The 69,369-nt window shown below is 47.8% G+C and overlaps 7 protein-coding genes across 11 annotated transcripts in view; 5 read left to right on the forward strand and 2 right to left on the reverse strand.

Annotated features, from left to right (window-relative positions):
* Positions 1-6,731, forward strand: part of GRM2 (glutamate metabotropic receptor 2) — an 11,151-nt gene extending 4,420 nt beyond the window's left edge. The window contains exons 2-5 of one of the 4 annotated variants that reach the window (XM_039837900.1): positions 382-1,219; positions 2,756-3,831; positions 5,698-5,884; positions 6,132-6,731. In XM_039837900.1, the coding sequence (XP_039693834.1) occupies positions 382-1,219; positions 2,756-3,831; positions 5,698-5,884; positions 6,132-6,205 (2,175 nt within the window). In that variant the 3' untranslated portion in view covers positions 6,206-6,731. Of the gene's footprint in view, positions 1-381; positions 1,220-1,267; positions 1,887-2,755; positions 3,832-5,013; positions 5,391-5,697; positions 5,885-6,131 lie in introns of those variants that run through there. The other 3 variants (XM_039837901.1, XM_039837903.1, XM_039837902.1) reach the window with 3 other exon arrangements.
* Positions 6,732-11,771: 5,040 nt separating this feature from the next.
* IQCF6 (IQ motif containing F6) lies at positions 11,772-13,554 on the reverse strand. Of its 2 annotated transcripts, none has more exons than XM_039836855.1 (2): positions 13,540-13,554; positions 11,772-12,202 (listed from the first exon to the last, which is right to left on the reverse strand). In XM_039836855.1, exons 1-2 carry the CDS (start codon positions 13,552-13,554, stop codon positions 11,834-11,836), a joined length of 384 nt encoding a protein of 127 aa, XP_039692789.1. In that variant the 3' UTR covers positions 11,772-11,833. The 2 variants fall into 2 exon arrangements, with proteins under 2 accessions (XP_039692789.1, XP_039692788.1); XM_039836854.1 differs by lacking the exon at positions 13,540-13,554 and adding an exon at positions 12,415-12,436.
* Positions 13,555-28,519: 14,965 nt separating this feature from the next.
* On the forward strand, positions 28,520-29,938 carry LOC120581936 (IQ domain-containing protein F2-like). Its single transcript, XM_039836816.1, has 3 exons — positions 28,520-28,543; positions 28,720-28,800; positions 29,555-29,938. The coding sequence occupies exons 1-3, from the start codon at positions 28,520-28,522 to the stop codon at positions 29,936-29,938; spliced, it is 489 nt and encodes a 162-aa protein (XP_039692750.1).
* A 7,967-nt stretch (positions 29,939-37,905) lies between these two features.
* On the forward strand, positions 37,906-39,638 carry LOC120581937 (IQ domain-containing protein F3-like). The gene is made up of 3 exons (XM_039836817.1): positions 37,906-38,001; positions 38,454-38,498; positions 39,231-39,638. Exons 1-3 carry the CDS (start codon positions 37,906-37,908, stop codon positions 39,636-39,638), a joined length of 549 nt encoding a protein of 182 aa, XP_039692751.1.
* A 723-nt stretch (positions 39,639-40,361) lies between these two features.
* Positions 40,362-44,485, forward strand: LOC120581938 (IQ domain-containing protein F5-like). Its single transcript, XM_039836819.1, has 3 exons — positions 40,362-40,442; positions 42,904-42,993; positions 44,051-44,485. The coding sequence occupies exons 1-3, from the start codon at positions 40,362-40,364 to the stop codon at positions 44,483-44,485; spliced, it is 606 nt and encodes a 201-aa protein (XP_039692753.1).
* A 75-nt stretch (positions 44,486-44,560) lies between these two features.
* Positions 44,561-54,155, forward strand: LOC120581939 (IQ domain-containing protein F2-like). Its single transcript, XM_039836820.1, has 4 exons — positions 44,561-44,673; positions 44,828-44,960; positions 52,915-52,980; positions 53,733-54,155. Exons 1-4 carry the CDS (start codon positions 44,561-44,563, stop codon positions 54,153-54,155), a joined length of 735 nt encoding a protein of 244 aa, XP_039692754.1.
* A 10,806-nt stretch (positions 54,156-64,961) lies between these two features.
* On the reverse strand, positions 64,962-65,969 carry LOC120581976 (IQ domain-containing protein F5-like). Its single transcript, XM_039836856.1, has 2 exons — positions 65,638-65,969; positions 64,962-65,407 (listed from the first exon to the last, which is right to left on the reverse strand). Exons 1-2 carry the CDS (start codon positions 65,663-65,665, stop codon positions 64,962-64,964), a joined length of 474 nt encoding a protein of 157 aa, XP_039692790.1. The 5' UTR covers positions 65,666-65,969.
* Positions 65,970-69,369: the final 3,400 nt, after the last annotated feature.

Below are 69,369 nucleotides of genomic sequence, written 5' to 3' on the forward strand. Positions count from 1 at the left end.
ACTCTGGGGAGGGGTTACCTGCCCCGTACAGGTAGAGGGCTTAAGAGCCCTGAGAATCCCGGCTGCCATCTGGTGCCTCCCTCTTCCCTGCACAGCCGAGTGCCAACCTCTCTCCACCCTCTCCACCCTTGGCTCCCCACTTTTGCTGCTGTCATGTGCCCGCAGGGGGACAGCAGAGGGGTTCAGCTGTGACTCAGGCCCCTGGTGCCTTGGCCTCGACTCTCTCCCAGTCCTTGGGAAGGAGTAGAGAGCTTTCTCTCCCCAGCGGGAAGACACATCAAGATAGCATCTAGTCTTTTGGGAGGGCTGACCACATGGACGCTCGATCCCAAGGTCGGGTAGCTGTGTCTCTGACCTTTGCCCCCTGTCCTCCTCCCCCAGGTGGCCAACCTCCTGCGGCTATTTCAGATCCCGCAGATCAGCTATGCCTCCACCAGTGCAAAGCTGAGTGACAAGTCCCGCTACGACTACTTTGCCCGTACGGTGCCCCCCGACTTCTTCCAAGCCAAGGCCATGGCCGAGATTCTCCGCTTCTTCAACTGGACCTACGTGTCCACTGTGGCGTCCGAGGGCGACTACGGCGAGACAGGCATCGAAGCCTTTGAGCTAGAGGCCCGCGCGCGCAACATCTGCGTGGCCACCTCGGAGAAGGTGGGCCGGGCCATGAGCCGGGCCGCTTTCGAGGGCGTGGTCCGCGCCCTGCTGCAGAAGCCCAGTGCCCGTGTGGCCGTCCTGTTCACCAGGTCCGAGGACGCCCGCGAGCTCCTCGCCGCCACCCAGCGCCTCAACGCCAGCTTCACCTGGGTGGCCAGCGATGGCTGGGGGGCGCTGGAGAGCGTGGTGGCCGGCAGCGAGGGGGCCGCCGAGGGCGCCATCACCATCGAGCTGGCCTCCTACCCCATCGGCGACTTCGCCTCCTACTTCCGGAGCCTGGACCCCTGGAACAACAGCCGGAACCCCTGGTTCCGTGAGTTCTGGGAGCAGAGGTTCCGCTGCAGCTTCCGGCAGCGAGACTGTGCCGCCCACTCCCTGCGGGCCGTGCCCTTCGAGCAGGAGTCCAAGATCATGTTCGTGGTCAATGCCGTGTACGCCATGGCCCACGCACTGCACGACATGCACCGCGCCCTCTGCCCCAACACCACCCGCCTCTGCGACGCCATGCGGCCCGTCAACGGGCGTCGCCTCTACAAGGACTTCGTGCTCAACGTCAAGTTCGATGGTAATGAGCTGGCCAGCGTCCGCTAGGCTGCTGGCCGCCGGAGGGTGAGAGGGAGCAGGCTCTCAGGTTCCATAGCTTGGCTAAGAAACCATAGCCTGCAGCCAGTAAGGGACCTGCCCAGGGGGCTGGTGTCAGAGCCAGGACAAGGATGGCTAGGCAGAGGGGACTGACTCCAGCTGGAGCCAGCACTGAGGTTCCACTTTCTGAGACCTTTCCAGAGAGTGGGCTTCTGGCCTGGTCCTGCACTTCGAGGGTCTCTGGGTCCTGCTCAGGCAGGGGCTGGAGCTTGGCTGCTCTTGCACCTGCCGGGCCACCTGCCTCTCTCTCCTGCCTGTTTCACGTGCACGTGCAGGGTGTAGGGACCAGGAGACCTTGAGTCCGTTCTCAGGCAACCAAGCATCAGTGAGAGGGATGGGTGGGTGGAGAGTGAACATCTGGATGACACTCTATTTTCCGGAAAAATTTCTATTTCTAATTTTGATTTTCTACTCAAGGTAGCCACAGCTTCTTCAAACCAAAAGTTATTTTAATAAAAGTTCCAGTTTGAAGAAAAAATGAATGCCTCAGAATTATCACTGTGCTTCAGGGAGAATCACCATGGGAACAGTGGGGAAGGGTGGCAGGGCTGACAAAAGCTTGGAGCTCTGGCCCAGGGTCAAGACCAATAGTCATCCCAACAAGATTGACATTCAGAGTTATGGGAGGATCAGGGTCTGGTCGGGCTGACGTTGGAGCAAGGCTACATTCAACCCGCTGGGCTTCGTGGGATTGATGGCGGGGCTCGAGTTGGATTTTGAGGACTTTGAGTCTGGGAGGCAAGAGTAGCGGCCGCAGGGGACCCGCATGTGACTCTGGGCAGCACCATTCATCACGGGGCCTTAAGCACGTCATCCGCTTTGCTCGATCCCTGATTTCTCACTGGGACCTGGGATGGCAGTGGCCCGGCCTCCTGAGCCTGACCGGGAGACGTGGCATTCACGGGTGCGGGGGAAGGGGCATGGGGCGTAGAAGTGATTTGTGAGCTGCCTGCCGAGCACGTTCTGGGGCCCATCGATGGTTACAGGTGACGCTGAGGTTGGGATTCTGCCTGCACTGGGGTCAGGGTTAGGGCTGGCGGGGGCTGGAGCTGGGGTTGTCATTGATAAGACCAAGTGGAGGCCAAGTGTGGCTTTGGGGGTCTCCCTCTTAAGTTTGGGGAGAGGGATGTGGTGCGTTTTGGCATCTGGCGTCTGGGTTGGAAGGTACTGAAGATTAAGTCTGAGGCTGGGTTTTGAGGAGTCCTGGTTGGGAGTCAGCTTGGGCTTTAGGTTTGTGGGGATGCCTAGGCTCTAAGGTTGGGGTTCTATCTGGGGGGTGGGATTGGGATTTGATGTAGCCTCTCATTCAGCAAAACGGCTGAGGGTAAGGCTGGCCTCAGTGTGCGGGCGCGGGCCAGAGGGACGAGGAGTGGGCTCAGCTCTGGGGTTCAGGCACCCTGTCAGGGTGGGGGTTGGGGACACGTCAGGATGACCCACCAATCCGCCCCTCTCCCCCCAGCCCCCTTCCGCCCAGCTGACACCCACAGCGAGGTCCGCTTCGACCGCTTTGGGGACGGCATCGGTCGCTACAACGTCTTCACCTACCTACGGGCGGGCAGCGGGCACTACCGCTACCAGAAGGTGGGCTACTGGGCAGAAGGCCTGACCCTGGACACCAGCCTCATCCCGTGGGCCTCGGCCTCGGCCGGCCCCCTGCCCGCCTCCCGCTGCAGCGAGCCCTGCCTCCGGAACGAAGTGAAGAGCATGCAGCCGGGGGAGGTCTGCTGCTGGCTCTGCATCCCCTGCCAGCCCTACGAGTACCGGCTGGACGAGTTCACCTGCGCCGACTGCGGCCTGGGCTACTGGCCCAACGCCAGCCTGACTGGCTGCTTCGAGCTGCCGCAGGAGTACATCCGCTGGGGCGATGCCTGGGCCGTGGGGCCCGTCACCATCGCCTGCCTCGGCGCCCTGGCCACCCTCTTTGTGCTGGGCGTCTTCGTGCGGCACAACGCCACGCCCGTGGTCAAGGCCTCGGGCCGGGAGCTCTGCTACATCCTGCTGGGCGGCGTCTTCCTCTGCTACTGCATGACCTTCGTTTTCATCGCCAAGCCGTCCACGGCGGTGTGCACCTTGCGGCGCCTGGGTTTGGGCACCGCCTTCTCCGTCTGCTACTCGGCCCTGCTCACCAAGACCAACCGCATCGCGCGCATCTTCGGCGGCGCCCGTGAGGGAGCCCAGCGGCCGCGCTTCATCAGCCCCGCCTCGCAGGTGGCCATCTGCCTGGCGCTCATCTCGGGCCAGCTGCTCATCGTGGCCGCCTGGCTGGTGGTGGAGGCGCCAGGCACGGGCAAGGAGACAGCCCCCGAGCGGCGGGAGGTGGTGACATTGCGCTGCAACCATGGCGACGCGAGCATGCTGGGCTCGCTGGCCTACAACGTGCTCCTCATCGCGCTCTGCACGCTCTACGCCTTCAAGACCCGCAAGTGCCCCGAGAACTTCAACGAGGCCAAGTTCATCGGCTTCACCATGTACACCACCTGCATCATCTGGCTGGCCTTCCTGCCCATCTTCTATGTCACCTCCAGCGACTACCGGGTGAGCCGCCTGCTGCGGAGCCTGGGGGGCGGGGCACCGGACCTCCTGCCTCCCGGTATCTGGTTTAATCTTCTGACACTCGGAGGCCCCGACGGGTTAAATGCTCACAGGCAGGAGCACAGCTCGTGGCGGCCCAGCTAGGGCCAGACCCCGAAGGAAGGTGGGGAGGCGGAGTAGAGCCTAGTGAAACGGCCCGGGAGGGGAAGGAGTTCGAGGGGGCTGAGAAGAGACTTCTGGGCTCAGATGTCATCCCCCAGTTTGGGAGGGGCCGGGCGGGAGAAATATGTCCAAATGAGCAGCAGTGGCTCTGCCCTGCTTCGCCGAGGGGCTGGCTGGAGGAGGGGAGACCTCGTCTCTGCTCGGGGAGCTCCCGGGCTCGTGGGTGACCTGGGCATGGCCTGAAGCGCCAAGTCAGAAACTGCTGCTGTGGCTCAGGGCGACGAAAGGTCCCAGTGGGAGTGCAGAAGAGGTGTGTTTGTGGCGGTGGGGGTGTCTGTGCAGAGAATCAGAGGGGGGTCTTGGAAGAAGAGTCCTTAGACTGGGCTCTGCCGGACAGGCAGGTTCGAGCAGGTAGGGCGGAGACAGTGGGGGAGGTCAACGGAGCAGCGGGTGTGCACGGTCCCCCGGTCCCCCGCAGTGAGGAGAGGAGGCACGAATGGTGGGAGGGAGGCAGAGGTGGAGGTGGGGAGTTGGAACGGGAGTGGCTCCAGAGGGTGCCATGCCCTGAAGCCCCCTGGAGCCGGGCAGTGTGGAGCGCTGCAAGTCTGGGGTTCAGAGATGAAACCAGGGCAGGCAGAGAAGGTGAAGCCAAGGTGGGGACGAGATCCGGGGCACAGGGCTGAGCAAGGCTGAAGCGTGTAAACAGGGGACCCCAGCTGGTGGCTTCCGAGCCAAGTTCTAACTGACACTGAGTGTCTCAGTATGTCTCCTCAGCTTCAAGGAGCAGTGGCTGCTCCAGATGGCGTTGGTCAGGGAAGGTCTTTCTGAGGTAACAGATGAGCTGGGCTCTGAACGATAAAAGGATAGTCTGGCCGAATCATCGCGACTCTGGAGTAAACTCCGTGGCTCTCCCCATTTTGCAGACGAAGACACGGAGACTCAGGGAGGTTCAATCCCTTGGCTGAGGTCACTCAGCTTGGGAGTGTAGAACAGGGTCTGAACTGACAATCTTAACAATTAAAGGAGCAGGAAAATCAAGGCAAGAGCCCCTGCAAAGGCCCCTTTTCCCCAGGACAGGTATGGCGGGCAGTGCCGGGGCCAGGGAGGCTGGGCTTGGCTGCTCTTGCACCTGCTGGGCCACCTGCCTGGGTGGTGGAGGCCAGGGCTGGGGAGGGAACGGGCTCTGACTCAGCCTGCACTTGCATATGATTTGCATTTGCATGCCAATCACAGGCAGCTAAGGATTCACCTGGGACACATGCGCAGTAACCACACATGCATGTGCAACACACACACACCTGCACAAACATGCACACTTACAGATGTGCGCACACATCTTCCCACCTACACATGCATCCCATACTTGCACACGCATACCTGCACGTGCTCACCACCCCCTGCACATACACACCCACGCAGACATACATGCACTTACACGCATGCACTTCATGCCTGCATCCCCCACACACACACACCCATGTACATGCTCCCCTGCATGTTCACCCCGACAGCTGCAAGACCGTCCACTGGGGCTAATGCTGGGACTGTGCTCAACCTTCCTGGAAATCCCTCGGGGCTTGGCAAAGGGACCAAGGCCCAGCAGATGCTTACCGTCTCCCCTACGGCCTACCCTGCAGCCTGGGCAGGGGCTCCTGGTACCAGGCCCAGGCCTTTGGGACAGACTCACCCTTGACCTCCCCACCGCAGGTGCAGACCACCACCATGTGCGTGTCGGTCAGCCTCAGCGGCTCGGTGGTGCTCGGCTGCCTCTTCGCTCCCAAGCTGCACATCATCCTCTTCCAGCCCCAGAAGAACGTGGTTAGCCACCGAGCGCCCACCAGCCGCTTCGGCAGCGCTGCCACCAGGGCCAGCTCCAGCGTCTGCCAAGGTCAAGGTCTGCCCTAAGCACTCTCCTCCACCTGTGCTCCCTCCCCACCTGCTCCTCAGCTTGGAGGCTGCTCCCTGCGTTGCTGAGAGTCCTTGGGGGTGGGGAGGGGAGCAGAGTGCCCCTCGATGAGGATGAGGCTGGACGGGAGAGGGCGGGATCGGGGAGCTTCCTTCTGCAGCCCCGCCTCCCTCGCCTCTCTCCCTTTATGGAGGACCTTGGCGTTAGGACCCGACTTCCGGCATCCTTTCCCTAGGGTCTGGCTCCCAGTTTGTCCCTACCGTTTGCAACGGCCGTGAGGTGGTAGACTCAACAACGTCATCGCTTTGAGGACACCACACCCCTGCCTTGGCACGGCTGCTCCCCGAAACCCGGGGCCAGAGCGTGTCCAGAGCCAGGAGGAAGTTGGCTGGAGCACTGCAATAACACCGCCCCCACGCCCACCCCCAAAGCCACTTACCCACCCACTCACTCCAACCTTTCAGAGTCAGAAGGCAGGGTCCTTGGCCAGGTGGCCGCCAACTGCACGGGCAGCGTGTGCCCCCGCTGTCAGCCCCAGGACTCAGAAGGGAGCAAGCCAGGGTCCACGTAGCCTTGGAACGGGGTGGCTGAGGACTGCAGGCCCCAAACCCCAATTTGCAAAGGTGCTTCCAGCCCTGTCCCCCCCACTCCTCCTAGGGCCTTTTTAATTTTTTATATAAGTTATTCTGGGATGGGGAGGGGCATTATTATGGGGGCCGTCCCTCCCCCTGCACAGTAGTTTGTCTTGTGCTTTATTTTGTATTATCTGTAAATAAAGTGTCTTTATTTTAAAAAAATCACTATTTGCCCTTGGCGGGCGGAGGCCCCTCACACCAGCCCCCGCTGCCCAATTTTCATTTTGCCAGTTACTTGATGACTCTGCTCTGTGCCGGACGCTAGAGCCTGATGGCCACCAGATCTAGACCCAGCCCTGACTGGCGGGGAGACAGAAAATAAGTAAGCCACCTTCTCTTAAAAGGAGCCACCGCTGCAGGCTATGAGCAGGCAGGCTCATCTGGCAGTTCGGTGGGGGACCTGCATGGCGCGGCCTCCGGGGCAGGAGGGGCAGCTGGCTGCACCTGGGAACTGTGGGCGTCGCCACAGCCAGCTTGCCTGGCACCTGAGGGGAGCCGGACGTCCGCGCAGAGCCAGGCTGAGCATTCAGGTGTGAGGGAACCCGGAGGCGGAGCCGTGGGCCAGAAGGTCGCGTGTTCACGTGGTGCGTACGAAGCCAGAAAGAGCTTGCAAGGAGGGAGGAGATGAGCACGGAGGGCAGGGGCTGGACGGTGGGAGAGGCCACCTGCTGTCAGCCAGTGAGAGCTGGGCGTTGGGGGTCTTCCTCCAGTCCCCGGAGGAGCTCGGACGCGGGGGCGCGGTCCTGGAGCCCCGAGCCCGTGCGCGTCCCGCGCGCGTGTGGCCGAGGCTCACCAGCAGAGGGCGCAGAGGCACAGTCCCGGCCACACGGCTCCGCCAGGCCACCGCCGCCCTCCCGCGGCCTTTGGGGCAGTGGGCAGCGGACCCAAACAGGAGCCGATGAACCGGGAGCTTCGGGAAGCTCCCCGGACCGCGCCATCCTAGAGGCACAAAGTCCTGCGTTGGGAGATGGGCAGGCCAGGGACATTTGTCATTTTTAAGTGAACTAATTTGCATGTACAGGCTGGCATGGCTGTGGAAATTCGGGTTAACGATTTAAAAAATGAAAACAGAAAACTGAAAAAAGATCATTGAAGGGATAGCTCTTCCTCGCCAGCCAATATTTGGGGTGTAAGGGTGCCAAATAAAATACAGAATGCCCAGTTAAATCTGAATGTCAGATAAACAATGAATAAATTTTTACTCTAAGTATGTCCCATGCAATGCCGGGACATACTTAGACTAAACATTTTCATTGTTTACCTGACATCGATTTAACCTGACGTCTTGTGTTTCCATTTGCTAATTTTGGCAATCTTATTGGGGTGTTTCCGTTCCAGATGCGCGGCCCAAATTACCCAGGCCTGGGTGCAGCCCCCAGCAGATGGGCACCAGGGCACTGTGCCCCATGGGACCTGCAGTGCTGTTCGCTGCTCCAGCCCCAGGACAGGCCAAGACGGGGCTCTGATCTCCTTGCACCTGAAAAGCCACCCTCCTTTGCGTGGCTCGGGAATATTTTCCTTAAAATAAATAATTTTTAAAAGGCAGTAATTAACATGGTTCACAGCTAAACAGGTATGAAGGGTATTCAGTGAAGAATCTTCTATCCCTGCCACCTCTGGCGGGGAGGACCCTGGACCCTGGGGGGAACTTTGCCCGCCAGCTACTCTCATGCCAGAGCTCTCCATTCCTCCCACCCCACCCCGGTTGCTCGGGCCTCCTCTCCTGGTATGGGGGAGGGGTCGTGGAAAAGAGGGGTCGCGGAAGGTCTCAAAACTCTCTGAAAGTGTCCCCACCCCAACCTTCTGCAAGAAAAGAAGGGAGCCTACAACTCCACCTGGGCCAGCGAGGCTTTAAGCACTAAAGATGGCTGTCCTCAGTCTGGGGGAGGAGGGCTGGGTCTGGACAGAGCAGGGCAGGAAGGAGGGGGGTTCGAGGGAAGTGAAAGCTGGGAATGGGAAGAGGGGGGGAAGAGGGAAATGAGGTGGAGAGTAAAGTAGGGAACCCTTAAACCCCAAGGGCTCTCACTGAGATGTCAGGGTTGGGTTTTTTTAAGTTTATTGGAGTAACATTGGTAAATACAATTATATAATGTTCCGGTGCACATTATCATTTGACATCTGTATATTCTACTGTGTGTTTACCACCCAAAGTGCAGTTTCCTTCAGCTGCCATATATTTGATCCCCTTTGCTCCCTTCACCCTCCCCCCTACTCTATTTACCCCCTATCCCTGTCTACACTCCCCCTCCTTCCCCTCTGGTAACCACTAGTCTATAGTCCATGTCCATGAGTCTCTGTTTGTCCTGTTCATTTGTTGCTTTTAGGTTTATATCTCACATATAAGTGATATCATGTGATTTCCAACTTTTTCTGTCTGGCTTATTTCACTTAGCATGATTATCTCGAGGTCCATCCATGTTGTCGCAAATGGCAGTATTTCATCTCTTCTTATGGCTGAGTAATATTCCATTGTATATATGTACCACAGCTTCTTTAGCCAATCATCTATCGTAGGACACTTTGGTTGCTCCATGTCCTGGCCACTGTGAATAATGCTGCTATGAACATCGGTGTGCAAATCTCTTTTCGGATATGGGTTTTCAAGTCTTTGGGGTAAATACCCAGTAGAGGGATTGCCGGATCATATGGTAGATCAATTCTTAGTTTTTTAAAATCTATTCTTTCTGTGAAAACAATATATGCTCCCTATAAACAGCTTAAGCATTGCAGAAAAAAATACAAAAAGAAAATAAAAGTATTACCTCCAGTTTCATCATTCAAATATAACTATCGTTAACATTTCTGGTACAGCAGCCTAGATTTCGATGCATTTTTACAGATAGAAGGAGAGATAGAAATACTTCCATAAAAATGGGATCATGCCATATGTCTATTTTTTTTAGTGAAGACTATTTAATTTTACTTTATTCTAATTGAAGAAAATGAATCTGAAATGAAACTGAAAACATTCTTGAACTTCACATACATTTCTTCACCGCAAAAGATATCCCCACCTCCCTCCTCACCCTCCCCGCAACCCCCCCAAAGAGTCCTGTAAATTTAAGGAAAGAGACAGTGACATTTAGAGGTAAACATTCTTTTAGCCTCAGGAAATCTGAGATTCTGACCCACTGTCAATCTTCTGGTGCCATGAACGGGAGGCGGGGGAACCAGGTCCTCCCAGCTGCACCTGGTCTCGGGGATGGCTGACTGCCCAACCTATCATCTGTGCACTGTGCTCGGCAATGTCATTTAGGCACTGCACCCAGCAGCGGGAGCCAGGTGGCGTCTCTGGGCTGGAGTGGACTGCACTCATGTCAGCTCTCCGCCCTCAGGAATGGCAGCGTGAGAAGCGGCTACTGAGTCTCGGGGGGCCTGGAGACCCCGAACTCCCTGTTCTGGATCCTTTCTCCAAGCAAAGTTAACTGGAGTGTGGGACAGCCTCAGGTGTCCTGTGAGTTTGATTCACAAACTCTGACGCCGGCAGCATTGTGGCGCCGTGGTTTTCACTGACCACATTTTTCTTTGTGGGCGCTCTCGATCGATTCCTCGTTGAGAAGTTGAGAAGACCAGCGTTAGTTGGTAGTTTACGCTGCCGAGTTTTATCGCGTTTAAATTGTTTTATAGCAGTATTTAGTTATTTAATGTTCATTCTGTATCTAATGTATTCACAGGTCACCACCAGCCCTTAATTTCAGCTTCTCCGTTCCTAAGTTCTAATCTTCCTGTGCAGCTGGAACTTTCTCTCCCCACCCTGTCCCTGTCCCCACCTCTTGCCATCCTCTGCACACTGAGGCTGACCAGTCAGCTGGGAACACCTCCCGGTTTGCCTGGGAAGGTCCTAGTTTGCATCCCCATCACCAGTGGGGCTGTATAACCTGGGTGGGAGGGGCTTAACTCAACACACTGAGTCCCAATGCCCAGCCTCTCTCAGCCCAGTTAAACCAGGATCTCCAGCTGGGCCCAGGCATCAGCATTTGTTACGTCCCGCGGATTCCAACGTCCTATGTAGGTTGAGAATCAGAGAGTCAAACCCTCGATGGCCCAGGTTTTAAACACCCCTCACAGCAGGTGTGGCGCCTACAGGGCTGGTCTGCTCATTCAGAATTCCCGTCGAGGTCCATGGTCACATGCAGGTCCACGGTCACATGCAGACGTGACTCGTTTCTTACCACTCCCTGCTGCAAGGAGGGGGTGGAGAGAGCTGAGACTGGAGCTCCTGAAGGGGGACCCTGGGAAAAGCGAGGAGCCTGGCTGCAGCCACTGGGGGTGACGAATAGCGGACCGATCCGTGAATTCTCACATCTGCCACAGCTGTTCTGGAGACCCGCCCCTGACCCCTAAACACACACACGTACATGCACACATGCACACACACACACACACACACGGGGACCTGAGGGAGGGAAGCCTGATCCAGCTGTGAGGCCCCATGAAGACCTCTGACTCCTGGGCACCTCCCCACTGGTCCTCCCACCCACCCCCCGTGCAAGGCCGCCCCACCACAAAACCCCAGGGGGGGTGAGCGGCCTCAGACTTCTGGGATGCAGGTTCGGAGACCAACATTTGCTTCTGAGGGTGCGGTGGGATCCGGCGGCTGCATCCCCGGACCGATGACATGCAGTGGAAGAGGGGCAGCCCTTCCCTCTGGCCAGCCCTGGGTCCCCCTGGCTTGTTTCCCCACCATGCCTGGCACCCCCAGCAGAGGAGAAGGAAGCCTTGTCTTTCGGCCCAGGCACAGCCACTGCCCCTCATCTTCAGCCCCGGCCTTGCCCAGGGGCTGGCCCTGCCTGCTGTCCCCCAGTGAGGCACAGCACCTATGCAGCTGTTTGTTACTCAGCTGGGGTGCCCTGTCTTCCTGGCTCCCCGCCAAGCACTGCACGGGTGTGGGGGCCCTACTGAGCACGGGACTGTGGAATCCTGGCCTTCCTAGCTGACTCCGGCTGCAGCCAGACTCTGCTGTCCTATGCTGAGTGGAGATGCCTGGGCAGGGGTTGCCCAGTGCCCACCTCCACTTGTGGAGGGAGCTGGGATCAGGCTAGCTGAGGTGTCAGAGTCTGACCTGGGCCCTGGGGTCTCCTTTGGGTGCAAGATTGGTCAGGTTTGCATTTGGAGCAAGCGCCTAGGGTGCATTGCCCTGGGATGGGCTCGAGACTATGCAAGGGAACCATTTTGGGGGTGGAAGGCGGGAAGGTTAGGGGTCAGTCCCTCTTCTTTGGGTCTGATTTCCGAAGGGCAAGACTCTGGTCGGTGAGCCTCTTTATTGGAAGAGAGATCCAGCCTCCTTGGCCCCGCCAGCGCCCTAGGTCATGAGGATTTCGATGTCCAGCTCCAGCCGGCTGGCTCTGACCTCATAGCGGCCCTGGATCAGGCCTCGGGTCTGGCTGGCATGCCAGCGCCAGTGAGACTGGATGATGCAGGCTGCCTGGCGGGCCTGGAGGAACCGTCGGCGGGCCTGCCACATGCGAACCTGCGCCTGCACCTTCACCACTGCCCACTCCTGACAGGTGTAGAGCCTCAGCGCCAGACGCCGCCTCTGCTCCAGCATCTTGGCCTGCATCGACCTCCACCAGCACTGGATGACCCAGGCCCTGAGCGCCGCGTGGAGCAGCGCCTGGCGCACTATGATGCCACGCCACCATGCCTGGATCCTCACGGCCGCCTTCTCCAGCTGGAGCGGGGAAGGAAGACCTCGCAGATGCTCGGCGGGGTTCCCTCTTATTCCTGTCCCCACCTCCAGGGCTGGGAGGGAGGGGAGCCCGGCCCAGGTGGCCCTGCCCTCTCATTTCCAGGCCCCGCCCATCCAATTTTCAACCTGCCACTCACCTTTCGACACAGCTCATCACCCTCTGCGCAGACCTCTCCCGTGCTGGCCTTCATCGCAGTTTGCGTGTCCATGGCGCTGATCTTTTGAGTCCACTCGTCTATCGGTCGGGCCACCCTAGTCTTCAGCCCCGCCCTCAACTGTTAGTCACCCCATCACCAGACTCCGCCCACCCGCACACAAGGCTCCGCCCACCAGCGCCCTCGTCCACATGTCAGCCACAGCTCTCTCCTCGTCTCTTGCTCTGTCTCCTCAAGCATTGACCGGTCACCTTATTCATCCATCCCCACCATTTCGGGGCCTGCCGTTCGTTCCCTCTTGCCTTCGGTATATTTCTCAGACCCAGCTGGTATCTTAAATCTCGCTCTTCCTACACCTTCCAGTCACTTAGTTCCGTCCCTGCTGGTGACGGCGCAGAGAGGTTCGCACAGTTTTCCTTCAAGGAAGAGGCTTTGCTTCAGGAGTTCTCACCCCCAGGTTGGCCTTCCGGAGGCTTAAGAGTCAGGCTCTGTGGGAGGGGCCCGGACATTCTATGCGTGGGCTCGAATGTTTCTGTGTAAAATCTGTGAAAGCAAGGGATTCGAGGTGTAATTGGAGAGAGCCTCTGTCTCCCCCTCTCTGGCTCCTTCTGTCACCTGTTGGGTGAGGAATGGCCGTGGCCTCTTTGGGGGTGGGACTAAAGGGAAGCTGAACGGGGATATACTCGGTTCAGGTTAAACAGGATAGATTTATGCGGTTCACAGCCATTCTGCTGGAAGTGGCTTCCAGGAGTATCCTAGCAGTGACCACATCCATTCCCCCGTGTCACGGTGTGAAGACACGGGGACGGAAGTGCTGCTTTAGTCATACGGACGTGCCCGGCAGTGCCCGGCACCAGAAGTACATGGGCGGGGGAGGAAAAGCTCGTCTGTAGAAAAATTTTCCTGTTATCAGACCAAAATTCTTCCTGTTGTAAGACTGTAAGTGGAAGATTCTGTTCTCTCCTGATTAAAATTGAAGTTCCGTCTTGTCAGGAATATGCGTGTAATGCAGTGAGACCATTACGAACACGCTATACTCTATTTCTTGTTTTGGTCTGGATTTTGTGAAGTAGGGTTCGTCAGAATCCCAGTGCCGGAAGGGCTCGGACCAGTCGCACCACTATGGACCATGGGTGAGCTGGCTCGGGAAATCACGTGCTGTGCATCTTGAGTGTCCATAAGAAACAAGTTTCTGTAGAAAATATTTTCAAAATCGTCATGGGAAGAAACAATCAGAGGCTATGCAACTAAAAATGTAAGGAAAATATTACAGAGGTAGGACAGACAGTTAACTAACATAAACATTGTGTTTTAGTGTTTGCCAACTTCTAAAAATTTGTAATGTGTTGCCATATCTTTACTCATCCTAAAAAACATGCACTTGCCTAATTTTATGCCTGTAATTTTGCACTTTTGTTCTTGAAGTAGGGCTTCCAAAATACATAAGCTCCGGGTCGCACAAAAACCTGGATCTGCCGGGCCGTGCTGTGAGGACACGACCGTACAGCCAGGTCTCCCGGGAGCCCACAGAGAGCTGCGTCTCTGCATCCTGTTAGGACTGGAAATGCAGGTGCGAGTGATGCCAAGGTGCTGGGAGTCCTTTGGGACTTGAAAGGCCATCTTGACTCTGGCTTCAGCATGCATGTTGTCACTCATTTTTCTGCACGAGGCTTTGCTGGGTGCCCAGGGCCTGTGGGGCCGCATATACTATCCGTGGTTATTGCTGATGTGTGTTTGAGCCCTCACACTATCTGTCGGGGTGCCTTACAGGTTCCGGCCCTATTGTCAACCAGGTAACTTCTTTGCATCATTTTAAAAGTCCTCCAGAGTGGACCCTATTGCATCCTTTAATGACTGTCAATCTGAGCGGAGGGCGGGGATTGGCCTTCTGAAATGCCTCCATCTCTGTGTTAAGCCCTTGGTCCTGGTGTCCAGCCTCCACTCCCAGTCCGATCTGCAGGATTCTGCAGAAGCAACTGCGTAGTAGGGGGATGTGGTTGTGGCCAGTGCTTTGAGGCTCAGTCCGCCCAGGCCAGGTGGCCATGGTCAAGACGCCAGACCCCACTGTTCCCTGTGGATCTCTCACCAACCCCGCTCTGGCCTGGCTTGTTGTTGCCAGAATACCCTGCCTTTGTCTCCGTAGAGCCCCTGGGAACACCTGCCAGCCCCTTTCATGCGCATGCTTTTTTTATTATTCACAGAGTGGCAGCACGGGGTGAAGGGGTAAGTGACTCTGCGGTCCTACTAAGTTGTCACAGGTCATGACCCTTGGTCGCTCTTTCCTCATTGGTCCCCTCCCCAGCTTCCGGGTCTCTTCTTCTTGATCGATGCTTTTTTTTCTGATTATAAATATGGTACATCTGTTGCTAAAATTTTCAACAATGCAGAGACATGTAAGGTGGAAAGGGAATTATTCATGAACTTTGCCCAGAGCTATTCCTCCAGACTTATACCAGGCACGGACCGACTGAAATTTTTGATTAAAAATAATTTCTTTTTAATTTATACATTTCAAACTAAAAATTTCCTTGGTGATTAATGTTTTCTTCCATACCTTTTTACTGCTCCCAGCTTGGAGGGTACCCTGGACAATTGGCTGTACATTTATATTAAAGAGGAATTTTCACTCAAAAGGCTAACCTTATAATCAGCTCTTTGTTCTGCTTCTGTAGATATGCTTGCCACATAGGCTGTAGGGCAGGGTGACCTCGAAATTAACTAAATCCTCCCTTTTGGTTGTTCTGTCTAAATAATAAATGTTGTCTGTAATCCATAGCAACTCCCATGCTTTGTAACTGTAACTGCCTGCTACCCATAGCAACTCCCGAGCTTTGTAACCGTCTGAAGGCAAATTAACCAATCGGCCAATACTAACTAAGCCCTATAAAAGCAAAGTTGCGTCTGAGCTCGGGGCCCAGATATTCAGAGCACTAGCTCTTCTGGGACTGCCGGCGTAATAAACCTGAGTTCTCCAACTCTCCGAGTGGTGCTTGGTTTCTCGCTGGTCTGATTTCTGCAACATTTCTGCAACAATATAACATAGAATTGACCATTTTAACTATTTTAAAGTGTACGGTTCAGTTGCTTTTAGTATAGTCACAATGTTTCATACCCATCACCATTATCTAATTCCAGTTTCTAATTTCATCTAACTTTAATTCTAATTTTATCATCCAAAAAGGAAACCCTGCAGTCACTTCTCATTACCTTCCCCTCACCCCAGGCCCTGGCAGCCACTAACTAGTCTTCTTCTAGTCCCTATGGATTTGCCTATTCTAGACATTTCATATAAAAGGAATCGTATAATATATGGCTTGTGTGTCTGGCTTCTTTCACTTACCATGTTTCCAGGGTTCACCCATGTTGTAGCCTGTGCCCTATTTATGGATAAATGATATTCCATTGCTGGACACACCACATTTTGTTATTATATTCATAAGTCAACAGATACTTGAGTTGTTTCCACTCTTGGGTGATTATAAATAGTGCTGTTGTGAGCTTTGTGTGCAGTATTTGTTTGAACACCTATTTCCAATTCTACTGGGTACATGCCTAGGAGTGGAATTGCTGGGTCATATGATAATTCTGTGTTTAATTTTTTGAGGAGCCACCATGGTGTTTGTACACTCGATGTTGTCTCCTAGGTCCCTTAAACTATCCTAACTTTTGAAATTATTTTTTTCTTTTTTCAGTTCAGCTTGGGCGATTTCCATTGCTCTGTCTTCCAGATCACTGATGCATTATTACGTATCATCTAATCTGCTGTTGATTCCTTGTATTTTTTTTTATTTCAGTCATTGTTTTGCTTAGCTTTGACTGGTGTCCTCTCACATTTTCTGTCTTGTTGAAGTTCTCACTTTGTTGAAGTTCATCCATTTCAGTCCTAAGTTTGTTGAGCACCTTTGTGACCATTACTTTGAACACTTTATTGGGTAGATTGCTTATGCTCATTTTGTTTAGTTCTTTTTCTGAGGTTTCGTGTTGTTCTTTTGTTAGGGACATAGTCCTTTGCCTCTTCATTTCGCCTAATTTTCCATTCGTTTCTATGTGTTAGGTATATCAGCTACGCCTCCTGCTCTTGAAATAGTGGTTTTATATAGGAGATGTCCTGTGGGGCCCAGCAGCACAATCCCCTCTGGCTACTGGAACTGTTTTCCTGGGGTGTTCCCTGTGTGGGCTAAGTCCTTGGTGGGTTGTGTCCACTGGTGCTGGTAGGCTAGGAGGAAGATTTCAAGATGGTGCTCACTAGTGCTGGTGTTAGCTCGACGAAACGAGATCACAAAAATGGCTGCCACTAGCATCTCAGTCCCTGGGGAGAGTCCTACTTGTCTCCTGCCTCTCCAGCAGATGCTTCAGGATTAGTAAGTGGGTCTCCTTCACTTATGGTCTGTGTGCTTTTCTATCTGGTGTTTTCGCACTGAATCCCAAGGCTGTTGTACCATTTTGCATTCCCACCAACAATGAATGAGAGTTTCTTTTGCTCTTCACCTTTGCCAGCATTCAATGTTGTCAATGATCTGGATTTTGGCCTCTCTAATAGGTGGGTAGTGGTATCTCATTGTTGTTTTAATTTGCATTTCCCTGATGACATATGATGTGGAACATTTTTTCATGTGCCTGTTTTTCATCTATATATCTTCTTTGGTGAGATGTTTGTTAAGGTCTTTGGCCCATGTTTTAGTTAGGTTGTTTGCTAATGGTTTTTAAAATGAAGAATTTTATTAAATACTTTAAAAAAAAACAATTGCAGAGAGGATTACGTGGTTTTCTTCTTTGGTCTGTTAATATCATGAATTACATCAATAGATTTTTTTTTTTTTTTTACTATGGAAACATGACAGTGGTGGGCCTTGGCCATATCTTAGACTACCTGGCACCTGAGTCCCTTCTCTATGTTTGGGGACTACCCTTTTTATCTCTCTTTGTAGGAGACAGCTTACCTCTAATTGTAGACTTGAAAAATTCCACTTTCCTATTTTCCCAGTTTTCTTGGCTGCTGGGCAGACATGTGACCAGGTTTAGCCAATCGAATGTACCCACCTGGGATTTTTCATCTGCAGCGTGGGATCCAGAGCACCAGCAGAGCGTTCCTTGTGCCATTGATGGACTCTTCATCAGGCTGGTTCTGTGGTGTGGTGTTTTCTATGGATTTGGATGTATACTTTCTCTTTGCCCTGCCTGTTTCTGAGCCTAATTCTCCAGGCTTCCTGAAAACCTGGTGAGCTACTAAATATTCTTTTGGTACTTTTTTTATTTTCTGATTAAGTAGCTATAAATTAGTTTCTGTTGTTTGCAGTTAATAACAATGACCAATATGCTTGCACTCATGGGATAAATCCTGCTGGTTTAAGTATTATTTGAAATCATCATTGAATTCAGTTTGTTAATATTTACATAAGTCCAACTGGTATATAGTTTTCTCTTCTTGTCCTGACCTGATCTGATTTTGGTGTTAAGTGCATGTTAACTTTTGGGAACATTTGGATAAAAAAAAAAAAAATTTCCCAGAGTAAAATTGCTGTATCAAGCGGTCTGTGAATTTTTAGTTTTGATGGATATTGTCAAATTGCTACTCAAAGAGGTTTTTCCAGTTTACATTCTGACCAGCAATATGTAATACTGCCTATTTCTCTTCACCCTTAACATGAAAGACCTATCAACACCAATTTTTTTATGGATGAGTTGACCATCTTTGCATATGTTCAGAATCTTCTGATCCTGCTGTTTCTTTTTCTACAAACTGTCTATTCATGTCCGTGAGACAGGCAAAGTCCTTATATGTGTGCAGGACATATAAGCGGGGAGAGATAAGTAAGTAATAAGTAGGCGAGGAAATTATATTTCCAACGTTTTAAGTGTTCAGCTACAAGGGTTTTTATGAGTGAACCACATTCCTTTTGGTAACAAAATTACATAAAGAAGGAAATCTTTTTAAACATCTGTTTTTTGAAACCATTTTCCATGCTATCTTATTTTGTCTGATGAGACGCTCCCCCTAGAGGCAAGAAATATATTAGCAACAGGATGTCTTGGTTGCTTCCGCTTGCTTCCAAGTTAGTAACATTTCGGTTTTGTTTTTTTTTTGCAGGAAACTTTTTTTTTCCTTTTATTTTAATTAATTAATTAAATTTATTTTTATGGTAACATTGGTTAACGGAATCCAATAAGTTTCAGCTGTACACTTTAACAGTAAGGCATAAATATACTTACACTGTGTGTTCACCTCCCATAGTTAGATTTCTTTCTGTCACCACATATTTGACCCCTTTCACCCCGTCTACCTCCCCACTCCTCTCCTACTCTCTAACCTCTGGTAATCACTATCTATTGTCTATGTCCATGCGTCTCTGTCCTGTTCATTTATTGCTTTCAGGTTTATATCCCACGTATAAGTGATATCATGCAGGAATCTTTGTAACCCATTCATCCATGTCGATGAGAGTTAGCATTGTTAAAACTAGACAGTGCGATCCATAAACACCTTTGTCAGTGCATAGAAACACAAATGGCCACCTGTCCCGATTCATGGAAAGCACATTTATTTGTTGGTTCATCTCTTTCACTGGAATGTGACCTCCACACATATACGGACTTTGCCTGTCTCACTCTTTGCTTTAACAAATGCCTATAATGGTACCTGACACACAGTAGGGGTTAAATAACTGTTGAATGAATGAATGAATGAATGAATGAATGAACGAACGAAACTCTCAGCTTAGAATCCACAATCAGGCCCTGTGGCCAAGGGAAGATACTAATTTGTGACCTAGGACTAAGCAGCCTGTGCTCAGTGGGATTTATTTAACTGGCTTAGGCCAAATTTATTTGCTTGACACTTATTTACTGAGCACCCGCTCGGTGCCACACACCATTGTGAGGCTGAGGGTCTGCTGATGATAAAAGCAGGCATGATTCTTGCCCTTATAAAACGGTTATTTAGAGAGTGGTTTAGATGGTAATATCTGTTATGGAGGAGAGTCAAATAGGGAAGACAGAGCGTGCCGAGTGGAGAGGAGGCCCCACTTTTATGGAGTGTCAGAGAGTACGTCACTGAAGGGTACAGGAGGGAGGGAGGGAGCTCTACAGCCAAGCGTGTGTCAAGACACGGGAGCAGGAATGTGTTCAGCACGTTTGAGGGACGTCAAGGAGGCTGCTGTGGCGGAAGCAGAATACAGGAGGGGGGAGGGAGGAGAAGGCATCAGAAAGATAAATTTAGGAGATGTGCCCCAGAGATGTGAAATTTCTAGAGAGACTGATAGAGGATTTTCTGGCAATGAAGAAGGACCTTGTGAGTCAAGGGCAAAAGCAGGGCTTGGTTTTTCCCACAGATTTCTCTGCTTCCGAGGTTAGCTTCCAGGTTGCCTTCCCAGAGACCATTTCCTTAGAAAGAATCCGATCATGACTATGAGGTGACAACCCTATAGTGTGGCCCACATGCCAGGAGATGGGAGATGTTCTAGGGTGGCACAAGGTACATAAAGAAGAATCTGTTGAACCAGATTCTTTCTGAACTAAGCCAAATGGAGAGAAGCGACATTCAAAGCATTAATGAGAGAATTTTCAACCGTTAAGGAGAGAGTTTTTAAAGTGATTCATTTGAAAGACTCACAGTTTAAAACGGTTGACCAACCGCACCCAGATGAGTAAAAACAGATGCAACACAAAATATGTTGTGACACAATTTTAACTGATGAAGATAAATATTTAAAGAGGAAATAAAACCCACCGAGAAGTTTACCTACCCAGGAGTGAATCAAATTGACACCAGCTAATTTCGCAACACTGGGCGCAAAGGAGAGAATAGAAACACATCTCCGACTCTCTGAAGAAATAACTTTGTAAGCACAGAATTATAAACTCGCTCAAAATGTTATTAAAGCGTCATGACAAATGAAAGACCGTTTTGTATTTGTAAAGATCCAGGAAGTTTACTATACTGACAAGAAATATTTACTGGGCGACGACGACCCCATCACAGTGAAAACTAGGGGAGGGCCGCAGTGGTAGCAGTGATCAGAGAAGCCAGAAAAAAAGGATTCTTAACTCTAAAGAACTTGACTGTAAAAATGTGCATGTCGGTTTAAAAATAACGTTCAAGATGATAATGACATGCGGGATTGGGGGAGTGAGTGGAGGAGTAGGAATTGGGCTCAAGTTCTTGCCTGATTTAGGAGGCAATAGATAATGATTTTGCTCCAGATGTTAACAGCAAATTAGAAAAGAAAATAAATATGAATATTGGAATGCATTAGAAAAGTAAGAATAAGATATATCACTTTTCTATCCATTAGAAATTGTATTTCGTTGCTATAACAGAAACCCAGACAACAGTGGCTCAAACACATTAGAGGACTATTTTTATCTCTCATAGAAAAAGCCTAGACGTGGGCATTCCCCAGCTGGTATCCAGACTTCTTCTGTCACTATGTTTTCCCATGCTCGTGACTGGATCTTTGTCCTCATACTCACAATATGGCTACCAGAGTGCCCCTCCTCATGTGGAAAGAAGAGGAGTAAATACAAAGGGCAAGAAGACCATTCTAGCCTGAGGCAGCCTCTTTACAACAAGCTTTCCCAGAAGATTTACCCAGGGCCCTCTGCTGACATCTCACTGGCCAGCGAGTGCCACGTGACCCACCCCTAGCTGCAAGGGAGGCGGATGAAGATAATCCTTTTCTCTCCTCTCTTTGAGGTAGATATACTGCCACCTCAAATTATCATGGTTCTATTAGTTAGGAAAATGAGAAAAACGGATACTGGCTAGGCAACTAGCTGTCTTTGTCTCAACTTCGAAAATAATAGAAGGAATAAAATGCCAAAGAAAACTCAATCAATTCAACAAAGATATGGAACATGAAAAAAAAAAAGATGATAGAAGGAAATCATGAAATAATACGGCAATAAGTCCAGGCATATTAGAAATCATAATAAATGTAAATTTGCAGTATTCATCTATTAAAAATACAAAGACTTTCTTGCTGGGTCAAAACAGATGTATCTGTATTTGGTTAACGAAAAGAAATAAGAAGTCGAAAATACATCAGTGAATAAAAATATAGCAGGGAAGAGACACCCACTTCTGATAATGGTGTGCTAAGAAGTATTAACCCTTTTGCTGAGAATAACTGGAGAAGCCGATCGAAATGCTTTATATTTCTGCTTGAAGGAATTGGAAAGCAGTACCGTAGTTAAAAAATGTCTGGGCCGTGATCTAAACTAAGAAAGAAATCCAGAGATGGAAGCCTGGCGTTTGGAAATTGTCCCGCAGCTTGTTTCTCGGGCCTTCCCTGTCCCCTGCAACCACCCGCCACTTCCCCCACAGCCTTCTATGGCCGACTCTTCTCTGCATCCCCTCATAGTCCCACACTGGCCTCCACTATACTCACCCTCCACACTCCAGTGTGACCCCTCAGTGACCCCTGGGGCTGTGACTCTGAGAGGGAACCAGGGCCGCTCAATAACGCCCAGTCCTTAGTCAGGGACTTTCTGCTCAGCATTGACCTTGTGGCTCATGGTACGTCTTCAGAGGCTGGGAGCAGGCAGAGGTAGGGCCTTGCTTATGCAATGGCTGCTCCTTACCCATCTCCTGACTGTGGCCTTGAAGCCCTTGGGAAGAGGAAGACAGGAAAGTATTTGAAGCCGCTTGAGCCTGAGCTGGGGGCCCTGGCTGGTCCTGGGGCCTTCATACTCTTCCAAGAGGCTGATAACTGTGGACCTGGCAAACGAGCCAGACACGGGGCATTCAACTAGGAAATTTACCCCACCCCCCTAACTCCACTGTCTTCATCAAAGTTAATTATGGTTAAATTTTTATAGTATGTATCTCCCAGATCCCCTCTTTAAAAAAAAAATGCCTTTATAACACAAACATATAAACACTTTCTGGGATAGAAACCATATTGTTCTTCCATGTCAGCACATAGAGAACAAACTCATTCTTTGCGGTTTTTTCTTTTCGGTTTGTATTCAGTATTTCTTAATAGATGAGCTTTCAAAATTCTACATTCCCCAGTAACCACCGCCCAGACAAGACATCGTACATGTCTCTTTGTTTCTTTGTGCTGTTTGCAAACAATATCTCTTATACCCCTACCCTAGATGTAAACTCTATTCTGAATTATTTGCCCTATAGTTTAGTTTTGCCTGTTTTAGAATTTTATATGAATGGAATCATTCTTTAAATACTCTTTTTGTTTCTGACGTCTTTCATTTAGCATAAGGTTTCTTAGATGCATCTATGTTGTGTGTATCTGTAGTTTGTTCATTTTTATTACTGCATATTATTTTATGACTATACCACGATTTCTTTGTCTAGTCACCTGTTGGTGAACACTTGAATTGTTTCCAATTTTGATCTATTTGAATAAAATTACTATGAACCATCATACACAAGGCTCTTGTGGATATGTTTTCATTTTTCTTGCACAAATACCTATGAGTGGAACACCTGAGTTATAGGGTGGATACACGCTTAACTTTATTAGAAACTACCAACCCATTTCCACAGTGTTTCTACTGTTTCATATCATCCACCCACCGTGCGTAAGTGACCCGGATGTTATACGTCCTTGCCAAAATTTGGTGTTGTATTTTTTTTATTTTAGCCATTTTCTAGGGTGTTTGGAATTATCTCATTGTAGTTCTAATTTTCATTTTCCTCATGACTAAAGACGTAGGACATCTTTTAATGTGCTTCTTAGCCATTTGTAAATCTCCTTTTGTGAAGGCCTTGCTTATGAATTTTACTCCAAACTCATTCTTTCTAATCATTTGGTTCCATTATTTGATTGAATTGAAATACCTGTCATTGAATTCTCTATTAATACTGTTGAAAATGTCTCAAATTTATGTTTGCATCAACCAGATTGAAATGACTAACTTTATACGCATTTGTGCCAAAGGGCTGGTATTTCAGGAGTCTTGACTCTTTAGCCAGATATTGGGCATTTATGGAGGAAAGAATGGACAAGAGTTCCACATTTACACCAAAAAGCTGCTCGCCGTTGGAAGGTGTCCCGGTGCCTGAGTCACATGTGCCCTTATGACATCATGGTTCTCCCCTCCTCCTCTCTGCCAGACCTGTGGCTGGAGCAGTGCAGACCTGAGAGCGAGGGACCATCAGGCTCCTAATTGTGGACAATTTAGGGGAGCTTAGACCTGGGGGGATTTGAACCATCTATTTCCGAACCATGGGCACTTGATTTTGTGTAAGAGAGAGCCAAGCCACCCAAAGGCGCAGGCAAGGGAAAGTAGATTCCAGAATCTAGGGTCTCTGGGCAAAGCTGAAGGTTGAGTATGTGGTGGATGCTGCACAGAGTTGTAGAGAGAACAATTATGTACCCATAACTGTTATCTCTAAACTCTGGTTACAGAAGGATGGCTAGGTTTATGAAATCATACGACAAGAATTTGAGGAGATTGGAAAGGTAAAGAACACATGGAAAAAGAAAAAGAAAGTCTCCACTCCCAATCCCACATACTCCACGAACGGTAGTTCTGCAGAGGCCCTCAGAGTGGAGGGACCCCACCTGCACTGTCTCTGACCCGAGTCACTCAGGAGCGATGTAAATTTTTATGTCCTTGATGTAGGCAACAGTTTCTTAGCTATGAGACTTAAAACACAACCAACCAAGAGGAGGAAACAGATGAATCAGAATTTATCAACATTGAAAACTTCTATTCTTTAAAGAACACTTCAAGGAAGTAAAAAGACAACCCACAGAATAGGAGAAAATATTTGCAAGTCATATATCTGATAAGGCACTTGCATCTGGAATATAAGAATTATAGACTATCAAAGACCCTTACAACTCAGTAATAAAAAAACCAAATGATTCCATTAAAATGGAAAAAGGATCTGGATAGACTTTTCTCCAAAGATATTCAGATGACCAATAACCACATGAAAATATGCTCTACATCATTAGTCATCAGGGAAATAAAAATAAAAACCACAGTGACATACCTCTCCACACACAGTAGAGTAACTATAATTTTAAAAAGTAAGATAATAACAAGTCTTGGCGAGGATGAGGAGAAACTGGAACTTACATACACAGCTGGTAGAGATGTAAAATGGTACAGTCACTTGGGAAGACAGTGCGTCTGTTCCTCAAATAGTTACACAGAGAGTTACCACGTGACCCAGCAATTCCGCTCCTAGATATGTACTGAGGAGATGTCCACACAGAAATTTGTATACAAATGTTTATGGCAACATTGTTCATAATAGCTAAAAAGTGGAAACAACCTAAACGTCGATCAGTGAATGGATGGATGGATACATAGAAGTGGTATGTCCATTCATAGGAATATTATTTGGCCATAAAAAAGTATGAAGTACTGATCAGTACTATGATGTGGTTGATCCTTGAAAGCATTATGCTGAATGAAAGAAGCCAGTAGTAGAAGACTGCCTAGTATACGATTCTATTTATGCGAGAAGTCCACATAGGCAAATCGTTGGAGACGGAAGTAGTTTAGTGGTTGCTGCGTGGTAGTGTAGTGATAGCTAGAGTGTATAGGATTTCTTTCTGAGGTGATGAAAATGTTTTAAAATTGACTGTGCTGACGGCTGCACAGATCTGTGAATGTGCTAAAATCCATTGAATCGTAGACTTTTAAATAGGCGAATTGTATGCTAGGAAAATATCTCAATAAAGCTCTTATTGTTAAAAAGTGAAAAAACAACCCACAGAATAGAAGAAAATATTTGCAAATCATATACCTGACAATGGGATAGTAGCCAAAATGTATAAAGAACTCTTATACTCACTAGTTTTAAATATCCAATTAATAAATGGGCAAAGCATGGACAATACACTAGTGGTTACCAGAGGATGGGGAGAGGGGAGAGAGGGGAGGTAGACAGGGGAAAAATTTTAAATCATTTCTTCAATTAAAAAGAAAAGAATACTCATAAACCTTATGTGGTATTACAATACAGGTTCGTGGAGGTACACATTGGGTTGTTCCACTATCGGTGATGCTAAATTTGATTACTTTGTTAATGTGACTGCCAGATTGCTCCATTGTAAAGGAATAGTCTTTTTATCATTAATAAGTAATCTGTGGTATACTTTGAGTCCAAGCAAATATCCCTTTCTGCAACAACCATTCCATTGGTATGAGAATCCATTGATAATATTTATTTAAATCTGTTATTATAGTGAGGGCTACAGGATGATTGTTTTCTGATTCTGTCATTTGTACATTTATTAACTGGCATTCATCTGTGAAACTTCCTCTCATACATATTTACACACACATATATACACACACATATATGTGTGTATATTATATCTACATATACGTTTGCGTTTTCACCTTAATTTTTAAGAGTTTGTAGGAGAATGTCTATCTCACATATACATGGAAATGTACCTTTCATGATATGTTTACAAATATTTTCTAGAGTTTATCATTTCTCTTCTGACTTTGTTTATGGTGTTTGTCATATAGTTTTTATTTCTATACAATTGAATTTATCAATCTCTTTCACTGCAACTGAATTTTGAGTAATAATTAAAAAGGATTTTCTCACACCCAGATTATAAAAAAAATCACGTTTTCTTCTTATACTTAAAATTCTAAATCTAAATGTCCACTTTAGATTTGGAGGGCTATATAGTATCAACATAAATTTAACTCAAATTTGTGCCCATTTCTGTAAAGATTCATGTTCAGATTTAGTGAAGTTTAAATCATTTGTTGGAGTGATCTGGTTAATTGAATTTTCTCTTCATTGACTTTTAGTCGGAAAGCCCTTTATTTCAACTCTCACAGAAAATTTTAAAACGTGTTAGCTTCCTGCTTTGAATCCGATAAACAACTTTTAACAATCTTCACACTCCTTAAAATTAAGTCTAATTGCATTTTACTGTGAAAATTGTAGGACTTTTACTAAATCTCTACAGATTGAAGACCATAGAATGAAAATTGTTTCACTAAAGAAAATGTTGGTTAGCACTGTTTTCCCATGACACATTTCTGTCACCTAAAAGTAGAGTAACCCTTAATTTATGAAGGACTTCATTTAGTTAACTTTTACTTAAAATCAAATGGAACGTTCTTTTTCACACCAATTCCATCTGGAAAGTGAATTCACACAATTAACTCACTAATATGATAAGCACTAAAGAAGTACAAAGAACCAGCAATCTTAACTCAGCCATTCATTCCACATCAGCAGTTGCCGATATGAAAAGCTTTCCACTCTTTGTAATCGTTAAAGTAGATTAAAAATGTAAACCCCGACTGTATATATTTACTCAAAAAATGTATCGTATATTTAAAAACAGTGAACTTAATTTTATGTGAACTATACCTCAATAAAGCTGATTTTTAACGGGCTAAAATAAATAAATAAATAGACGAGCAAAGGATTTCGATAAACATTCGGGGTAAGAAGATGCATACCAATGACAAGTTGTTCATCGTGATTAATTTTCATGGTAATGCAAATGAAAACCTCAATGAGATACCACTTCACGCCACTCGAATGGCTATTGTGTTTTCAAAGAAAAGAAAGAAGTGTTGCTGAGTATGTGGGGGAAATGGCGCAACTGCTGGGGAAGTCTGGGGGCTTCTCGAAAAGTTAAAAATAGAGTGATCGTATGACCTAGCAATTCCACTCCTAGGTGTATACCCAGGAGAACTGAAAACGTGTGTCCCGACAGAAACTTAAACGTCAATATACACAGCGGTACTATTCATAATAGTCAAAAAGTAAAAACAACTCCAACGTCTGTTAACCGATGAAGAGATTTTCAAATGTCATGTATCCATGAGACGGAGTCTCATTCGGCCGCAGAAAGCTATGTAGCGCTGTGACATGAATGAGCCTTGAAAACATTCTGCTGAACAAACGAAGCCAGTCACAAAGCCCCTTTCGCGTGGTTCCGATCATATGAAATGTCCATAATAGGCAGATCTATGAAGATGTAGATCAGCGGTTGCCAGAGGCTGGGGGAGGGGAGAATGGAGATTGGCAGCCCCTGGATCTGGGGTGTATTTTGGGGGCGATGAAACTCTTCTGCAATCAGAGAGCGGTGATGGTCGCACAGCTCCGTGAATATTCTACCCACTACTGAGTCGCACAGTCTTCGATGGTAAGTTTCATGGAATGCAAATTGTCGCTCAAGAAAAAACTATTTACAGGTAAAAATATTTAAACTTACAGAAAGACATAAAAGAATTCTTTAGCGAATGGAGGGCTCGTCCCTGTTCTTAGAAGGGACTCAATCTCATGACGATCGCCTTCCTCCACAAGATCAAAGTCCTATCACAGCCAACACCGACCCCGTGAGGTGCTTGACGGGAATGTGTATATTTGATAATAGTTTGTCGCATTAGGAATATCTAAATTTGTCCATTTTAAACAGTTGGATATGAATCTACCTGTTCCTGGTGCCTTATTTATGGTGGAATAGCCTTTTCAACTTAGCGATTTTTACATATTTTCTTCAGTTAATTTTGGTCATTTCCATTTCGTTGGAAAAGTATTTCCTCTGAGTTGTTACATTTGGTCTCCTATATGTATTTATATCTCTCTGTGATTACGTTGCCTTTCTCAACCACCGAAGTTCATGGACTATCTACCTTTAATTTTGGTCTTTTCAAAGCATCACCTTCCAACTTTATTTTCCACCTCTCATTTTTTTTTCTTTAATTAACTGAAGATTTTTATCTTTATTTTACTGCTTTCTAGATTTATCGGATCTCTCTCTTTCTAGCTGCCTGCGGTGTGGTGAGCTGCTGAACCCCGAATCAGGGGAAGACAGGAGGTGCCAAGCCTGAGAAGACACTCGATTGTCATGAGGAGGTACACTAAGGGTCCCTCCTGCTGTCCTGTGTGACTGGGGATGAGGCGCATGGGAATGGGCCTCACTGGAGGGGAGCCCTAGGATGGAATCTCATTGCCCTGTGTTTGCACTGAGCTCTGGTACGTGTCCGACAGGTGGGAAGTAGACAGGTAGCACCAGCTCCCATGGGTCTGGTTTCTGAGGCTGATTCAAGTGTGTGGCGGATATTCCAATCCCTGTGTCATAATGCAATTGTGAACTCATAGCTCTTCCCCTCATATTACTCATGCCAGATCTTGGGAGGTAGAGATCAAGGCTAATGAACCATCTAGAGACAAGCCATGAGCACACGGGTTCGATTCTGTGTAAGAGACATGGCCACATCTAGTAGGCATGCTGGGGGTGGGTGGGAGACACCCTGGGCTTCATAAGACTTGGGAAAAGAGGGGAAGCTGAGGCAGGGGGGTAACTTCGTGTAGAGCCCTAAGAGAAACAGCAATCTTAACTCAGCCATTCATTTCCTGTTTAATTCTGATGACAGAAAGGTGGCAATTTAGTTGTATTTGAATTAGAGGATGTCGATCAGACCACTGTATATCGTGTGAAGAAAAAGAAAAGTAAGGTGAGTCGAACCCCATGAAGTCTGAGAGAGATCCAGAGCGCTCACATCCGTGTCACGAGCATGCGGAACGGCGCCTCTTATGGGTCCAGAGTCTAACACAATCAGGAGTCCGCTCAACGCTGGCTCACGTTCCCTCCACTCCGCCCTCAGCGTGGACTCTCTGGGTCTGGGCCTGACTGTGACATGAAGAGTGGAGAGAGAACTTGAAAGCCATCTAGGAATGCCTGGGGCTGGGAGGCGAGGTGGTGAGGACTCTGACTTAGAGAACAGGCTGTTGGAAGTCGGGCGAGGCTGGCAGTAGATGACGTGACGAGTGAGGGCACTGAAACCCCGTCACGGCATCTAAACGCATCGCTACGGCAGACAAACCAACCAGCGGGGCCTGGACGAGAATGAGCAGAGACCGCAAGGCGATCGCATCGTGAGGCCAAACTTCCCAGACCCCACGAACACAGCAGAGGTGGCGTGTGACTGACGAAGGCCCTCACGTCCCCAACGCGGTGGTTTCCCCGTTGTGTGATCCATTGTGTGAGGTGGTCAAGGGGACAATACGGTGACCAGGGGACAAAGGGGTGTGTCCATGGTGGAGAGGAGGGCTCACCGCCCAGGTCCTCGGCTCTTAGCCAGGGTCCTGCTCACTCCTCTGAAGTCTCTGAAGAGGGGCTGACTGCTAAGAGAATCCAGGATCCCTCCAGGAAGATCCTGGAAGTAGGTGGCAGGATGTTCCCTAAGTGGTTTTTTTTTCTCTGCCTAGAAAATAGAAGTGGATGTAACGAAGGCAGCCACGGAGATCCAGGCCTGGTGGCGGGGCACCCTGGTGCGCCGGGCACTGCTGCACGCGGCCCTCAGGGCCTGGGTCATTCAGAGCTGGTGGAGGCTGATGCTGATGCGGGCGCTGGACAGGAAGCGGAGGGAAGCCCTGGTTAGCTACGTTAACAGAGAGAGGGCCGTGGTCAAGCTCCAGTCGTTGGTCCGTATGTGGCGCATCCACTGGCGGTACTGCCAGGTGCTCAAAGCCATCTACAACATCCGGTGCCACTGGCAGCAGCAGAACTGCCAGACCTGTGCTCTCCTCCAGGGCCACTGCGTCGTCACAGCCACTCACCTGCAGTTCCACATCGAAATCATCAACCCCTGAGGGCTGCGCGCAGGGGCCGTGTTTCCCCATCCCCAGTAAAGGTCTGTCCTGGTCTGGAGTCTCTCGTGGTTTCCTCGGCTAATGGAAATTTCAGGACAAGGGCCCTGATGCCTCCTCTTCTCCCTGGGAAAACCCTCCAGTGAGGTTTCCCTCCTTTCCCCTGGACGCTGTTCTGGATTGACAGTGACCGTATTCTACCTACTCAGTTGTCAAGACAGAAACCCAGGTCCTTGTCTACACTGAGCCAGGAGTCGGTTCTTCCTGACTGCCCAGGCCTCTGAGAGACAGGTGAGCTGCATCTCCCTGGGGACTGGCATCTTCTGTACAGGAGAAGGGATTTGGAGGCTCTTCTCTGTCAGCCCGGGATTGGGGATTGGCTGGGATCGGGGACACCTCAGACAAGGGATCTTTGACAGACAGCCGGAGAAAATGCCAGCACTGGCTGACTCCTCTGGGAGCGGAGCAGCGGAAGTGGAGGGGGGTCTGGGCATGCCGCTGAGCTGGCGATAACCCTGGGGGCGAGCAGAAAACGGGCTTCACGGCACTGTGTCTCTGACGCCACAATTCCCTCAGCTGAGCTCCTCTCCTCGAGGGCTGAGCAGCAAACGGGGAGCCCCCCGACGTTCCCCCACCCCACTCTTGTCTCCATTCTTGGTGATTTCATCGTTGGCCAGGATGACCCCGCCTTCCCGTTGACCTCCCATCCCCTCTAACGAGCCTTGGGGCTCCTCTCCTCTGCCACTCGCTCTCGCGGTCACAGCAAAGCCGCGCTGTTCAATAGAACTTTCTTTGACGTTCTGTGTCTGTATGTCTAATGAAGTAGCAGCTAGCCACATATGGTTATGGAAACACTCGAAATGTGCCTAGTGCAGCTAAAGGATTGAATTTTTAACTTTATTACAATTTAAATTAGTTTACATTCAAATAGCCACACGCGTCTAGTGGCCGTCGCATTGGACGGCGTGGCTCTAGACCCCAGCATTGCCGGCGATTGTGCTCTTGCCCAAATCTCTTTTTCTCGTGTTCCTTTCTCTGTTTCATTCTCTCCCTCCAGTTCCCTTTTTCCCATTGACCCCGCCGATATTTTTACAGCCTTCGCTCCCGACATGCCCTTGCATCTCTCTTTACCCCGGTCAGATTCTATGGTTAACTATTGTCACCTCTCCTCTGCAAACGCGTGTGGGATGCACTCAGCCATCTGCCTGCTCTGCGCCTGCAGGAGAGCGAGCGTGGCTCCAGCAAAGCCGACGGCCGCGAAGCCTGGTCCCCGTTACATTCATGACCGCAGATCTCCCCTGGACAGAGTTCCCAGGAACTTCCTCTGGTCTGCGTGCATTTCTGTTTTCCACATTGAAGAACTCATGCCACCTCCTCTCCCCATGTCCCATTCCACTTCTCCCCTTAAACTCGATGATAATGACGTCACCACGCACTTAACTGGAGAAACGGGAGCAGACTGGACCCCCATCTTCCTACCACCGCATTGTCCATCCCAGCTCCATCTGGACCACACTTACTGCCTTCCCTCCGGTTGAAATAAAGGAAGAGTCTTCAGATCCGTCAAAGGCCAACTCCTCCACTACCCCACTGCCACCTCCAGGTAGTTAATGTCCAAAAGATTAATCTACCTCTTACATCTTCAAAAAATTCGTCCTCGATCAATTTCTGTTCCAGTTCTTTGCTTCTTCTCATAGCAAAACGTGCTGTCGCTGGGTCCAGTTCCGCGCTTACCATTTTCTTTGCAACCCGCTCCAGTCAGGCTTTTATCCCTCTCACTCCACGGACACTGCACCGATCAGCTCCCAATATCCGTCCTGGCCAAATCCGGTGTTTATTTCTCTGTTCTCACCTCATGCATCTTCTCTACGTCCGGCTATAGACCTAACTACTCCTCACTGAAATCCCTAAGTTTTTAAAAAGGCGAACAACAAAGAGCACAGCATGTCATCCATAAATACTTTCATATGTCTTTAATAGATGAGAGCTTTGTAAAATAGAACCTCTATATCTTTCAACAGTCACAATAATTCCTCACCATTACAAAGTGTGTGTATGCGCCTAATAACTGAGCTTCAAAACACACAAAGCAGAAGCTTCCTGTGCCCCTTTGCAGCCAGCTACTGCCCCACCACCAGACCCTAGCAACCACGGATCTGTACTCTGGGCCTATTGTTTTGCCTTTTCCAAAATCATATAAAAGGAATTATAGTCTGTAGCCATTTTGAGTTTGGCTTCTTTCATTTAGCGTAATAAATATGAGATTTCTCTAGGGTGTTGTGGGTATTCATTTGTTTTTTATTGCTGAGTAGTATTCCATTGTGTGATTCTTACCAGAGGTTTTCACCAGTTGTAGGATCTTGGAGTTGTTTCCAGTTTTTGGTGATTACAAATGAATCTGCTATGTATATTTGCATACAGTTTGTTGTGTGGACTTAAGTTTTGCAGTTTTTTTGGTTAAAAAACCAGGAGTGGGAGCTCCAGTTCTGGCACAAATTGTGTTGACTCATTTCTCCCTTCTCCTTTCCTCCAAACACAAACTAAATACTCTGAAAATAATTCCACAGACAATCATTAAAGGAATCTGAGATGCAGATAAAAGGTGGATAGCTAGGAACTTCAAGACTTTCAAAGGTACCTCATGAATTCCCTGGATTTTTCTCTTTATCATGTATCACAGACTTGATACCAAAGATGCTCCAGCCCAGAACCACCAACAGGCATAGGGGTAAATAAAACAATACAAGCCTGCTCTCTCTCGCCAAAGGAAGGGGATGCCTAGCAGAGACTGAGCGGGGAGACCCATAGCCGTGGCAATGGCGGAGTGGACTGCCTGCAGCTGTGACACTGGCCCCCAGATGAGCCCACGCATCTCACGTCCCACACGCACTGGTAGCCATGAGTGTGATCTGCCCACAGCAGCAGCAGCAGGGGAGCGCAGGCTCATCCACCCACCTCACACCCTACGTCTGCTGACAGCAGTGCCCCAATCTGTCCTCAGCACAGTAACAACAGAACCCAGGCGGGTCAACCTGCCTAATTCCTCACCTGTTGGCAGAAGCAGGTCTGATCTGCCCACAGCAGCAACAGCAGCGCTTGGGGAGGCCGACCCCCTCACCTGCCCCAAACTAGATGAGGGAAGAGAGGGGATTCTCCTGCACCTCAGCTCCTATAGGCCTAGTACCTGCTGGCCTTCCGCCCAGTGGCGGAGGATAATCTGGACTCAGGGCCTGAGTGTGGATATCGTCATGGCTCGGTCCTTCCGCCCCACTCCTATGAGTCAAGTGTGGGGTGATATCATTTGCCTAGTTCCACAGCCAGCAGGATGGGAAATCAGCAGCTGTTCATTAAAAACTGCGTTAGGAGTGGATGGACTGGTCCTTCGCTTGCCTGCTCTTCCTACTTATGCAAAACATGTGTGTGGCAGCCTTCACTTCCGGGTTAACCTCAGAGAGACCCTATTGTGAGAGATGGACCTAAGAGGGAGTAATTGAGAGCAACGCTTTTCAAGCTTAGTGCTCATCGCGATCACATGGAGGGCTCGTGAGAGCAGATTGCTGGGCCCCACCCAGCTTTTCTGAGTCAATAGATGAGGGTCCCGAGAAAGTCTATTTCTAACAAGTGTCCAGGTGTTGCTATGGCTACTGTTTTAGGGAACCCCACTTTGAAAATTACTGAGGTAGAGCTTAACTCTGTGGTGGCAACGAAAGATAGTACAAACAAATTAACAGGGCTTTTAACAAATTGGAGGTTTATTTCTCTTCCCCATAGACTTTCGGAAATCGGTGATCTGAGACTAGCATGTCACTTTACACGTTGAGGAATCCTGGCAGTCCGCTATAATGGCCTCTATTCCCAAGGTCCCTTCATGATCCTAAATGGCTGCTTCAAATTCAAAAATACATCCATAATCTAGTGAGTAAGAAGAGATGGAGAAAGGCATGCTCTTTCTCTAAGGGCATGACCTTGAAGTTACAGGTGGAACTTTTGTCTACCGCTTCAAAGGACATAAAGGAAGATCTGAATAAATGGAGAAATATTCTGTATAGTCATTGATAGAATTACTTCACATTGTAAGATTTCTCATTTTTTCCAATTTAAACTATAGATTATACTCAATTCCAACAAAAACCTCATCAGAAGTTTTGAGAACTGGACAAACGGATGAGGAAAAAAAATCATATTGAAGAATCGAAGTCCACAATTAGTTAAGACAATTTTGAAAAAAAGAGACTAGGATACAGTAACGTGATCAGTCACATTAAAGTACATTACAAATCTACAATAATAACATAGTGTCGATTAAGGCACCAGTTACTAAGAACCTCAGGTGAGGGACTGACATTTACTTAAGGATTTTGGGAGGTTTACCCCTTCACTCCATGTCCCTCCTTCACATGTACATCCAGGCAATAGCCCCTCCTCCACCTGGCAGAAGAAAGGTTTATTTTCTGGATAAGTTAAACCACAGAGCATCTGGACTCAGGAATTTCAGGTATGGCTGGAGGCAGAGGTGAAACACTATGCTAAAATAAAGAGATTAATTGAAAGTGTGTAGGCTGAACAGAGAGGTCTCCAGCCCTGTGTGTGCCAACGCAGCCCCCTGAAAGCTTGCAGTCACTTTTCATTCCCCTACTCTCTGACTCAAGGTTTTGAAATTTCTCTCTGGGGAAACCAATCCAGTATTGCTGCACATGCTGCAGAACAAGCCTCAGAGACATGTGACATGAGCATGTTGATCTGGGCCGTATTCAGCTGGGGTGACGTGGCTGGGGACACTCTGCTCCACGTGTTTCTTCCCCTCCTTTTCAGACAGCAGGCTCGTTGGACATTTTCATGTCTTGGCCATGGTAGAAGCACAAGAAGGCAAATATAAATGGACAAAGCCTTTCCAAGCCAAGGCCAAATTTTCATGTCATCATTCCAACTGATTATACTGGTCACGGCGAGTCATATAGCCAAACCCAAGGCACAGGGAGATAGGTTCTACCCCATTACGGGAAGAAACTGCAAAGTCCCATAGCAGAAGATGTGAATATCAGGTTACAAATGCAGTCTACCATGAGCTCCAAAGAATAGTACAAACAAGTACTTATATTCGGGATCCCCCACTGAAGCAAAGCCCAACTCTACCTTCTTAACCTATACTGAATGGCACCGGTCAGCAAGCCCCACCCATGGACATCGAGCTTCCCTTTCACCTTTTTAATGCCCTTTCTTACACATAAATAGACAGCTAAGGATCATTAACACTTGCATAAAGCTTCCAATATGAAAGACAGACAAAAAATAAAACAGAATAAAAAGGGTTTCGAAAAATAGAGATAATACTGAGGACAGAAGAAAAGATGTAAAAAAAAAACCAATCAAACAAGCGTAACTAGTATTCTTAGACTGTAAGAGACCATCGCGAATAAGTGCAGCAAGAATCGTAGGCTCTAAAGGAAAAGAATATTCAGAGGACAGGAAAGAGCTCTTGAAAGTTAACACGCTTTCAAGAAAGGAAAAAATCTTCCAAAAAGTAGAACAACAAAAAAAAAAACAGTTGGAAAATAGTGTAGAAAATGTTGGAAAATTAGAGGATCCATCTATGATTTAATAGGATTTCTGTAAGTATGAAAATGAGAAAATCGAAGCGTAGAAATTACTTTTTTTTTAAAGCTAAGACAATAAAGTTTCCCAGAGTTGTATGATGTGAATTTCTAAACTGAAAGACTAAGCCAACGCCCAGCACAATGAATGAGGGGAAAACACACAACCTTTTCAAGAGACACTGAGAGCAATGTGTCTGTCGTGGCGAGGGATCGGGGATGGCTGGTGCCGGAAGCATTCGGGAACGGGGGGACAGTGCTTCTAGAGAGCAGCGTTTGAAACGCAATGATGCCACCAATCTAAGACCTGGATAGAAACATGTATTCGTTTACTACATAAATGTTTATTGAGACAACGCTAACTTCAGAACATCAGGGATGAAGAGAAGATCCTAAAAACTTCCAGAGAGGAAAAAAGTAGGGTCACATCTATGGACTAAAGAATCAGAGTAGCCTTAGACTTCTGGAAGAAAGTGGAACAAAGTCCTCAAAAATCTGAGGGAAAAAAGTTTTTTCAATCTAGAATTCTATACCAAGCAAAACTATCAATCAGATTTGAGAGTAAAACAAAGTCATTTTTAAGACATGCAACTTTTTACAAATGTCTACCCACGCCCATTTTCTCTCTTTCGGAAACTATCATAGAATGTAATCTATCAAAATGAGGGGCTAAATCCAACAAAGAGAGAGACACTGTGTGCAGGATCATGTCCCTGTCACTTGGTGAAGAGCTCAATGGACAACGGAAACCAGAACCAAACAGAAAAATACAGACCCCTAGATGGGAAAGTGCTTACTAGTCCAAAAAAAATTGAAACCCAATTATAAAGGGGAAAATGGATGGAAAGATATCTGTGTCATGAGACACCACACACACACACACACACACACGTTAACAGGCCAATGATAGTCTGGAAAAGAATATCTGTAACATTTCTATCTAGCAAAGGGTTATCTGAGAAGTCACACAAGAGAATAATCAGAATCCAATAGAAAAACAGGCAGAGGACAAGATCCAGCGATTACCAGACGGCCAAGATGCAGCAATTATAAGAGTGACGGACAGGGAGCAGGGCTAGGACCAGGCGCTGTCCCATGGATGTCCCCTGCGTAAACCCCTACGACAGCTCCGTGCAGGTGGAGTGATGCTGCTACCTTCACTTCACCCAGGAGGAACAAGACACAAAGGGGTGGGAAGACTTATCACAGAAAGGATCAGTGTCAAAATGAGTGCCCAGGTACTCGCCCTGAAACATCGCACTCTGCTCAAGTCCCTCATCAGAGAGATGCAAATTAACACAGCCAGGAGACACCACTTTGCATCTCTCAGTCCAGCAAACATTTGGAAGTGAACGACAGAGGTTAGTCAGCCTGGTGCTGCCACTGTGGAGTGCAATCTGTCAGGATTTGGTGGCATGGAGGAGCCACCTGTCTTACGGCTCAGCAAGCTGCCCCAGTGTGCATCCTCCAGAGAACACGTCCCACGGCTGCACAGAGACATGCGGGCAGGTGCTCCTCACAGCGTTATCTGCTGTAGACAATCATTGGTGGTGACTTAGAAATTCATTCATCGGTAGAGAAAAGAAAAACAGGTTATGCTGTGTGGTGAGTACATATGGGCTCGTTGTGTGTCGTCAAATTTGTACATATTGCAACATTTTTTTTAACGCGAAGAGCTGTTAGGAAGTTATGTGGGCAAGGAAAGGGAATCAGAGTGTGCTCCGTGGCGCAGCTGTCACCAGCTCTCGCATAGTCACGATCACGCAAACGCTAACTAGTGACGGGACCTCAACTGCAGGGACCTCATCGGGAAGACGAGGGAGAAGCAGCGGGGTCGCTTGTGGTGTGGCAGAAAGCGCAGTCCTTGTCTGCTTGGTGGGAAGTCGATGGACGATGCCTTGAAAGGAAGAGACCACATCCACTGTCGCTGTGATCTGGAGGGAGCTATCCGCAGGGTCGGTGAAGAGCTCAACACGCCTGGAAAATGGGGGTGGGGACAGCCGGAAGATGGCTGGCTTGGGAAGCAAGCCCGAATCCCTAAATCGAATCTTTAAAATATGCCCAATGCCACCACCAGAGGAGTCTACAGTGGGGGCGACATTATCTCCTACGGAATGACTCATGGTTGCAAAATTCCTCCCACTCACTAAGTTTCAGACACGGCATGGAAGGGCTTGTTTTGTTTTGAGGAACATATATTGGCTTGTTAAGTGCCACCAAACAGCTACAGAAGGACGAGGGGTATAGCAGCTGGTGGGAGGGAGTAGAAATTGGCTGAGGTACCTCCATTCTAATCCTTCCCCAGCTCCTGCTCACCCTCCATACTCACACTGATCCCCACTCAGAGAAGGACCTTCCCACCCACTGAGGACAGACACCATGCGGGAAGGCAGGGGGAGCAGCCAAGCCTACGCTCCTTCCTCTGCACCGTGTGAGCTGCTCTCCTCGGTGGCTGATGACAGGATGGTCCTGTGGGTGGGCCAGACCAGAGATCATCCTTGGGGAAGGTCAGACTCAGAGAGGCTGTGGTTCCACTCAAGATTCTGGTCCATCCCTGGCAGGAGGGAAATGGGCAGGTGTTTCCTCTTTATCCAACAACTTTGAACCTGGAGAAGGCATCCTGGTCCCTGGGTCATAGGTGCCCTTGTGACATCATTGCCATCCCCTCCTCTACCGCCCTGCCTGCCTTTGCCAGGACCGAAGCAATGAAGCAGCAACCAGAAGGGGGTGTGAACACCTGAACCACTGCCCGAAAACCATGGGCAGTCAATGCTTTGTAAGACTTAGTCAGATACCCCATCCCCATGGCAGAGGGAAGGACCAGATGACTTCAAAAGACTCGGGGAACGAATGGAGAGCTGGGGCAGTGGGGACATTGCACGGAGGCTGGTCCTCACTCATGCTTTCTCTCTACATTCTGATTGCAGAAGTCCGATCTAGACAAGGGTGAAGAGGAGACAAAGATTCAGAAGGTAAGTGGGGCCCAGGAGCACGCGAGGACCACAAACCATCGCCCCTCGGACCCGGGTCCCTGGAAGTGGAGGACCCATCTCTGGTCCCACAGGAGTCGTCAGCTCAGTGTTGCTCTCCTGCCCCCAGGAATTCCCTCCCTATGCGAGTGAGCTTTGCTAGGCATGGAGAGACAATAGACAATTAGAATGCAAATAGCCCCGGTGGAACGTGGGGCGCAGGACATTGGGAACTAGAAAGCTGGAGAAGGGGCAGCATGATACAGGGAGAGTGAGAGGTAGTAGTGGAGGTGAGGGGAAGCCCCCCAAGGAAGGGGCCGTGGCCCAGCGTGAGGCATCAGGAGGCAGCCTCCCGGTCCCGAGTGTGGGCTGAGATGCAGGCCACGCATGCAGAGGTTCATTCCGGTGAGGGCCCTTTGGTGCCTCACGCCCAGGTCGGGTCTTCTGAGTCAGAAAGAGTTTGCACTGGCTCCACAAAGCTGTGAAGATCACAGGGCAAAGCGTATCCTTACTTTAAAGACGAGGACACTGTGACTCAGAGGATGAGCAGATGTGTACCCGACCTCAGACGAGAGAGGAGCAGAGGGAGGTCCCCACCCAGGTCTCCTAGGCCCTCAGAACCAGCAGGGGAAAGGCTGATGGTTACGAGAGAAGATCAGAACACCTTAGTGGCAGACACAGGAGCCGTGGTCGATGGTGACAAATTCACTAGGAGTCCTCTGCTTTGTTGGTTAGAGGATCCCTGAAAAACAAGACCAGCGAGCAAGAATCAGGGCAGCTGGCAAGATCCAGGCCTGGTGGCGGGGCACCCTGGTGCGTCGGACCCTGCTGGCGGCCGCCCTCAGGGCCTGGATGATTCAGGCCTGGTGGCGGACGCTGAGGTGGAGACAGCTGCGTCAGCGCCAGCGGGCCCTGCTGAAGATCTACGTGCACCAGGAGCAGGCGGTGGTCAAGCTCCAGTCCTGGGTCCGCATGTGTCAGTGCCACCAGCGTTACTGCCGCTACTGCCGAACGTGCAGCGCCGCCTGCGTGCCCCAGGCCCCGAGGGGCTGCTTCGCCTTCCAGATCCAGGACGCTCTGCGGCCGCAGCTCCAATGCGCTGTCAAACAGCTGGAGTTCCACGTAGAAATCCTAACGATCTAAAAGCCTTCCGCGCACAGAAGCGGCTCCCGTGCCGCAATAAACGTCTGACCAGGTTTTGTGTGTCTCAGTGACTCGCACACCGCGGGGACCCCAAGGGTTCGGGCCCTGCCCCTCCTCTTCTACTTGGGGAGACGTCGGTTCAGGTACCTCGCCCCTGTCCTCACCCCTCAATGCCTGTGGTCCCTGTTCTGGACTGACAGTGACCACGTGCCACTGACTATCCAAATCAGAAGCTGCCTCCTGAGACTGTCCCATTCCACAGATACGGCACCGTCCTGGTCTGAATCCGCGGTTGGGAGGGGCTGGGCTTTATATACCTGAAGACTCGGGGCGCCTCCTCCTGTGAGATGCTCTCTGCGGTCACGCCCTGTCAACCTGCCATCGGGCCAGCTGAGCCTTGCCCTCATTAGCTTTCTGTCTGGCGAGCCCAACGACGAAAGCCAGGCACTTGGCCTGCTCTCTTGGGAGGAGTGCAGCCCAGAGAAGGCACAGGAGGCTGGTCTTAGCGATGACTGGGCACGAGGCTCTGCCAGCTTCTTGCTAACTTGCTAACTTGGATGCGGTTTGGGAAATAGTAGGTATCATGTTCTTAAGACATGTGAGCTCCGCCTCCGTCCTTTGTCCTCGGCTTCTCCACGGTGCTGAACACAAAGAGGGCTCCACTGATATGACCTCCACCTTAGGTGTGACACCATTTTTAGTGACTTCAGCAGTGACTGCCTGATGCCCCCAAGCCCCCTGCCTCTCATCTCCAGCGATCTGGACTCCCATCCTACCTCAGTCACCTGCTCCTATGACCACACGGTAGACCATCACTTCGCAAGCTATGAGGAAGGTCCATTTCTTAAAAACATCCAATCCAAAACAGACCAATATTTTTTATAAAATGACAAAAACAAATTATGAGAAAAATAAATGGAAAAGGCAGATAGAATACAGAGCTTCTTTGCAGTCACGATACATAAAATAAGTATTTCAATCTGCTGGAACGGTTTCTCAATGTTTGTTCTCAGTCTCTGTTCTGGTCTCAGTGGTAACGAATGCTCACTGCACTCTAGGCGGCATTTAAAAGTCCACCCTTGATGACCTGATATTTCAGTTCTTTGCATTTCCTCAAAGGAAAACATGTCACTATTTGCCCTTCCGCTCCCCCATCCTCTCTTAATCTCACACCAATCGGGCCTCCCTCCCCCTTACCCAACGCCACAGAAACTGTACTGGTCAATGGTATGGATTGAGGGAGATCGTTTGCAAAACCAACTAAAATCTCTTCCCCCCTCGTATAATCCATGCCCTTTTGCCATGTGACTTTGTAGCTCCATCAATCAAGAGATGGAAACTACTTAAGCTCTTGTATCTAGACTTCCCCGCGACTTTCTCTGGCCAATTCCACGCAGCGAGAGTGGTACTGTGGCCGTTGCAAGCCTAGGCTTCGGGAGGTCTCGCACACCATCCACCGCGTGGATGGGGAGACTTCCGCTATAGCATGAGCGATCACATGGAGCAGAGATGAACCATCTCTGATGACAGCATCTTACACCACCGGCCCCCAGCTCGCCTGCCAACCGACCACATCTATTTGAGTGGGCCTAGCTGGAAACAGAAGTATCACGCAGATGAGTCCAGGCCAAACTGTTCCTCCATGGAACTGTGAGCTCAATAAGTGGTCGTTCTAAACCTCTATGCTTCGGGTGGTTGGTTAAACAACAAAAGCTTTCACCACCTAAAACCACCAACTACCTCGCCTAGTCCAATGGGCAAGTCCCTGCCCTCTGCCCTCTTGTTGGTCATACACACTCCAGCTCAAAACACTCTCCTTTTGGCTTCGAGGACACCATACGTTTTTCTCTTCCTTCACTGACCACTCTTAATATTGTCAACGGCTTCTCTGTTGATCAGCTTCTAACCTTTGAAGAGCTCAATCCTAAAACTTCTTGTAGTCCCTCTTTATGTTTACCCCCAGGTGATATCATCCAGTCACAGACTCTTAAATACCTGCTATATCCTGATGCCACTCAAATCTCCATCTCCATCCCTGATACCCACTCCGAACTCCATAACCCAAAGTGCGACTTCCCACTTGACATCTTACTTTGATGTCTAATAGGTTTTTCAAACATGGTGTGGCAGAAACGGGACTTCTCAGTCCCCACGCCTCATGCTACCGTCCAAGACTGTCTTCTCCTTCTCCTTCGACCATTCATCCAATCCGTTTGATTCAAATCCCTCTCTGATTCCTCCCTTTCCCGTATGTCGACAGCCAAAGAAAGAGCGTTTCAAGTAGGAGACAGTGGTCGGCTCTGCAGTCTGATGCCGAGAGGGTGACAAACGAGGGGGCGAAGGGTAGAGACTTGACCATTGGACTAAGCAAGATAGTTGGTGATTTTAGACGGTGTTGGTTTTAGTCGTTTCACCCACCATCCCAACTATAGATCCTGTCCTGCCCACATCGTCCATAGCCAATGCTGTTGGCTTCGCTTTTACAGTACAGCAGTATCTTCCATATACCATAGAGTGAGGGCCGAAAAACCTAGATCTCTCTCGCATTGCTGGTGGGGACGTCAAACGAGACAGCCGTTGTAGAATGCAGTCTGGTGGTCTCTCAAAAAGTTAAGTGTAGCATTACATATGACTCAGCGATTCTACTTGTAGGTATAAGCCCAGAAATTTAAGACATATCTTCAAATTCAAATTTGTGGAAAGATTTCATAGTAGGAAAAATAGCCAAGAAGAAGAAGAAGAAGAAGAAGAAGAAGAAGAAGAAGAAGAAGAAGAAGAATAGAAGAAGAAGAAGAAGAAGAAGAAGAAGAAGAAGAAGGAGAAGAAGAAGAAGAAGAAGAAAAGAAAAAAGAAACCATCTAAATGGGTGGATGGCTAAATAGATTATGGCACATCCACACCATGGACTACTACTCAGCATTACAAGGGACAAAATACTGATACATGTGACAACTTGTGTGAATCTCCCGATCCTGAGAACAATGGACCATCGGGCTCCTAATTACGGACAATTTAGGGGATTGCACGCCTGAGGGGATTTGAACCATCTATTTCTGAGCCAGGGGCATTCGATTCTGTGTAAGAGACAGCAAAGCCACCCAACGGTGCAGCCGAGGGAAGGCGGATTTCCACAGATAACTCGGGAGGTGAGTCCTACATCTAGGGGCTCTGGGCGAAGCAGGAGGTTGAGGATGTGGTGGATGCGGCACAGAGTTGTAGAGAGAACAGCATACCCATAACTGTCATCTCTAAACTCTGGTTACAGAAGGATGGCCAGTTGGATAAAATCGCGAAGGATGTTGATAAAACCAAATTGGCAAAAAATGAAGGAAAGGAGAAAGAAGAGCTTCTGAAGGTAAGTCTGCGGAGGCCCTCAAAGTTGAGGGTGGCCCTGATCTGCACCTTCTCTGATCCAAGTCACCCGGGAGTGATGGGTGGCCTTCTCTGTGGCCCACAGCATGGGATGACCATGAAACTCGTCATCCAGACCAGGATACATTTGTGAGTGAAAGATAGTGCTATGAATTACTACGCAGGAACAACAATCACAAGCCGAGAATGTCCCAGGCCACTTGGGATGGATGGCTGTCCTGGCCAGAGCTGGGATGCATAGGAGAGACCCGGCCCCCACTCTCCCCTCCTTCTGAGGAACACGGCCGACTGAGACATGGAAAGCTGGTTGTAGGGAGGACAAACCCTGGCCAGTGGGAATCAGGCCATGCAAAGTTGGGGAGTGGGGTGCTGAGGGCTGTGTTTGGGGAAGGCCCTGCCAAGTAAAGGGAAGCCCAAGCCTCGAATCGTGCGGGAGTGTGCACACGCGTGTGCGTGTATGTGTGCCGACTGAAGACTAAGGGGTGAGAGACAAAAAAAAAATGCAAGTGAGAAATAAATGAGAAAGACTCCAAACTGCGTGGAGCCAGAGACTTCTGACTTGACAGAAGACAGGGGATTGTGATTGGAGCTAGAATCAGGCACCGCAGGCAAGCAAAGGACACCACCTCTCCAGCCTGTGGGTGGGCACCTAAGGGAAGGGATCTGCACCCCAGGTAGGTGGTCAAGCCCAAACAGAACATGATAATTAACCTTTGACCCAGAGATCATGGTGTTCTCTTTCTAGACTGGCCAGCCAGGTCCAGAGGATGTGGTGACAGCTAGGGCAGGTGTGCCCCGTGTTACAGATTCGGAGGGCAACGTGATGCATCTGTGTGCACTCACCAGAATGGCAGAGACAAGACACCTATCTGGTCTTCTGGCTCCAGCCAGTGCCCTGCCCCATGCTCCACAACTTCCGAGAAGGAGCCCTTGCCGATAACGATCGGGAGGACGCTTTCCTGGCGGCGCCCTGGCGCTAAGTTGGGTGAAGAACGTTCCTGAGCAAACCTTCTTTTTCCTTGCCACCCCTTCCCTCCCAGATAAAGAAAGCCCCTGATGAAGAGCAGAAAGCCACCGAGATCCAGGCCTGGTGGCGTGGCACCCTGGTGCGCCGGGCGCTGCTGCACGCGGCGCTCAGGGCCTGCATCATTCAGCGCTGGTGGAGGCAGAGACTGGAGAGGCGGCTGGAGGAGAGGCGGCGGGCCGTGCTGGCGTCCTATGCTCGGCCAAACTGGGCCGCGGTCAGGCTCCAGTCCTGGGTCCGCATGTGGCGCATCCGCCAGCGTTACTGCCGTTTGCTCCACGCGGTCCGCATCATCCAGGGGTACTGGCGCTGGCATAACTGTCATGCCTGTGGCTTTGTCCAGGGCAGGTACGAACTCACAGCCAACCAGCTGGGCGTGGAACTTGAAATCTTTCTGGGGTCACAGATTTGTCGGATTACGAACTGCATCCCCTTCCAAATAAAGAACTGATCGGGTCTGCTTCAACTCTGCGTCACCAGATCTCTGTCAGACAAGCTCCAGGAGCTCGTGGCCTCAGGGGCAACGATGGCAGAGCCTGGGCATCTCGCGGTCAGCTCTGAGGAAGTGGCAGAGGTGCTCTGCGGTCGCGTGGGGGAGAGGATTGAGAGCCGGGGCTGGATGAGCAGGGCCTGTGATTGGTTAGCAATGCCTGCCATGGCTGGGGGAGCTGGGGTCGCCCACTCCAGGGAGCCTCCTTCACAGTGGGGCCTGTGCGAATGGCACCCATTGCATTTGGGATCCATGGAAGCTCTTAATGCTCTTAATCCTTCCATACCTTCCCGTTAAATTTAGGACAGTTCCAGAAGCCCTCCCTGTGGCCTGCGGAAGCCCGCACGGTCTAGCCCCGGCCATCTCCCCGTCTCTGTCCTCCCTGACCGCCGGGCTGTCCTCCACTGTCGCCGGCGCGCTCTCATCACAGCACGTGGTACTTGCCGGCCCCTCTCCGTGGCTTGTCCTCTTGTCACACCATCAGGTGGTCTCTGCTCCAAGCTTCCTCGAGGGGAGGCCGCCCGTTAGAACAGCCCCGCCGCCACCCCCACGCCAGTACGTGGAGCTCCTGACTCTGCCTCCCTGGGGGAAAGTCCTCACAGTGCCTGAGGTTGTTTGCCTTTTCTAGATGCTGTTCCCAAAACTAGAGGGTGAGCTCCAGGAGAGCAGGGACTCTGGGTGCCGGGCCGTGTTCCCAGACCTGGAGCAGGTTCTCGCTTGCGACCTCTTTCTTGCAATATATATATACACATATGTGTATATATATTAGATATCTATTATATTATATGCATATTTTTTTTCTGTATATTATAGTACTTTACATCCTTAAAAAAAAAAAAAAAACAAACCTTGCTGGCTTGGAGGAGACTGCCGCTCCCAGGACTAGCCAATTCTTAAGAGAAGACAAAGGACTCAGCCCCCAGCATGCCTTTCATTTGCAAACTGACCAATCCAGAGCCACCCCTCCTCTCTCTGGCCTGGACACCTAGGGGCGGGCTATTCCCCTGCCTTCTTCATGCAGGTACCAGGCTTCTGGGGACAGCCGAGGGCCCAACAGCTGTAATCACACCAGTCAGTGCTAAACCGATTGCCCTTCCCCGTCTTGTAGTCCTCACCCCCATAAAGGCCAGAGCAGAAGCTCTTTCCTAGTTGCCGTCTCCTGCCACCTGTCCAAGGCCTGATGCTTCTCCTGTGACCCCGTATAACTTATGGTGAACGTCTCTCTAGGACCTGATAGCCTGTGAGTATAAAGAACTTTGTTTTCCTGTGCCTCATCTACTCTATTGTGGCTGCACCTGACTGACCATCCCATGAAAGAACTCTTTAGAGATGTAGACATATACAAAATTTAAGTGAAAGTCACATGACCATTTTTAGATTAACCTCATAATATTAACCATTAATATAAGGTTAACAACTCAGCGGTATTTAGTACAGTCATAGCGTTAAGCAACCACTATCGTCTGTATCAAGTTCTCAAATATTTTTGTCGTGCTACAAGAAAACAGCCTTACCCGGTAAGCATCAGTCCCCAAGGGGTCTCTCTCCCAGCCACTGGCGACCTCCAATCTGCATTCTGTCTTCATGGATTTAGCCGGTGTGGACATTTCATATCAATGGAATCAAACGACCTTTTGTGTGTGGTTTCCTTTACTTACCCTGGCATTTTCAGGGCTCCCCCTACACTGTAGCACGCATCAGGACTTGACTCCTGTTTCGAGCTGCATGATATTCCAGTGTGTGGCCACCTCTTGTCAGCCGTAAGGATTATGAAACCAGGGCTGCTGGGGACACCACGTGAAAACAGCTTGTTGAGAGTGGAGCCAGCACAGAGGTAAGCAGTGCCGAACAATAGAGGAGAGAAACCAAGTCCTAAGGATTCCTTTGGGCCCCTGGATCCAACCACTCCTGAATTTACCGCTAGCTCCGCTGAAGGAATTCTTAGCTTTTTTAGACGTGTGAGCCAATGAACCCCCTTTTTCATTGAAGTCAATCGACAGATTAATAAGAATCGTAATTGAGTTTTACGTGAGCTGCTTTTCTGAAAGTGGTTTTCGAAAACCTATTTTTGAATTAGAAACATACAGGTGTGCACAGGGAATTCTTGACAATAAATGTGGAATCATCTCTCAGTTAATGCACCCAGAAGTCTAGAACATTCTGGTAATGCTGTGTAGTGTGGTGAAAGATTAATGAATAAATCAGCCAATCGCCCAGAATCAGAGGGACCTGAGTGTGGAGTAGTCATGGCTTGGTCCTACCGCCCCACTCCTGTGAGCCGAGTGTGGGGTGATATCATTTGCCTAGTTCCATAGTCAGCAGGATAGGAAATGAGCAGCTATTCATGAAAAAAACTGCATTAGGAGTGGATGGACTGGTCAGGTCCTCCGCTTGCCTGCTCCTCCGCCTGTGCAAAGCATGTGTGTGGCAGCCCTCACTATTGGAATAACCACAGAGAGATTCTATTGTGAGTGATGGACCTAAGAGAGAATAATTGAGAGCAATGCTTTCCAAGCATATCGTAATCACATGGAGTCCTCATGAGACCAGAGTGCTGGGCTCCACCCGGTATTTCTGATTCAGTAGATCACAATCCCAAGAACATGTATTTCTAACACGTGTCCAGTTGATGCTGTGGCTACTGTCTTAGGGAACCCCCACGGAGTTAGAAAAACCTATAGTTCTCCCCACTCTAAATAGGTAAAAACCTGTTTTATTCTCCTATGAGTCTTTCTCTTTACTGTGCACACAAAATCCTTCACTTCTGATATTTCTGGAACTCCATTTTTCAACTCCTTTCCACTCTCAAGAGAATGAAGGGAGGGACTGGAAATTTCAAATTTTTAATATGGTTTGTTCTTTCCAGTGACCAGCCCTCACCTAAGATCCAGTCAAGAGCCCAGCCAGAATCACCTCATTAGAACAAAAGACACTTCTATTACCCGGGAAATTACAGGATTTCAGGATTTTAGGATCTGGGTGTCAAAGACCAAATATTAAGCCAAATGATGTTCATTTAGCTTCTATCACTGAGGAAATTACAAGGGTTTTAGGAGTTTTGTGCCAGATATTGGGGGCAGAGGCCAATATATATCTTTTATTACCACACAAATCTGGAATATTTTATCATAAAAAATAAGGAAGAAAATAATCACATGTGAAGGGGACATGTCAAAAGGACATAGAAGCCAGCATTAAGGGCTCCCAGTGGCCAAATTTGGGACCTTTTGGGCAGCAAAATTGTTTTGATAATAGCAAATTATAACCTATCGAATTAAAGAAGAACTCATCAGCTCATACTGATGTAAATGAATAAATGAAAAATTAATAAGAAAAGAAATCACAGTAGAAAGCTAATAAATACGTGTAGCAAAATGATATGAGAAAGTCGCTGCTTGGAAACCATCATAGTAATAAATAAGTCAGGCAAGAACAATCAAGAAATGCTCATCTAGTGGATGAAATAGATTGAAGGATGGGATTTTGCATAGTCTAGAGCATCTCTCTATAAAAATATTAATTACAAAAATAAAACCTGTTTTACAGTAATATGAAACAGCACATTGGCCAACTGGTTAAAGTTAACACTGTTACTAATGGGGTAAATAGACAGTATGTGCATCCAATGGTTGTAATTAAAAGAACACAGCACCTGTTATTTCTCTACAAGAATTTATAAGCAGGGTCTTATCATAAGAAAACATCAGACAAACCCAAACTCAGAGACATTATACAAAATAATTCACCTATAAACTTCAAAAGTATCAAGATAATAAGAACAGAGAAATATGATACTACCAAATGAACACAATAATTTCCAGTAAACAACTCCAAATAAATGAAGATCTGAGAGAATTCAAAGTAACTGTTTTAGGGAAGCTCAGTGAGCTGAGAAGTACAATAAACAATTCAACATCGACAGATAGGATGACTTAGGTGAGACGGATAGAGTTCTAGAAACACAAAATCTGCCAAGATCGAATTTTGAAGAAATAGAAGATCTGAATAGAACTATAACTAGAAAGGAGATTGAATCAGTAATCAAATTTCTCTCAAAAGAAAAGCCGAGACCACATATCTGCACAGGTGGATTCTATCAAACATTTCAAGAAAAGTTCATACAAATCCTCTTTAAACTTCTCTAAAAAATTAAGGAGGAAGAAACATTTCCTAACTCATTCTGAGGCCAGCATTACCCTGATGCCAAAGCCAGATAATGACATTACAAGAAAAGAAACCTGCAGATTAATATCTCTTATGAACTTTGATGCAAAAAGCCTCTACCAAATATTAGCACATCAAATTCTATAGCACATTAAAAAAATTGTACATGACCAAATGGGGTTCATTCCTGAATTGCAAAGATGGTTCAACATTCTCAAATCAATCAATGTAATACATCATATTAACAGAATGAAATGCTCTCATATATAGAAAATGGTATGCTCTTATATATGGAAATGTCCTTATATATAGAAAACTCTAAAGACTACACCAGTAAACTCTTAGAACTAATAAACAAATTTGATAAAGTTGCAGGACATAAAATCAATGTACGAAAATAGGTTGCATTTTTGTACATTAATAACTTATTTGAAAAACAAATTAAGAAAACAATTTTATTTACAATAGCGTCAAAAACAATAAAATACTTAGGAATAAATTTAACCATCTATGAAAATTTAAGACATGATGAAAGAAATTGAAGCAGACACAAATAAATGGAACAACATCCTGCTTATGGTTTAGAAGAGTTAATATTCCTAACATGTCTATACTAGCCAAAATGATTGACAAATTCTATGGAATCTCTATTGTAATTTCAATGGAATTTTTCACATAAATAGGAAAAAAATCCTAAAATTCATCTCAAACCACAAAATTCCCTGGATAGATAAAACAATCTTGAACAAGTAGACCAAAGCTGGAGACATCAAACTTCCTGATTTCAAATTACATTACAAAGCTATAATAATCAAAACAGTATGGTACTGGCATAAAAACAGACACATAGGCCAATGGAACAGAATAGAAAGCCCAGAAATAAACCCTTACATATATCACCAACTAATCTATGACAAGGGAGCCAAGAATACACAATAGGGAGAAGAATAGCTCTTCAATAAATGCTATTGGGAAAATTAAGTATCCACATGCAAAAGAATGAAATTGGACCCTTATCTTACACCATATACAAAAATCAACTGAAAAAGGATTAAAGAATCAAATGTAAGACCTGAAACAGTCCAACTCCTAGAAGAAAACATAAGGGAATCTGCTTGACATTGGTCTTTGTAATGATTTTCTGGATATTACACCAAAAGCATAGGCAACGAAAGCAAAGGAAGGGAGGAAGGAAGGAAGGAAGGAAGGAAGGAAGGAAGGAAGGAAGGAAGGGGAGATTTCCATCAAACTAAAAAGCTTCTGCACAGAAAAAAAAAAAACAGTCGGCAAAGTGCAAAGGCCACCTGCCAAATTGGAGAAAATATTTGCTAATTGCATATCTGATAAGGAGTTAATATTCAAAATACATAATCATATAACTCAATAGCAAACACACACACACACACAATCCAAATAAGAAATGGTCAATGACCTTAATAGACATTTTCCCAAAACATTCAAATGGCCAACAAGTAGATCAAAAAGATACTCAACATCACTAATTAATAGGAACGCAAATCAAAACCACAATAAGTTATCACCTCACATTTGTTAGATTGCTTATCATCAAAAAGACAAGCGATAACAAATGTTTTCAAGGGTGTGTAGAAAAGAGAAACCTTGTGTGTTGTTGACGGGAATTTAAATAAGTGTAGCCACTATGGAAAACAGTACAGTATGGAGGTTCTTCAACATATTCACAATAGAACTACCATGTGAGCTAGCAATTCCACTTCAGGGTACATATCCAGAGGAAATAAAATCACTGTCTTGAAGAGACAGCTGCTTTGCCATGTCACTGTATCATTCTTCACAATAGCCAAGATTTGGAAACAACCTAAATTGCCATCAACAGATGGAGGTATAAAGAAAATGTGATGTTATATAAATAAATAAATCACACATCCCAATTACAAAACTTAACTACAAAGCTACAGTAATCAAAACAATGCAGTGCTGGCATAAAGACAGACATGCGGATCAATGAAATACAATCAACAGAAATAAACTCATGTGTCTATGATCAAATGATGTTTTGCAAGGGAGCCAAGTCTATTCAAGGGGGAAAATAATCTTTTCAACAAATTATTTTGGAATAACTGGATATCCACATGAAAAGAATTCCTTTGAACCAACAATTCACAACACGATAAAAATTTTAAATGGATCAAAGACCTAAAGGTAAAAGTTAAAACTATGAAACTCTTCTATGAGATTCATATTCTCTATGAAAATCTTCATGTCCTTGGCTTAGGCAACAGTTTCTTAGCTATGAGACTTAAAACACAAGCAGCCAGGAGGAGGAAACAAGTGAATCAGATTTCATCAAAATTAAAAACGTCTATTATTTAAAGAACACGTAAAGGAAATGAATAGACAACCCAAGAATATTTGCAAGTCATATATCTGATAAGGCACTTGCATCTGGAATACAAGAATTATGGACTATCAAGGACCCTTACAACTCAGTAATAAAACAAATGATTCCATTAAAATGAAAAAGGATCTGGATAGACTTTTCTCCAAAGATATTCAGATGACCAATAACCACATGGAAATATGCTCTACATCATTAGTCATCAGGGAAATAAAAATAAAAACCACAGTGACATACCTCTCCACACACAGTAGAGTAACTATAATTTTAAAAAGTAAGATAATAACAAGTCTTGGCGAGGATGAGGAGAAACTGGAACTTATATGCACAGCTGGTAGAGATGTAAAATGGTACAGTCACTTTGGAAAACAGTGCATCTGTTCCTCAAATAGTTACACATAGAGTTACCACGCATAATAGGCAGATCTATGAAGATGTAGATCAGCGGTTGCCAGAGGCTGGGGGAGGGGAGAATGGAGATTGGCAGCCCCTGGATATGGGGCGTATTTTGGGGGCGATGAAACTCTTCTGCAATCAGAGAGTGGTGATGGTCGCACAGCTCTGTGAATATTCTACTGGCTACTGAGTCGCACAGTCTTCGATGGTAAGTTTCATGGAATGCGAATTGTCGCTCAAGAAAAAACTGTTTACAGGTAAAAATGTTTAAACTTACAGAAAGACATAAAAGAATTCTTCAGCGAATGGAGGGCTCGTCCTTAGAAGGGACTCATGACGATCGCCTTCCTCCACAAGATCAAAGCCCTATCACAACCAACACCGACCCCGTGACGTGCTTGATGGGAATGTGTATATTTGATAATAGCTTTGAATAGTTCGTCACATTAGGAATATCGAAATTTGTCCATTTTAAACAGTTAGATATGAATCTTTCTGTTCGTGGTGCTTTATTTATGGTAGAATAGCCTTTTCAACTTACCAATTTTTACACATTTTCTTCAGTTAATTTTGGTCATTTCCATTTTGTTGGAAAAGTATTTCCTCTGAGTTGTTACATTTGTTACCATGATAGTCTGCTATATGTATTTACATCTCTCTGTGATTACGTTGCCCTTCTCAACCCACCCAAGTTCATGGACTTTCTACCTTTAATCTTGGTTTTTTCAAAACATCACCTTCCAACTTTATTTTCCACCTCTCATTTTTTTTTCTTTAATTAACTGAAGATTTTTATCTTTATTTTACTGCTTTCTAGATTTATCGGATCTCTCTCTTTCTAGCTGCCTGCGGTGTGGTGAGCTGCTGAACCCCGAATCAGGGGAAGACAAGAGGTGCCAAGCCTGAGAAGACACTCGATTGTCGTGAGGAGGTACACTAAGGGTCCCTCCTGCTGTCCTGTGTGACTGGGGATGAGGAGCATGGCAATGGGCCTCACTGGAGGGGAGCCCTAGGATGGAATCTCATTGCCCTGTGTTTGCACTGAGCTCTGGTATGTGTCTGACAGGTGGGAAGTAGACAGGTAGCACCAGCTCCCATGGGTCTGGTTTCTGAGGCTGATTCAAGTGTGTGGCGGATATTCCAATCCCTGTGTCATAATGCAATTGTGAACTCATAGCTCTTCCCCTCATATTACTCATGCCAGATCTTGGGAGGTAGAGAGATCAACGCTAATGAACCATCTAGAGACAAGCCATGACCACACGGGTTCGATGCTGTGTAAGAGACATGGCCACATCTAGTAGGCATGCTGGGGGTGGGTGGGAGACACCCTGAGCTTCATAAGACTTGGGAAAAGAGGGGAAACTGAGGCAGGGGGTATCCTTGTGTAGAGCCCTAAAAGAAATAGCAATCTTAACTCAGCCATTCATTTCCCGTTTAATTCTGTTGACAGAGACAACGCAAACATGAGGACATAAAGAAGATTAGAGAATTGGAGGAGAGGCGGAAGGAGGCCAAGGTGAGTCGAACCCCATGAAGTCTGAGAGAGATCCAGAGCACTCACATCCGTGTCACGAGCGTGCGGAACGGCGCCTCTTATGGGTCCAGAGTCTAACACAATCAGGAGTCCGCTCAACGCTGGCTCACGTTCCCTCCACTCCGCCCTCAGCGTGGACTCTCTGGGTCTGGGCCTGACTGTGACATGAAGAGTGGAGAGAGAACATGAAAGCCATCTAGGAATGCCTGGGGCTGGGAGGCGAGGTGGTGAGGACTCTGACTTAGCGAACAGGCTGTTGGAAGTCGGGCGAGGCTGGCAGTAGACGACGTGACGAGTGAGGGCACTGAAACCCCGTCACGGCATCTAAACGCATCGCTACGGCAGACAGAGACCAACCGGCGGGGCCTGGACGAGAATGAGCGGAGACCGCAAGGCGATCGCATCGTGAGGCCAAACTTCCCAGACCCCACGAACACAGCAGAGGTGGCGTGTGACTGACGAAGGCCCTCACGTCCCCAACGCGGTGGTTTCCCCGTGATCCATTGTGTGAGGTGGTCAAGGGGACAATACGGTGACTAGGGGACGAAGGGGTGTGTCCATGGTGGAGAGAAGGGCTCACCACCCAGGCCCTCGGCTCTTAGCCAGGGTCCTGCTCCCTCCTCTGAAGTCTCTGAAGAGGGGCTGACTGCTAAGAGAATCCAGGATCCCTCCAGGAAGATCCTGGAAGTAGGAGGCAGGATGTTCTCTAAGTGTTTTTCTTTCTCTCTGCCTAGAAATTGGATAAAAAAAGAACAAAGGCAGCCACGGAGATCCAGGCCTGGTGGCGGGGCACCCTGGTGCGCCGGGCACTGCTGCACGCGGCCCTCAGGGCCTGGGTCATTCAGAGCTGGTGGAGGCTGATGCTGATGCGGGTGCTGGACAAGAGGCGGAAATTAGCCCTGGTTAGCTACGTGGACACAGAGAGGGCCGTGGTCAAGCTCCAGTCGTTGGTCCGTATGTGGCGCATCCACTGGCGGTACTGCCAGGTGCTCAAAGCCATCTACGTCATCCAGTACCACTGGCAATGCCACAACTGCCAGACCTGTGCTCTCCTCCGGGGCCACTGCGTCGTCACAGCCACTCACCTGCAGTTCCACATCGAAATCATCAACCCCGGAAGGCTGCGCGCGGGGGCCGTGTTTCCCCGTCCCCAGTAAAGGTCTGTCCTGGTCTGGAGTCTCTCGTGGTTTCCTCGGCTAATGGAAATTTCAGGACAAGGGCCCTGATGCCTCCTCTTCTCCCTGGGAAAACCCTCCAGTGAGGTTTCCCTCCTTTCCCCTGGACCCTGTTCTGGATTGACAGTGACCGTATTCTACCTACTCAGTTGTCGAGACAGAAACCCAGGTCCTTGTCTACACTGAGCCAGGAGTCTGTTCTTCCTGACTGCCCAGGCCTCTGAGAGACAGGTGAGCTGCATCTCCCTGGGGACTGGCATCTTCTGTACAGGAGAAGGGACTTGGAGGCTGTTCTCTGTCAGCCCGGGATTGGGGATTGGCTGGGATCGGGGACACCTCAGACAAGGGATCTTTGACAGGCAGCGAGAGAAAATGCCAGCACTGGCTGACTCCTCTGGGAGCGGAGCAGCGCAACCTCGACTGAAAGATAAAAAGCTGGCCTAGTGGTGGGGGGTCTGGGCATGCCGTCGAGCTGGCGATAACCCTGGGGGCGAGCAGAAAACGGGCTTCACGGCACTGTGTCTCTGACGCCACAATTCCCTCAGCTGAGCTCCTCTCCTCGAGGGCTGAGCAGCAAACGGGGAGCCCCCCGACGTTCCCCCACCCCACTCTTGTCTCCATTCTTGGTGATTTCATCGTTGGCCAGGATGACCCCGCCTTGGGGCTCCTCTCCTCTGCCACTCGCTCCCACGGTCACAGCAAAGCCGCGCTGTTCAATAGAACTTTCTTTGACGTTCCGTGTCTGTACTGTCTAATGAAGTAGCAGCTAGCCACGTATGGTTGTGGAGCACTCGATATGTGCCTAGTGCAGCTAAAGGATTGAATTTTTAACTTTATTAATCTACCTCTTACATCTTCAAAAAATTCGTCCTCGATCAATTTCTGTTCCAGTTCTTTGCTTCTTCTCATAGCAAAACGTGCTGTCGCTGTGTCCAGTTCCGTGCTTACCATTTTCTTTGCAACCCGCTCCAGTCAGGCTTTTATCCCTCTCACTCCACGGACACTGCACCGATCAGCTCCCAATATCCGTCCTGGCCAAATCCGGTGTTTATTTCTCTGTTCTCACCTCATGCATCTTCTCTACGTCCGGCTATAGACCTAACTACTCCTCACTGAAATTCCTAAGTTTTTAAAAAGGCGAACAACAAAGAGCACAGCATGTCATCCATAAATACTTTCATATATCTTTAATAGATGAGAGTTTTGTAAAATAGAACCTCTATATCTTTCAACAGTCACAATAATTCCTCACCATTATGACGTGTGTGTAAGCGCCTAATAACTGAGCTTCAAAACACACAAAGCAGAAGCTTCCTGTGCCCCTTTGCAGCCTGCTACTGCCCCACCACCAGACCTTAGCAACCACTGATCTGTACTGTGGGCCTATTGTTTTGACTTTTTCAAAATCATATAAAAGGAATTATAGTCTGTAGCCATTTTGAGTTTGGCTTCTTCATTTAGTGTAATAAATATGAGATTTCTCTAGGGTGTTGTGGGTATTCATTTGTTTTTTATTGCTGAGTAATATTCCATTGTGTGATTGTTACCAGAGGTTTTCACCAGTTGTAGGATCTTGGAGTTGTTTCCAGTTTTTGGTGATTACAAATGAATCTGCTATGTATTTGCATACATTTTTTTGGTGTGAACTTAAGTTTTGCTGTTTCTTCGGTTAAAAAACCAGGAGTAGGAGCTCCAGTTCTGGCACAAATTGTGTTGACTCATTTCTCCCTTCTCCTATCCTCCAAACACAAACTAAATACTCTGAAAATAATTCCACAGACATCATCAAAGGAGTTTGAGATGCAGAAAAAAGGTGGATAGCTAGGAACTTCAAGACTTTCAAAGGTACATCATGAATTCCCTGGATTTTTCTCTTTATCATGTATCACAGACTTGATACCAAAGATACCTCAACCCAGAAACACCAACAGACATAGGGCTAAATAAAACAATAAAAGCCTGCTCTCTCTCGCCAAAGGAAGGGAATGCCTAGCAGAGACTGAGCGGGGAGACCCATAGCCGTGGCAATGGCGGAGTGGACTGCCTGCAGCCTTGAGAGTGGCCCCCAGATGAGCCCACGCATCTCACGTCCCACACGCACTGGTAGCCATGAGTGTGATCCGCCCACAGCAGCAGCAGCAGGGGAGCGCAGGCTCATCCACCCACCTCACACCCTACGTCTGCTGACAGCAGTGCCCCAATCTGTCCTCAGCACAGTAACAACAGAACCCAGGCGGGTCAACCTGCCTAATTCCTCACCTGTTGGCAGAAGCAGGTCTGATCTGCCCACAGCAGCAACAGCAGCGCTTGGGGAGGCCGACCCCCTCACCTGCCCCAAACTAGATGAGGGAAGGGAGGGGATTCTCCTGTACCTCAGCTCCTATAGGCCTAGTACCTGCTGGCCTTCCACTCAGTGGCGGAGGACAATCCAAACTCAAGGCCTCCTGGCTGTCCACCCAGCCACAGAAGAAGATCCAGAACAGGATTCTCCTGCCCTCCTGCCTTCTGTTCTTGGTGGCACTGGCAGAATCAGAGTGTGAACCCACTGCCATCATGTGGCTAGAGAACAGGCCAGGGTACTGGTCTCCATCCCAGAAGTTCAACAGCCTTAACCCTCTTTCTAATGACAGCAGGGAATCCAGGGAAATGCCTTCCACCTTGCAGCTGGCATCAGAAGGCATCCAGTGGAAGGACAAGTAGACTCAACAAAGTAGATCTGAATTGCTTTGAAAGAGATCAGAAAAGTAAATTCTCAGTGGAAATAGAGCCTACAAATGTAGGCCAGAATCCGTACACTAAACCTAAATAGGATGCTGCCTTCTAAAACAGAAGGTTTAAATCATATTAATAGTCTCCTAACATAATATTCAAAATGTCCAGCATACAACAGAAAATCACTCGTCATACCAAGGCAATCGCCTGATGCTGAAATAAATCAGATATTAAAACTATCTGAAAAAATTGTTAATGCAGCCATCATAACATTGCTTCAACAAGTGATTACAGGTTCTCTCAAAACAAATGAAAAAAGTACCTGTAATATCACCATCCAGTACTATGTTGAATAGAAGGGGTCAGAGTGTGTGCTCTCGTCTTATTCCTGATCTTAGAGGAAATGACTTCAACCTGTCACTGTTGAGTAGTGTTAGCTGTGGGCTCGTCATACATGGCCTTTGTTATGTTGAGGTACATTTCTTCTCTACTTAATCTGTTGAGAGGAAGTTAGGTATTATCAAATGTTTTTTCCGTGAAAGGAAGTTGGGTATTATCAAATGTTTTTTCTGCATCTATTGAAAGGGTCATATGATTTTTATTCTTCATTCTGTTAATATGGTGTATTTGTTAATGATTTGTGTATAGGAACCATTCTTGCATCCTAGGGATAAATCCCTTTCTGTCATGGTGTAGAAACCTTTCAACATGCTGTTGACTTTGGTTTGCTAATATTTTGTTGAAGATTTTTGCATCTATGTTCATTTGGGATGTTGGCCTGTAATTTTTTTCTCTCATGGTATTCTTGTCTGGCTTTGGTATCAGGACAATGCTGGCCTCATAAAATTAGTTGGTAAATGTTCCCTCTCTTCGATTATTTTGAAACATTTAAGAAGAATTGGCCTTAAATATTCAATAGTATTCACCTGTCAAGCATGTGGTCTTGGCTTTTCTTTATTGGGACCCTTTATATCATTACTTCACTCTCCTTACTTATTACTGGTCTGTTCAGACTTTCTATTTCCTCATGATTCAGTCTTGGTAAGTTGCATGTTTCCAGAAATTTATTAGTTTTTTTATAGGTTATTCAATTTGTTGGTATATAGTTGTTTATCGTAGCCTTTTATGATACTTTGTATTTTTGTAACGTCATTTATAATATTCACTTTTTCGTTTACAATTTAATGTATTTGTCCCTTCTCTTTTTTCTCTTGTTTAGTCTAATTAAAGGAGTGTCAAATTGTTTATCTTTACAAAGAAACAACCCTTAGGTTTGCTGATTTTTTTCTGTTGTCACATTACTCTCATTTATTTTATATCTGCTACAATCTTTATTATTTCCTACCTTTTGCTCACTCTGAGCTTAGTTTGCTTTTTCTTTTTCTAGTTCTTTAAGGCATAAAGTTAAGTTATTTACTTGAGATCTTTCTTTTTCTTAACGTGGGCATTTATGGCTATAAAATTCCCACTCAGCACCGCTTTTGGTGTATTCCATAAATTTTGATACGTTGTGTTTTCATTTTTTATTTGTCGCAAGATACTTTGATTTGCATTTTTATTTCTTCTTTGACCTATTGGCTGTTCAGGAGTGTGTTGCATAATTTTCACATATTTGTGAGTATTTTTATTCTCCTCCTGTCATTGATTTCTAGTTCCATACCATTGTGGTCAGAGAATATACTTGGTATGATTTCAATATTCTTAAATTTACTAAGACTTGTTCTGAGAACTAACTTATGATCTATTCTGGAGAATGTTCCATGTGTGTTTGATGAGAATGTGCATTCTGGTGCTGTCGGATGAAATGTTCTGGGTGAAAGTGCCGAATCCTAGCCACTGTACCACCAGGAATCTAGAATGTTCTGTATATGTATGTCTGTGGGTTCATTTGGGCTACAGAGTTATTCAAGCCCATTATTTCCTTATTGATCTTCTGTCTAGATAATCTATCCATATGGTTGAAAGTGGGGTTTGAAATTCCCTACAATTATTATATTCCTGTCTATTGCTCCCTTTGTTTCTGTTAAGATTTTCTCTAAATATTTAGGTGCTCCAAAGTTTCCTGCATATAAATGTACAATTGTAATATTCTCTTGATGAACTGATCCCTTCATTCTTTTATAGTGACCTTCCTTGCCTCTTGTGATTGATTGTGACGGAAAGTATTTTGTCTGATAAATAGCCAGCCCTACTTTCTTCTGGTTATCATTGGCTTGGAATATCTTTTCTCATTTCTTCACTTTCAACCAACATGTGTTCTTAAAGCTTAAGTGAGTCTCTTGTAGACTGTATACTGTTGATCTTGTTTTTTAAAAAATTTATTCTATGTGACTTTCGTTTGGAGGATTTAATCCATTTATATTTAAAGTAATTATTCGTAGCGTAGAGAGTCAGAGAGCACCAGGAGAAAGGGAGGCCGGGGCCTCTACTCGACCCAGTCCAGGCTCAGAGCACCCTGCTCAGATGGCACTATGGGCCCTAACTGGAATGAAGCACTGGAGAAGTATTTTTTGAGAAAGATATTTCAAAACACAGGAGCCCTTGAGATCATGAGGGATAGGTAGGGACAAGAGCAGTAAATGGCTCAGGGAGCCCCACTTGCCCAGGTCTAAGGACCAGAATGCTGCTGGCTTGTGTCTGCACAGACTGTCCCCCACTTATTGATCAGAACCAGCATATACTGCTTCAAGGCCAGTCTCTGTAGCTTCTGTGGAGCTTGGCATAACATTCTTTTTATATAAGAAAAGCTCAATAAAGTTTGTTAATTGCTTGACACATAAATCTTTTGGTTGTTTTTAGCTAAAGAAAAAGAGCAGACTATTTGTGGTCTAAACTAACCACCCTCATTCACCACGGGAAGCCTGAGTCACAAGGCACTTGCGGCATATCGTAGCACACCTGAGACCGGATTTCTAATAAAGCCTTTCTGACTCTGTCACCTGTTGTTTCCACTGTACTAAGTTGCTTTGGGACCATCAGAAGTTATGGAAACAAAACTTGGGAAGATTGGGTTAGGTGGGAACCAAATAGGATATAAGAGGAGTCAAAAAGTCTCTGGTAAGAATCTCTAAAATAAAGGGTCTACGATCAAACTATGGCTTCAGTAGAAGTTCTCCTCTCCCCTCCTGCAAACGATCCCTCACTACAAAAAAAAAAATATATTATTATTAGAGGACTTACTAGTGACATTATGTTTATTGTTTTCTGACTGTTTTATTTTTTGTAGTGGTCTACTCTAATTTCTTTCCTTCATCTAGAGGTTTTCTCTTTGTGGTTACAATGAGGTTCACATAAAGCATTTTATAGTTAAGCAATCTGTTTTAAGTTGTTAATTTACCTTCGATTGCATACAAAAAAAAAAAGCTCTACTTTTACTTCCCTTCCTTCCACACTTTATGCCACACTTTACGTCTTTTTATAGTGCGCGCCCATTATAAATTACAAAAATTTATTGCAGCTGTAGTTATTTTTATTCTATTATCTTTTAACTTTTATAGCAGAGTTAAAAGTGATTCATGCACCATGATTACAGAGTTCGAGTAACTTAAACTTGACGATATATTTAACTTCACCAATGAGTTCTGTACTTTCACGTTTTCATGTTGTTTCTTAGTATTCACTCACTTCCGCCTGAAGAATTCCCTTTCACATCTTTTTATAAGGCAGGTCTGGTGGCAATAAACTCCCTCTGCATTTGTCTGTCTGGCCTTTATCTCTCCCTCAATCGAAAGGACAGAAGTGCTGGGTATAGTATTCTTGACGGTTCTTTCATTTCAGCACTTTGTATACATCATCCCACATCCCCCTGGCCTGCAAGTTTTCTCTTGAGATATCCACTGATAGCCTTGGTGAGGGGGACCCTTTCATGTAATGAGTTGCTTTTCTTCTGCTGCTTTTGAAATTGGCCATCCTGCTTCCAAGGTCACTGATAAGTATGTCTCCCGGTGGGTCCCTAGGCTAGTAGGACTGCCTGTGGACTGCATCTGGGAGAGGCCGGAGCTAAATTACAGGGTCATTTCAGATTCTCCAAGAGTGAAGATGAACATGTGTCTCACTGGGTCCCTAGGATGACAAAAAAGCTTGGAGGAGCTGGAACTGAGTTATAGGGCCATTTCAGAAGCTGCAGTCAGACAAAGTTTGGTCGGCTTGCCTCTAGGGGCTCTCAGACTGGCTATGAAGAGCTGGAGCTGGTTCCCAGGCCACTTCAGGATCCACGGCTGGGACCAAGGTTGTGGACCTATTACATGAGACACAGGCAGACACAGGCAGACTCCTCCCAGGTCCCTTGGTGTCTGGTGCTGGTGGCTGGATCAAGGCCATACAAGAATGTATCTAAGTCCACAGGGGGATGGAACTGTATCCATGTCTGTAACCATGGTTGCATGTCAGCCACCTGGGCACAGCCTGCATTCTCAAAATGGTCCTCCTAGGTCTGAGACGCCACTGGGATTTCACAGTCCCCTACTTGGATCCCAAGGCTCTCATAAAGGCACTTTTGTCCATGGATGGCTGCCAAATTACTGTTGCTGAGGGGGGAATACAAGCAGGGAACGTCCTACTCCATCATTTTCTGATATCACTTTGCTAGAATATGTATTTTTTAAAACTATCAAAACACGACAGTAAAAGAGAAATAACCCAACTAGCAAATGGGCAAAAGACGTAAACAGATATTTCACTGAAGAGTGTAAGGCAAATAAACACTTGAAAAGATATTCAACTTCATTAGCCATTAGGGAAACGCAAATTAAAACCACAATGAAACTGGACTCCTCATATGTTGCTGGGGGGAATGTTAAACGGTACAGCTACTCTGGGAAATAATTTTGCTGTTTCCTAAACAACTAAACATTGTAAATATGATACAATCCAGAAATTGCATTCTTGGGTATGATTCCCAGAAAAATGAAAATTTATGTTCACCCAAAAGCCTGTGCATGAAGTCAGACCAAAGGGAATGTGGCAGAAAGGAACATCAGGAACTCATCTCTCCACCTGGACGACAATTGCACTGGCAGGATCCATCTTATGTAGCTATTTTGGAATGCTGGACTGTATTTAGAGACATAACTTTCATAAACTTGGACAGTAAATCATAATTAACTTTAGTCAATTACAGCACAATGCTGGCTACCCATCCCTGACTTCCTAACCGACAGCACCATGGCAGGCAGCCATCCACGAGTATTCAGCTTGTCGGAGCCAAGGCGAACAATAAACCCTCCATCCTCCAAATATTAGGGATCTATGCTCAGATATATGATTGATCCTTGTGATCACGAAGGGGCAGAAACAGAGGCAGGAAGTCATTGTTGCAATCCCCACCACAATTGCTGCAACACCCCTCCAACTGAAGTGACTTCCAGAGGATTTAAAGAGATGGAATCTTGAGGGGGAAAAAATGATGTAGATAATAGAGGCTTTGTTCATCCCTCTTGCAACCAAATTAAAGTTGTGACAGAAACACAGAGCAAACAGCAGGGAACATTGCCTGGGATCTAGATGAACAGAAGCACTATAACTAGGGAGAGAACTAATTAATTAACCTGCAATAGTAGAAGGTAGTGTTGGTGAGCAGCCTTTCCCAGTGAAGGACTTGTTCACTCTGAGCACCAGGGCCCTGCTGGCTGCTGGGGGGAGGGAGAGGGGGCACCAGGGACTGACAGGAGGACACTGAGTTGTTGGAGCGAGGGCCAGAGGCAAGGCTCTCTCCTGAGCAGACATGCCGGCGGGATCCATTGTTCCTCTGTGAGCCCTACCTACCCCTTCCCAGTGCACAGATTCAGTGCCGTCATACCTGAGAAGTCATCAAACTGATAACAGAGGTTGTTCTGCCCAGAGGATTCCCTGAAACTCCACCGACTCCAATTCACAGCCCCACCCAAGCCACATTCAGGTGTGTCCTTGGCGAGTCTGGTGCTCCTTGCTGAGCAGCGCCAGGACTCACACTGGTGGCAGCTGGCCTCGGTTTCTGGCGTGGCCTCTTGAGGCAACTATAAGCACAGCATCTGTGGATTGCTTGCTGAATCTTAACAGGTGGCCCTGGAGGGGCACAGACTGGGGCTAAACTTGGCCTGAGCTGAACCCCTCTCAGGACTGTGCCACGAGACACCTACTACACAAGCCATGCTTATAAAACTGGGAGACTTAGGAGCTTTGCTTAGTTCATAGAAACAGACACAGAAAGGCAGCCAAAATGAGAAGACAAAGAAGCAGAAACCATATGAGAGAAGAGAACAGAGATCCGGATATAACGGAGTCGAGCGATCTCACAGATGCAGAGTTCAACACACGGGTTATAAAGATGCTCAACGAACTTAGGGGACGTGTAGATGAATTCAGTGAGAACTTAACAAAGAGATAAAATACATAAAAATGGAAACGGAAATTATAAACGGGAACCGGTCAGAAATGAAGAACACATTATCTCAGATGAAGAGTATGTCAGAGGGAATAAACAAGTGGGTAAAGAAGAGGATCAGACCACCGATATAGAGGATGGAGAAGCCAAGGACACTCAATCAGAACAGCAGGAAAAAAGAAGCCAAGACTATAACAATCATTTAAGGGGCCAATGGGACACGATTAAATGTAAGAATATCTGTGTCATAGGGGTACCTGAAAGACAACAAGAAGTTGAAGAGCTATTTGAAGAAATAATGGTGGAAAACTTCCCTCACCTGGTGAAGGAAATAGAAATACAACCCCAGGAAGCTCAGGGAGTCCCAAGAAAGAGGAACCCAAAGATGCCCACACCAAGACACATTATAATTAAAATACCAAAGGTTAAATACAAAGAGAGAATCTTAAAAGCAGCAAGAGAAAAGCACCCATAAGACTGGCAGCTGATTTCTCAAAAGAAACCATGCAGGATAAAAGGGCTGGGCACAAAATATTCAACGTGATGAAACCCAGGATTTAAAACCAAGAATACTTTATCCAGCAAAGCTATTATTTAGAGTCGAAGGACAGATAAAGAGCTTCCCAGACAAAAATAAGCTAAAGGAATTTATCAGCACCAAGCCAGTATTACAGGAAACGTTGGAGGGACTTCTTTAAGAAGAAAAAGTATGTATCAAAAATAGGAATAAAGAATGGTAATAACTACATTCCTATCGACAAGTACCTCAGATGGAAAAGAATTAAGTGCTCCAGCCAAAAGATAAAGAAGCCGAATGGCTAAGAAAACAAGACCCCTACATATGCTGCCTGCAAGAGACTCACTTCAGATTAAAAGACACACGGAGAGTAAAAGGAAGGGGATGGAATAAGATACTGCCTTGATGGACCTAGAGGGTATTGCACTGAACGAAACGGGTGGGACAGAGAAAAACAAGTATCACATGATTTCACGTATATGTAGAATCTAAAGAACAAAATAAACAACACCAAGGGTGGAAACGAACTCATAGCTACAGAGACTATCTGAGGGCTAGTGAATGGGAGGTGGGTTGGGGGGACGGCAAAAAAAGGCAAAGGGATTAAGCGGTACAAATGGATAGCTGCAGTATAGACATAGAGATGTGGAGTGTAGCATGGGGAAGATGGTTAATAATGTAATAAATATGTAAGGGGGAAGAGGGGTACTAGATTTAGTGGGGTGATCATTTTGCGAGCAATGTGCATCTCTGATCACTATGCCACTTACTTAAAAATGGTTAAAATGGTAAATTTTGCATTATGTATATTTTACCAAAAAGTCTTAAATAGTGTATTTTAAAAATTGGCGGGAGTGGAGGGGTTAGGGTGGGGACAGCAAAAGACAATAAAGCACTCCATGTTGCATAACTACGGAGCAGACCGTGCCATGCACGGCAGACCACACCGTGAAGGAGGCTCCCTGGAGTTGTGGGACTTGGCCCTGCAACCCCTGCGCCCCCACTGGCGGCAGGCATTGCTAATCAATCACAGACCCTGCTCATCCAGCACCCCGCTGTCAGAATCCTCTCCCACACGGGACCCCGGACAACCCCTGCTGCTTCCTCAGAGCTGATTTATGCGATGCCACGTCATTAGCTCGATGACCTCCTTGAAATAAATCTGACAGCGCTGGGGACGCAGATACTACAGACCCGATCACTCCTTTATTGGAAGGGCTATGCACTGCTGCACCCTACAAGCCTGTGAACCCAAAGAGATTTCAAGTTGAAGATTCAGTTGGTTTTCTTTGATGTCGTAATGGCCCTGAATAAAGCCCCGGGTGTGGCAAATGTGCCAGCGCCAGTACACTTGGATGATGCGGACCGCGTGGAGCAAACGGCAGTAACGAAGGCGGATGCGCCACATGCGGACCCAGGACTGGAGCCTGACCGCGGCCCATTCGTCCCGTGTATACGAATCTAGAGTCTCGCGCCGCCTCTTCTCCAGCCGTCTCGCCTGCATCTGCCTCCACCAGCGCTGAATGATGCAGGCCCTGAGCGCCGCGTGCAGCAGCGTCCGGCGCACCAGCGTGCCACGCCACCAGGCCTGGATGAACACTGCCGCCTCCTCTTGCGTCATGGTGATCTTAACTCCCTTGGAGCCTTGTAAGAGAAAAAGGGACACTTAGGAAGCGCATACATTTCGGCCAGAAAGGGGCCCGGATCCTCCACCGTTATCACCCCTTCATCTGTTCAGGAGAGCTGTTGGCAACGGCTGCAAGCGTCCTGCTTATGCCGTTCTCTACCTAATGGACGCGGACACGTCATCTGGCCCTCTGAGTCCCGGGGTCTCCATCTGTAAAGTGGAGGGACACCTGCCCCTGCAACCTCACCTGGGTCCACGTGGACTTCGCTGGCCATTCTAGAGCAAGGTACACACCATTATCTAGAGGTGAGACAGATACACGTTTCACCCGGATCTGACCGTCTACCTGAGATCCATGTCACTTCTCTCCCGGCCCCTCCCATCTTCTGGAAAAGTACCGCCCTTCCCCCCACCCCTTGCCTCTGACTTCAGGTTAAACCTGCGACCAGCTGTGTCCCCTCTGCCTCACCAAAATATTACAAAGTTCCTCAACTTCATGCACTTGAATAAGAGCTTAAACACCAGTTCACACATACATCGGCACAGTTACACACACACACACACACACACACACCGCACACACACTGCTAGAGCTAGTCTTCCTGTACACTGGCCTTTGTGTCCCTAAACGCAGTCCCCACCTTATGGCTCCCAACCCTGTGGGGTCTGGGTTCACACTCTTTGGCCCCCTACTTGGCACCGTCCACACACCTTGGCCAGACCCACATCTCTCAGGCTGAGGAGGAGACGGGGAAAGAGCAGCCGGGAGGGAGTCAGTCTCTGCTCATTCCGGCTCTGTGTCTGGTGGTCCTTCAGCCCAATTTGCCTGGCACACCCTGGGTTTCCACCTCTTGTCCTGGTATAATGTTAAGGCCGCTTTGACTCACTGAAGCATCTCTAGACAATAAACGGCATGGCCACAGCCCTCTGGGCCACTCCACTGGACCGCAAGGGTCAGAGAAGTCACGAGTCAAGGCTCTCCCCAAGAGCAGAGTCTGGCCCCGTCTACCCACGGAGGGTGGGGAGGGCAGCGGCTCTGGCGTGGGTGGAGTCACTCCTCGCTTTTGCTCCTTCCCGCTCTGTGCCATCAACGTGATTTCATCATTCTCTCTGAGTATAATTGGGAAGGTTTGCTATCCCTGTGTAATCAGAATCTAGAGAGAAAAACGTGGGAGAAAGTCAAAGTGCTCTCCCCACCACGAGGTGCCAAGTCAAGCACACACTCGGCTTCCTGGCCTCTCCTCGAACCGCAGACACGGATGCGGGATCCCATCCGGAAGGAACTATGGGAAACGTGCTGCCCTCGCAGAAAGCCCGGGTGGATCCGTCTCTTACAAAACATCAAATGCCCATGACCGGGGGTGGGTGGTCAAAACCCCTCAGCTCTGCACTAAATTACCCATGGTTAGGGGCTAGATGTTCCCATCGCTCTCGGGTCCATGCTCCTCGGGCCACAGCTCTGGAAGTGAGAGAGGAGGAGGGGAGAACCATGATGTCATAAGGGCACCTGTGACTCAGGCACGGGGACTTCTCCCAACAGTAGAACTCCTTCTAAGGAAAACCTGGGAGACCTGTCCCTTCTTTCCTGCCAGGAGGGCCAGAGTTCTGGCTACAAAGAAGGCCCCAAATACTGATCCATTGACCACAAATGCATACAGCGATACTCATGAATGCCTGCCAGGTATTCGGTGAATGAATTTCAATTCATTTACACAATGGCGAACCCAATAACAACGGGGAAGAATGAGCATGCGCTCTGGGTACCGATTTAGAAGGGTGTACAAGATTAGCAAGTTCATCAAATCAGGATGAACTCAGCATGAACATATATTTATACACATGTGTTGTAAAGGCATTAGTTTTAAAGAGGGTAGGAGTTAGGAAAATATACACGAAAATTAGCGATAGTCATCTGGGATGAGGCTGGTGGGATTGGAACAGAGTAAATGGCCTTGCGGCTGAACCTCCTACGTCTGGCCTCTCTGTAGGCCACCTAGTTATCGGACCCCTGGGAGAGCAGGACCCACACAGGCCAGAAAACCCAGAAAGCCCCCAAGACCAGCCAGGACCCCCAGCTCAGGCTCAAGTGGCCTCTGCCTGCTCCTGGCCTCTGACCCACCTGGTCATCATAAGCCTGGTCCCTTCTCAGCGTCACAGCCCCAGGGGTTACAATGAATGCAATGTGTAGAGTGGGTCTGGGTGAGGCCAGTGTGGAGCTCTGGGGGTGGGCGTCAGTATGAAGTTAACGGGGTGAGGGGGTGGGGAGACGGAGTAAAACAGAACGGGAAATAACGGGGTACGACTCAAGGACAGCGAAGGCGCGAGGAGCGTCAGTTTGAAGACAAAGGAATTGGCCGGGCCCGGGGCGTCGCGCAGGCCCTGGTCACCACGCTCTGCCGTCCGTGGCTCTAGCCGTGGCGTAATGGCGCTCGCCCACTTTGCAGATGAGGATACTGAGGCGCGGAAACCGCACGTGGCCTGCGCTGGTCTCAGAGCTCATCAGTCTCGGAGCCGACGTTGGGTCTCGGCTCTGCTCTGAGCCACTACGCCACGTGGCCTCCAGCATCGGCCTGCTCTTCCGGTGCTTCTGATTCTCGCTGTTTCTAGACAATATCCAAGAAACCTCCACCCCGAATCTTTAAAACTCAGCTAAGCCAAAGGCGCCAGACTCTGACGAGGGCACCCTGTGTGAATCCACATGCTGCAGGAAGGACAGCCAGCATCAGCGGTGGTGGCCTGGACGTTGGGGTGGGACCTGCATGGGAACTTTCTGGATAATGGAACGCTCCGTATTTCGATTGTCATGGTGGTCACACAGGTGTGTAAACTTGTCCAAAAAAAAAAAAGTACACCTGAAATAGATACAAATGATCATATATACGCAAATTATACCTCAATAAAAGTTGATTTCGATACCATAATCCATGCTGGCTATAATGCAGAGAGCCTCGTGCCGATGAGCATGTTTGAGGTGGTGGTGGGGGGTGGGGTTCAGGTCTCTGTGCTCCCAGGGAGCACCCCACCCATGGAGCCCAGGGGAACAAAGGGGCTGGGGCCCCGGATGGAGGGGACTCACACAGGAAAGAGGCCCAAGGGCTGGGGTGTCAGTGGATGTGGTGATCCTAAGGACAGTGAAGGTACTAGAGCCTTGAGTGCCACCAGGGCCAGCTCAGACTCAAGCCAACGAGGCTGAGGAGCCCCAGGGCTCAGGGGCAGTGGGGCAGCACCACCCGAGGGGTGGATTTGAGCGTGTGCTGGGTAAGGGGCCTGGGGAGAGCATGATTGGCGCCCCCTGGCATGAGAGACACAGTGCAGGGAACGAGACATGAGCACCCCTCTGGGGACCTCTGGGGCGATTCCTAGGCACGGCAGGACCAGCATTCCGCGGTCTCTCTCCACGCTCCCGCCCCACCCACACCGGCCAGTCTGCACCGCCTCCGCCAGAGTCTCCCCCCAGAGGTTCTCTGCAGACTCCTTCTACCGAGGGGAGGGCTGGGGGCGGAGAAGACAGGAGGGTCAGTGGGGCTCTGAATGTGCTCCCAGCCCAGAGCCTACAGGTCCGTGGGGAGTGAGCTGTGCTGGGATGGCCCCTGCCTTGGTCATTTCTTCTGCCTCCAGCCACACTGGGGCTAGGTAACCCCCGTGTACAGACCCTAACACGGCTGTCCTCTCGGCAGCCTCCCAAGGGGTCACTTGGTGGATCTGTGTCCTGAGAAATCCCGAACCCCCTTATGGATCTCGCTGCAGCCCTCATCGGACCCTATTGTAGTCTTCCGTTTGCTCACTGGTTGCTGGAGGGCAGAGCCTGAGCGTTTTTCACATTTGTGACCTCAAAGTGTGCACAGTCGCAGGATGCAGTAGGTAAAAAGTAAGTGTTCATTGAATGAGTAGTGAATGGGTGAATGAATGGACTACCCACCCCTGCCCCACTTCCCTGGGAATGCCCAAAGCCCTCAGGGCCTGCCACCCTCTCCTCATT

Source organism: Pteropus medius, unplaced genomic scaffold (genome assembly GCF_902729225.1).
Source record: "Pteropus medius unplaced genomic scaffold, Ma_sr-lr_union100, whole genome shotgun sequence".
NCBI classification, from domain to species: domain Eukaryota; kingdom Metazoa; phylum Chordata; class Mammalia; order Chiroptera; family Pteropodidae; genus Pteropus; species Pteropus medius.

Bases quoted from the DNA above. Each gene is read 5' to 3' on its own strand.
- LOC120581936 (XM_039836816.1), top strand. From the start codon at position 28,520: ATGAGCACACGGGTTCGATTCTGT. The intron at 28,544-28,719 runs GTAAGAGACATG...TTCTGATGACAG, and splicing joins GCACACGGGTTCGATTCTGT to AAAGGTGGCAATTTAGTTGT. The intron at 28,801-29,554 runs GTGAGTCGAACC...TTCTCTGCCTAG, and splicing joins TGAAGAAAAAGAAAAGTAAG to AAAATAGAAGTGGATGTAAC.
- LOC120581937 (XM_039836817.1), top strand. From the start codon at position 37,906: ATGCGGGAAGGCAGGGGGAGCAGCCAAGCCTACGCTCCTTCCTCTGCA. The intron at 38,002-38,453 runs GTGGGCCAGACC...TTCTGATTGCAG, and splicing joins ATGACAGGATGGTCCTGTGG to AAGTCCGATCTAGACAAGGG. The intron at 38,499-39,230 runs GTAAGTGGGGCC...TTTGTTGGTTAG, and splicing joins AGGAGACAAAGATTCAGAAG to AGGATCCCTGAAAAACAAGA.
- LOC120581938 (XM_039836819.1), top strand. From the start codon at position 40,362: ATGCCCCCAAGCCCCCTGCCTCTCATCTCCAGCGATCTGGACTCCCAT. The intron at 40,443-42,903 runs GTAGACCATCAC...CTCTGGTTACAG, and splicing joins CCTGCTCCTATGACCACACG to AAGGATGGCCAGTTGGATAA. The intron at 42,994-44,050 runs GTAAGTCTGCGG...CTTCCCTCCCAG, and splicing joins AGAAAGAAGAGCTTCTGAAG to ATAAAGAAAGCCCCTGATGA.
- LOC120581939 (XM_039836820.1), top strand. From the start codon at position 44,561: ATGGCAGAGCCTGGGCATCTCGCGGTCAGCTCTGAGGAAGTGGCAGAG. The intron at 44,674-44,827 runs GTTAGCAATGCC...CGTTAAATTTAG, and splicing joins ATGAGCAGGGCCTGTGATTG to GACAGTTCCAGAAGCCCTCC. The intron at 52,981-53,732 runs GTGAGTCGAACC...CTCTCTGCCTAG, and splicing joins AGAGGCGGAAGGAGGCCAAG to AAATTGGATAAAAAAAGAAC.
- LOC120581976 (XM_039836856.1), bottom strand. From the start codon at position 65,665: ATGGCCAGCGAAGTCCACGTGGACCCAG. The intron at 65,408-65,637 runs GTGAGGTTGCAG...TTCTCTTACAAG, and splicing joins CGAAGTCCACGTGGACCCAG to GCTCCAAGGGAGTTAAGATC.